The sequence below is a fragment of the Zeus faber genome, assembly GCF_960531495.2.
Source record: "Zeus faber genome assembly, chromosome: 6".
NCBI classification, from domain to species: domain Eukaryota; kingdom Metazoa; phylum Chordata; class Actinopteri; order Zeiformes; family Zeidae; genus Zeus; species Zeus faber.
In genome coordinates, this window is record NC_137201.1 from 15,492,059 (window position 1) to 15,552,058 (window position 60,000).

The 60,000-nt window shown below is 42.8% G+C and overlaps 1 protein-coding gene across 1 annotated transcript; it reads right to left on the minus strand.

Annotated features, from left to right (window-relative positions):
* Positions 1-10,537: 10,537 nt before the first annotated feature.
* Positions 10,538-55,046, minus strand: pdhx (pyruvate dehydrogenase complex component X). The gene is made up of 11 exons (XM_080002408.1): positions 54,899-55,046; positions 51,482-51,565; positions 47,499-47,599; positions 37,483-37,676; positions 36,148-36,246; positions 24,398-24,566; positions 22,581-22,728; positions 20,481-20,539; positions 19,230-19,388; positions 16,062-16,126; positions 10,538-11,460 (listed from the first exon to the last, which is right to left on the minus strand). Exons 1-11 carry the CDS (start codon positions 55,032-55,034, stop codon positions 11,199-11,201), a joined length of 1,476 nt encoding a protein of 491 aa, XP_079858534.1. The 5' UTR covers positions 55,035-55,046; the 3' UTR covers positions 10,538-11,198.
* Between the last annotated feature and the right edge of the window lie 4,954 nt (positions 55,047-60,000).

Consider the following 60,000-nt stretch of genomic DNA (forward strand, 5'->3'; position numbering starts at 1 on the left):
TCATTCTATTATATAATTATAGGACCCAGAATTGCGATTGTGGCGCTGCTCCTTGCGGCCGCCTGCGCGAGCACCTCGTGTCGATTACGTACATTTTAGTATTTTTAGAGCTCATATTGTGCGTAATCACCGGGTGTCATGACATTTCACTGCATATATATGTTGACCGTATGTATATGTATGTGACAAATAATCTCCTGAACTTGAACTTGAACTACAAATAACAGAAAAATGGTATGAGTTGAAGTAAAAATAATAAAACCCTGAAGCGGCTCAAAGAGTTAATAGTGTGTTATTACCTGCTTATTAATGAAGGCATTAAATACTGCGAGCGGCTCTTTGCAGAGGTTTGCAGGGTTTTGTTTTTTTAAGTGGCCATAATGACTCCGTACAAACACTCACCGCATGCAGATCAGCCACTTCCTGTTGTTTTTCTCCATTGTCGCCCGGCAACGTTTATTTGTTTATCAATCTTCCCTTGGTTACAAGAGCAGAACCGAAATGCAAATGGAGACTCACACGTTGTATACGACCGGAGAATGAGATTAAGTCAAACACTGGGCAACTGTAAAAGTAAAGACTGAGAGAGAGAGAGAGAGAGCGAGGGAGCGAGAGAGAGGGAGAGGGAGGCAGGGAGGGAGGAAGAGAGAAAGACAAGTCTCTTTAGAAAGACAAGTTGAGCTCACTTCAGGTTATCCAAGGGAACAAAGCGTGGCCTACTTTCTCCTTTCTCTCTTTCTGCCGCAACAATATCATCACAAACCACACGGGCCGTCCCTCCTCGATGCTATTCAACAGCCGGATCAGTGTCTGTAATATTTACCGTTATTGATTAATGAGATTTTAAAAGACTCAGACGCACCCGCACCGGTCACACCAGGGAGCAGAGCAAACCCAAACACTCACTTGGTCAACAGTGGCCGCACAATGCAACATCAATACAAGTCCACTCACTCTATGCAAATAAAGGTTAAACATTTTTCCCCTCAGTTGAACCTGAGTTTTTTCCTACTCAGTAGGAGTGGGTCGTACTCGGAGACACGGCAGCTTTTACTTAATTTGGACGTAAATATCCAAGGCCAGTAATAACGCGGTAATTATCATTTGATCCACTACAGTGTTTTTTTTTTTGCTTTAAACAGAACCCGTTTTCTATCAATGGTACTTGGGTTTTGAAGTAGCACTCGACCAAAAGTGCACTTTGCTATAGTTGACGAGTGCATGAGGTGTGATTTCCACTCTAAGGGACGGAAAATCGAAAGGCTCAACAGAGAGTGGAGTCCATAAGTCATAAAGGAGGTGAGATATTTGTGAGGCACGAGACTTGAATAATATTGAAATTTCAGGTCATAATCGCCATGTGAACGATACGAGCCCGAGGGAACAGCTGTACGGCAGTATAATGACGGACTAAATCCCTCTCCAAATTACACACTAGGACCGCTGAGTCAGCCGATAACGCATCCAGGAACAGTTTCCAGAAGCAGCCTCTCCGCAGAGGAGGGCTTACTCAGTATGGACGCACACATGTGCACTCTCATTCAGCGTCCTTGTGGTTTCGGGGGAACCTTGTGGTGTTGGTCTGGGCCCGGCCCGACTAATGGCCCTTTGTCAACATTCCAGTTAGGCAACGTGCCTTTTTCCCCGCCTGGAATGCGACGGGACGCAGACGCAACATGTCCTTATACGTCCAGAGCCGAGTGGTGCGCCGGTCAAAGTAAACCCAGAGATGTTTATCCAGGATATGTTGACTAAGGTGCGCTAATACAACAATAAGAACCTTGCTGGGCCGACACACTCAAGGCTTTTAGGGCGAAATAACGCAATAAATATTTGTCTTTACATTCATCCGGTTGTCAGGCAACGAGCATGATTTCTGCATGATTTCTTACTTTCGCTTCTTAGTTTCTAAGACGTTCATCTATCTGTCACAAACAAATTTCCTGTTACCCTGCGAGTGATCTTATCTAGATCCGCCTAGATGGTTGAGGGAGATAAAACCTTGTCATTGAATAAGTCGAGATATTTGTATAAAGCTATTTGCTTTGAAATGTAATGGAGTAAGAGTCAAAAGTCTTACTTAAAGAGGACCTATTATGCTCCTTTTTACACAAGTTAATATAGGTCCCTGAGATCCCCAAAACATGTCTCTTTCTTTGCTGAAAATACCACTCAGATTATACATTCAAGCCATTCTAACATGCCTCTATACTATAGTGTTCCAAAGTGGGCTGTTTTCTGTGTAGCTTTAATTGTTAATGAGCAGCCACGCCCCTACTTCTGTGAACCAACGGGGCTTGAGCTTTACTCCGGGATCCATTTGATTTACTCGGTAAACCAAAAGTAAAGAAAGGTAAAGATTCAGCAACTGGATTGCTAACTTCTCGCCACAGATTTGTTCAGTAACAGATTTTATTGTACTGATATTGTGAAATCAGTGAAAGTTTACGGAGTAAATAAAACGGAACCTGGAAGTAAAGCTCAAGCCCCATTGGCCAGCAGAACCCAAAACTTGTGCTCAAACCCCATTGTCTCGCAGAATGAGAGGCCTTGCAGCTCATTTACATTTAAAGTGACACACACTGGAACGGCCCGTCCAGAACAGGAGCGTTATGGAGGCCTGTTAGAATGGCTCTAATGCATAAGCTGAGTGGTATTTCAGCAAAAAACTTCAAAAACATGTTTTGGGGAGATCACCGACTGCGATGAGAAGGCCTACCGCCAGGAGGTGGCTGACCTGTCACTCTGGTGCCAGGACAACAGCCTCCACCTGAACGTCAGCACAACTAAGGAGCTGATTGTGGACTTTAGGCGAGGATTACAATCGAGGACGCACACGCCCTTGGTGATTAATGGGACTTCTGTCGACAGGGTGAGCAGCTTCAAGTACCTGGGAGTCCACATCACAGAGGACTTAACATGGACTGTACAAACAGACACTCTGGTGAGGAAGGCGAGGCAGCGTCTTTACCACCTCAGGCATCTGAGGAGATTCCGGGTCTCGGTGAGGATCCTCAAGTCCTTCTACTCTGGAGCAGTGGAGAGCATCCTGACAGGCAACATCACTGCCTGGTTTGGGAGCTGTACTGCTCAGGACAGGCGGGCCCTGCAGAAGGTGGTGCGTTCAGCTGAAAGTACCATTTTTTTCCCCGCAAGCCATAAAAACTATTAATGCTGACCTCACCAGGGGTCCTCACTGAACTACACACGGACACGCCACTACCTGTATGTAGCATACTGTACCGCATACTGTGTCACTGTTCAGGGTTGTTCGTGATGCCGTATTGCTGCGCCGTACTGTTGTATACTGTGCTGTATTATCCCACAAACACTACCTCACTCTATTCACATTCACATGCCACTTTAATTCACATATCTGTATATACATAATTGCCTATTCCATATACATAAGCATATTCCCTCTATCTATTCCATTTTATTTCATTGTATTTTATTGTATTTTATTAAATTCTATATATTTTTATTCTCTTCTATAAGCATTCGGCTTACTGTATTAGGTTTTAGGAGTCAGTTAGCTGGTCGAGTAGAAAGACATTTTTCCGAGGAGATATTGTGTGTTATCACCGGGGCGTTGCATTACATTTCACTGCATATATGTATGACAGTATGTATATGTATGTGATGAATAAACCTCTTGAATCTTGAATCTTGAGACTTGCACTTTCCCACTTGCACTGAAAGCCATAAATCAACTGTCAATGTTCCTTATTGGCGTCATGTGGGAAAGGTAGCTGGTGTTGATGTTCTGTAAAAGTTGTTCTGTAAATTTCCCCACTCTCCAAGTAATATGATTTCCCGAAAACTGCCGGTACGGCTGTGAATGGAAGTGTTTGGGAATGAAGGCAGTAACATTGCCCTGAAGTAGAGCTGGAGCCAAATCCAAATAAAGCACAAATATCGATTTTTTTTTTTTTTACGAATATTTATTTCGTACAAATATAAAAAAAAAAAAAAAGAAAAAAAAAAGATTTGTTTTTCGGGAAGGACAAATAAAACATTCGGAAAAATGTCAGAGTCAGATCTGAACCACGGCGCTCGACTGCAAAGACAAGAAACATCAAGTCTCTACAGAGACAGGTTTATTTTATTCCTTTTTCTTCTTAAAAATGACTTAGACCCTAGATGTGTCTTTTACAGCTAGGGGGGCGGTGTGACCGTGTGGTGGCATCAGGCACAAGCACTTCGCCCGAGACAGAGGGGGCAGCAGGGAGACAGGGAGCGGTGGAACGGGTGGAGAAGGTTCCTTCTCCGGAGGCAGAGAGCGTAGGCGGGCTGAAAATGATCCCACTGATTTAAAAACTTTGGGTTTCGGGTTATTTCATGGAGGGCTCTGTCCCGGCTCCATCGGCGGAGGGAAGGGTTCCGCGGGGCGGGGAGACGGGGAGCGAAGCGCCGGTCTGGAAACCAGTCCCGTTGCATAGTCTGGCATGACACGTGTGAGCATTGCGTAATGTATCCGTAACAGTCATCTATGTGGGAACGGACTCCATACGGAACCTCTCCGTAAAGGAGGCGGGATGCGGGAACGACTACCTGCTGCCGCCTTTTACTGGATATAGTTTTCATCCAGCAATGTGGGAAAGGGGCTTTATATCATCTTGTCGAAAAGGAGCATAATAGGTCCCCTTTAAGTTGGTACAGATACTAACCACTATCCTTCTGTAGCATCAGAGTTGTCGGTTTTACCCTTTTCTTCTCTGGCAGCAGGTGTTTCATCTGCAGACAAAACTCCTGAGAAACACATCCAGCATCAGAAGTCTTCCAGAGAGACGACCGGGGGCAACGCAAAAGTGAAAGCGCCACATCGACATTTCAATTAGAGTACAAAGGAGGGACACCACTGTTGGCTTCAGCCCCCATGTGACTGACGGGTTAATAGTTCAGACCATGACTCACCACAGACTCCGCCGCGGACGACGGCGGCGGCGGCGGCGGCGGCGGCGTCTGGATGAGGCAGTGATGCATCATGGGAGTGTGAGTGGGGAGCTGCTTCAAAAGGTTCCAGGCTTTGTGCAGCAACAACAACACTGCGAGGGCCGCGCTTTTGCGTTTTTGTTTTTTTTTCCGGGGGAGGTGCCGGGACGACGGGTGTGTTTGGACAAGCGAGCGTCACGGGCTACTGTATGGAGGGACGGAATGTCCCGTGTCATCACCCCATCGCACCCGAGGCCCACCCTAGAGCGGCGGTCCAAATCTCAAAGGGCTGAGGTGCAGCGTTCCTTTTTTTCGACGGTCTGCGATTGTGGAAGGGCAAACATTTTGAAGTAGGTTCATACAAACAAGCAAAACCAGTAAAACTGAAACAAGGAGACAAGGAAGAGGAATTCAGCACCGGCTTTGCATATTAAACTGACTTTTTTTTTTTTTTTTTTTTTTTTTTTTTTTAAGAGTGACAATTGAGAACGGGAAAAGTGCCGGTCGTAGGGAGGGGGGGGGGGGGGGAGAGACAGGCAGAATGGAGGAAATCCTGTCGACAATGGTTTGAACAAACTTGCGGCGTGAGACCGTGGGTGAGAGCGAGTCTCTGGGCGCGCCTGGCATGGCTCACAAAGCCTGTTCACACAGAGTGGGAATGTGCCAGATCAGGGAGAGAGAGAGAGAGAGAGAGAGAGAGAGAGAGAGAGAGAGAGACAGAGAAATCCCAGAGCGACGGACCACAAAGGGGCTTATTAGTGAACCATAAAAACGGCTAAACCGTCTGTGACGTCGATATTGTTGGAATGGTGAATCATCCATTCATCACTGATTCACGTTCAGGCCAAACGGTGGTAACGTGTCTTCAGTTTAGAACGTCTGTTTGAGCATGGGATCGTGTATGAATCCCCGGGGCGATGGCATGCTGCTCCAACGGAGCCCACCCGAAGCATGGGCGTGGCAGGGGTCCGCCGAAAATGTCAGGGTTGAGATTTGAGCAACGACACCCTCCCCCCAACCATCCTTCTGACTCATTCCGTGACTAACATCCTGTCCTTCTTGCAGCAGGTGTTTCCTCCGTCGACGAACCTGACGAGAAACACACATTTCAGCGTCAGCCCGCGCTTCCGCCGCAAAAACACTCGCGAGCGTCCAAAAAGCTCCCGCCGGAGGGAAATGGCCGCTAAGCCACGCCGGTCTCCATGGCAACTGCCTCCGCCAGAATGCGCCACGCTGCGCGTCGGCAAGGCCGAAGCGCCCCCCCCCCCCCGGCTCTATCTTCAAGACCCCGCGCTCACTTGATCAAAAGCTCAGCGGGGGCTAATCAGATCCCTTCTCCACGCCGGCCCCGCTGCTCCAGCTGTTCCGCATGACAAGATTGGCAGGCGGCCGTCGCAGGTGGAAATGTCAGCCGGTGACGGGGAAGGAGGACTAATGTCAAGATTTAGGATTTGCCGGGTTCGCAGCGCTGATATTTTCTGAGCGGGCAGCGTTCCGTGCCCGAGCACCGCCAGACGGAGGGGCTGCAATAGAAAACACACAAAATGAGCCTTGTGCTCGCCCGCTGCACCCCGACAAAGGGAACCTGCCACTCAGCTGCAGCTTCTCAAAGAGCCGAAACGCATCCACGTTGAAGCCTCAACGGAGGCGCACAATGACAACGGTTGATTGCTCAACCAAAAATGGTCACAAATCTTGAATTTTTGTTATCACTTCTGCAAATCATGCTCTTTTGGCTACGTCAATGGAAGAGACTAAAACAGGAAGTTGCTCTGCTTCCTACTGGAAACCTACCGTAGCCGACATTATACTCTGAATTTAAGATTTGTTCAAGGCTGTGCCCTGATTAAACACGGTGAGACGCTGCAGCAGAGTGGTCATTTTCTCGCCAGCAAAGCGTTCAACCAGATTGTTCTATGAAAAATAGCAGCGATACCTGCCCTTTACTTGTTGTAATGATACACATTCGCTCAGCGTCAGTGTTCTCCTCCTGCGTTTGCCCAAGTATTTCAGCCCAACAACCAAACTGTATTTAAAATGACCTCCACGTCGTTCCCACCGACCTTGAGTGCGATTGCCTGCGTCTCTTACCCGTTGCCATGGAGTCGGCGTGATCTGGCATCTCGCCGCGGTCGCTCGGAGGTCACCCCGCCTGACCACGCCGCCGCCGCCACCACCACCACCCGCATCCGCCTCTGAAGAAGAATAAAGCGCCGTATGCGCCGAGGAGCCCTTTGATGGAGCCTCCCACACCCGCTCGGCTCGCCGCTGCCGACTCGGGCGTTCGGCTTGATCCTAATCGACGGTTCCTCGTGAAACGCTCCTTGCACTGTATCTCCCCCCGACAGCTGCTTATACCACGCCAAGCCACGCAAGAGAAACGTTATTATTACATTTAGCAGACGCTTTTATTCCAAAGCGACTTACAATTATTCAAACGCCGACGGACGCAGCCATCAGGAGCAATTAGGGGTTAAGTGTCTTGCTCAAGGACACTACGGCATGCCGGCAGGGGGAGCCTGGGAGCGAACCAGCAACCTTTTAGATTACTAGACGACCAGCTCTACCGCCTGAGCTACCGCCCCGGAACAGCCATCCAGAAACAAACAAACAACAAAAAAAACTGCTGGAGACACGCAGCAATAACACAGCGGCAGAAGAACGCCGGATTGAGTTCCTAATAAAAAGGAGGTCAATCCAGATGAAGAGAGAATATTCTGGTTGGAGTTGATATTGGGTGGAGTATGGCCTCCCCTTACGAGACGAGACAGGCTTGTAAGGGTTTAAAAACCAGGGCCACAGGCTGCTACACTCTGCATTTCATGAACATAACCCGCTCAAATAAGGACAGGTTGAGCAGGAAGGGAACGCCAAGACGGACGCCAAACAGACATGACTTGCGGGGGGTGACATGGTTCCTCTCTCCCTCCTCTACGCGTTGTTCTAGTCATGACGACTCCATCCCAAATGTTGGGAGCCGCGGCGTCAGCCCTCCCTCCCTCCCTCCTCTCGCTTGTTATATTTTTATCACCTCCATCACCGTGGTAACAGGGAAAGCCTCGTGAGTTTAAAGGAGCAGCAGAGCAGCGGCCATACTGTGCATGTGCCAACTGCTGCCCCCCCACTCCAAATCTGCCTTTCAACACAGAACCAACACATCCTGTCGTGGGGAAACCAACACCGACCGCCACAGAAACAAAGTTATATAGGAACCAAGCCATTTTGCGGCTTTTGCGGCCGCGAAAGTGATGCAAATATTCACACAGCACCTGCCAACAGTGAAATGCAGCACTAACTGCGCTGCCACACAAACAGCCTTTTGGGTCACCAGTGCTTTTCGCGCGTATTTAAATGAGGTATTATTCAAACATTTCGTGCAAAATCGACCTCTTTCTATGCAAATGAGCCCGGGTTGCAAAGCCCCCGATCCACAAACACCGGCCTCAACGGCCACACACAGTGAGAGCGACGCTATCGCTGTCTGCAGAGACCTGGTGGTGACTGCACGATAAAAAAAAAAATAAGGCTGCGCTGCGTGATGGTCTCCAGAGAGCTGGTGGTGACTGAGGTGCATTTATAAGGGATGTCACGCCCAGACTTTCCAGCTATAAATTATATTTTGCCATTATTATTATAATTCTCATAACTGTCACGGCACCTGTAGGCAGCGGAATGGGTAGCGGTCCATGGTTTTAAAAATGTACTCCAAAAGCAACTTGTTGAGACTGTGAAGTTTATTGTACAAAAAGGGTTCTATACTTCAGATTAAACTCAAAAGATATCGGAAAAAAACAACTAAAAGTGAAAGGGAATGGTGATAAAGTGTTCAAAAATGGCATTGAAGCACTGATGGAATCGAACCGCATAGAACCATGGACAGCTCTTCAGGCCGCGGCCGCGGGTGCAGCGGCCCAGAACTTTGTGGAGTAAAACATATACAATTTTTATTAAATGTAACTGTTCATCATTTCTACATTGTAATATTAAGATTTAGTGAGAACCAGAATTTCTTGAGTAAAAACACAAATATAAAAACACAGATTTTATATATGCAATAAATTAACTGTGGGGGAAAAAGGAGTGCCTTAGCAGCGATTTTACTCACACTATTTAAATGTCTACAGTCACTTCACATGAACCTAAAAATACGAAGTAAAACCCGATCCCCTGCCGGTGCTGACGCAAGGATTATTTACTTCGCCACATGGATCGCTGCGCTCAGACGCAAAACAAGGGCAAATTACACTCAGCAAAACTATATGGGCGTGTTTGCACTGGCATAATCATTAACGCAGCATCTTTTGTGAATTGGACGTTAAGACAGTGCAGAGCGCGGGTGCAAATGATTCGCAATTCATGGCGCTATTAGCGGCCGCAATCCATTTCTTTGTGAATTTCGCCCCTGAGGGTATAGTGACATTTATTGTTCTTTTTGTTCAATCTTAGTCTTTTTGTTTATTGTATATTGTCAAATTGTTAGTTATTTTTTCTGGTTTATGGTCAATTTTTTCAATATTGTGTTTACTTTTTAGGGTTATTGTATTGCATTTGTTTCTGTTTATTTTCCTTGTTTCTTGTTAATTGTATTTTTTATTGTTAATTGTTAATTTTTATTGTTTTTGCATTGTTTATTTCCAAACATTGGTATCCCCAGGTGAATTATTCGAGCTATGCAAATTGCCATTATACATTTAAATTCTTATTAGTTTATAATTATTGCCTATTTTTTTTATGTGAGCTGTAACACCGCAATTTCCCTCAGGGATATTAATAAAGTCTCTAACTAGTGTATATCTACCCAAGTATAGTCCCAACCTATTTTGGTACACTGTGAAATTTCACAAGCTCTAAAATGCAGAAAAGGGTGCTAGTTAGTCAATTATGTAGTGATTACAACCGATTAAAACAACACACCCATGGAGACGGAACAGTGCTCAGTAAAAGGTTAGCGGCCTGTCAAATGAAATTAATTGTCATTGTAATTCTCCAGATGTTTTAAGAAGCAGGAATGCACATTTCTGAATTGGGAGAAATGCGTGAAGAGATGTCACGAGGGTTGGATGTTTAAGCGGTAAATCCCAAGCTCGAGTCTCTCAAAGACAACGGCTTATGTAGGACGCGCTCTGTGCAGAACGCAAACAGCTGTTCCCCCCCCCCCCCCCACACACACACACACACACACACACACGTCGGCAGGGGCATTCTGTGTTAAGCAAATTGTCCTAATTGGTTTAATTACATTCCTGATAATGTAATCCCTCGCTCTATTCCAATTTGATTCTTTCAGAAACCCGACATCTGTATTTGGTGTTGTGAGGGATGCAGCGAGGTAAAAGGAGAACACCAGAATTTCTTTTTTTTTACCTATTTTTTAGTCATTGGAAACGTTGGGTCAAGCCGAGGGATTGGCATCCTACTCGGTATTAAAAGAATAGCTTCAATATGTCGTACAACGGGGCAATCGCGGTTGCCGAATAACGTGGTCACCAAGGCTCTGATACTCCGTACCACCACTTGGGTTGGAACCAAGGACGGAAAACCAAGGGTTTGGTGAAAAAATACCGGAGTTTCCCTTTAAATAAGACACATAAACATTGAAAAGTTGTGTTTTATCGGCATCCAATGACACCGCAAGCTTCTTTATTTATTCTGTTTGGTTGTTCGTTTGCTGTACATATCGACTCGTCGAGGCCGGAACAACGTTTTCATTTCAAATAAGTTAGGACAGAACATCAACAACGACAAGTTCTTTAAGGTCAGCGGGGTTTTGGGTTCTGCATCCCGGCGGCTTCGCGACTCCGCAGTTTAGCTTTGTTACCCGTGAGGAATGAATCAAACCATTGACCTAAAACAAAGAATTTACAGAAGCATTTGCTGTCATTTCAAGTCAGAACATCCCTTATTTACACGGCGACGCGGGAGCGGGGGAACAGCCCGTATGCAGACCACACCTCGCTGTTACAACATGGTGATCCGTAAATCTTTGCGACCACGGCGAACCTGGGAGCGATCCGACTGAAACACCTCCATCTCAAAACAAACAAAAAAAAAAAACAAGGCGAGATGGAGGATCAGGAGTGAAATAAACTATGTACAAGAATCTAATCAGTGCGGGGCAGGATCCATTTTTTTTTTTTTAATCGTTTGAAGCAATTAAAGCAGCAGAATGGAATCGTATCGGGAGTAGCCATCAAGTTGAGTAAAGGGCGGGGGGGGGGGGGGGGGCGGTGATGGAGGTGCAGCCCTCCCTCCCTTCCTGCCTCTCAGACGAGGGCCATGCGCTGCGGAGTCTCCAGGTTGGCTCTGAACTTGCGGAGGAACTGGGATGCGAGCTGGTCGTCCACCAGCCGCCCGTCGCTGGAGAGCGTGACGGTCATCAGCTGCTGCGTCGCCAGTGTGGCGTCGCCGCCCTCGCCGCGGAGACGCAGCTCGGCCCGCGACGCCCCGACCGCCAGGATGCACGCCTGGGGCGGGTTGATGACGGCGCTGAAGCCGCTGATGCCGAACATCCCCAGATTGGAGATGCTGAGGCGGGAGGGAAGGCACATCGTTAGTTTCCGAGATCCAGCTCTAAAGATTCAGATCCTGTCGAGGCGTTTTCCACTTAAGCCTTTCAAGTTCATATATTTTTTTAATGCTTTTTATCATTTGTATACACACACACACACACACACACACACACACACACACACTCACACACACCAGTTTTTCGTGCCTTGGAGCGCTCCAGGCGTGCCGTGACAATATTTCAAATTCCAGCAGTTCCACATTTCAAAGGAGCTCTTAGATCAGAACTGCAATTCCTGCAGAAATTCCAGCGCCTGTGTTCATCAAAACAAGCTCAATACATTTCAAATTCCACTGCAAATGAGCTTGTGTTGCAAGGTCAAAATAGCAAGGCTGGTCTAATTCATCCATTCTAGGGCTGGAATCGACTCAGAATTTTTTCATATTTATAATATGAGACTAGGCGGAGGGGCGGGAGCAATCGCTCGTTCCTCGGGTTGGGTACCAACCGACCCGCTATTAAACGGGCCCTGGGGCTAAATGAAGGGTATTGGAGAAATTAAGAAAACTGATTTTCTATTCATTTAACCCCTTTCTTACTTGCAATAACATAAAGATATTCGTCTGAGAAGCATTTTCTCTATTATCAGAACGGACACCTCTCTCGCCCTCCATCACCGGAGATATGGAGATGTGCGCGACGGGGCGGGGCCGGCTCCCTCTGCCTGCCTCTCACACGCACGGGGAGGCCAGCGCCGCCTCTCCAGGAATAATGCACAGAAAATAAAGCGGTGTCAATTCTGCTCTGAATTTCTTTTCGTTTCTCCTCTCAATTTTTATTTTATTTTTTTTAAAAGAACCCATAAGGGCACCGTTCAAGTACCCCATCGATAAGCAGTATCGCTCAGAGTAGTAGTACCGTTAAAATCTTAAGGATAGCCATCCCTGCAGAGCCCGGCGATCGGGGAGACAGAGAGCTGTGTTCACATCCGTGTCCGGACACGGAAAAATATATTCATAATCCCCCATTGAAATGTTATCCCTGTGCATTTATAAGCTTCTATCTGTTTTATCCTGTTGTCGTAATACAAACTGACTGGTGGAAAAAAATAAAAACGACTCGCTCGAATTGAAGAATCTCAGCCGACTGACGAGCAGCCCGAACACATTACAGCTGCGCTGATCAGAACTAGCTCAGGACTCACTCTGGAAATGAAAGCTCTCAATAGACCACGACACTGAGCACAGCTCTACGTGTTTGTGAATTATTTCAGTGGTCGCTGGTGGATCGGTGCGCTGTGGGATTATATCATTGTGAAAAGTATAGCGTGGCATTTTCATTTTCTATTACGCGATTCATTTTACAAATTTTGTTTCATTTTCTGACAAGCGGACTAGATCTTTGAGACCTCAGCTCTGTCAAGACTGATGACACGACACTAGTTTAGTTTCCATTACGCTTGCTTGCTTTTTTTTTTTTTTTTTTTTTTTTTTTAAACCTGTGCTGTCAGCATGCTGGGCATACAACACAGAGTATTTGTACGCCGTTGCATCTACAACAGAGTTAGTCTGCAAGTTCTCAACCTGCAATGCAACTCTTATTAATTCTTGAACCATTTAGAACTGCTGCAATAACTCCTGTGGACGACCTGTAGGATGACAAGAGCACAGCTTTTGGGGATGGAGAACCACCTCCAACCCCCCTCTTTGGAGAACTATTTATCATGTTTGGGTCTATAACAACTGATCACTACTCCAAGAGGGGGAGAATCACCACGGTGAGACAAATAAACAGAAACAAACAACATTTACACAAACACATGAACACTGGACGACAACATGTATTGAAAAACAGTTCATTAGGTCCAGGAAAACTGGAACTACAACTGGTCACGTGGCCTCTTCCTGTCATAGTTATGGCAGCAAATGAGGGAGGAAAGGAGAGGAATGCAACCAGGAGGGTGCTGGGGTGCACTTGAAGCAGGTGTGGTGGTGTGTGTCTGTGTGTGTGTGTGTGTGTGTGTGTGTTTGTGATGTCCACCGGTGAGTGTACATGACTTATCACCATTGGTACTGGTGTAGAAGGTCGGTATTATGTCGCGGCGCCTCCAAGCAGCAGAAGGGGCCCCGAAGCCCCCCCGGACTCCGCAGCCCTGTAGTCACCCTACAGCTGCAGGAAAGCACCGAGTACCCTGCCCTGCGGCCACAGAAGACCCCCGGGCCCCAAGAGAAGCCAGAGGGCTGTGGAGCAACCCCCACGCCCAGCCCCGAGGAGCATGACCTGCAGCCCTGCCAGGTCGCAGCACATCCCAAGCCACCAGGTGCAAGCCGTCAGGACTCCAGCCAGGCCAAACCACGCCCCCACACCGACCCGCCAGCGACCGGCCACCCTGGAAAACCCCAGTGCTCAATGTGTGCTTTGGTAATTGCAGTTAAAATTGCGGGGTTGGGGGTGCGAGTCCTTCAGACAAGTCAAACGCGAATCACTCGCACCCCTCCTGCCCCGCAGACCCTGGTCCGATGGAGTGTTGTTCGGAGTAGGATTGGTGTGTCAGTGTATGTGTTCTAAGCAAATGTGACTGGGATTAAAATTTCGGGACGGACGAGAAGCACGCTTCGGCAGGAGCATGACAGGCAAGATGGCAGCTGCCCGCCGCATCCCCACCCACATAGCCCGCACCCCGCCCATCCCGCAAGCCCTCGGTCTATTGTGTGGTATATGTGCTGACCCTTCAGGGCGACACTAAACTACTCCAAGTTCCTCCGATAAGAGAACCAGGGTTTAATCAACGTATTGAAATATATGAACAAAGCAGGTGTGTGATACAAGAGAGGGAGGTCGAGAGCGAACAAAAAAACGAACCGTTCAGTGACTGAAGATCATTACTTTTAAAGGACCTCCTCCAAATCGCACAGCATTGTGAGTGATAATGACCTGGGGAAGATTTCCATTTCGCCTTAATGAGAACCTTAATGGATAAAGGGATGGAGGAATAAAGGGATAGAGGAAGGGGGGAGGGGTGGTGGGCAGAGGGAGGATGTGCTGGAGCAGGCTCCAGACAAAGAGAGGCGTGGATCACCACAGGAATTTATCGTCCCACACCCACTCGACGCAGAAGGCCCAATCATGGCCAAATTAAACAATTCATTCTAACGAGGCGTCCTGGCGCTGCGGTGGCGCAGGAGGGAAGCTCCGTAATTGATCGTCGGAGGAGGCATTGGGTTCCCGCCGGCGCGAAACGTAAATGCACAATACGTGGGACCGCCTCTCAAACCAAGATTTAGGACTAACACCGGAACCCAATGAGCGCCGTCTCACAACTCAGAGGGACACTCCAGGTCAATACCAATTCCATCCGTGTGGGTCCAGTGCAGAGGTAGTGACCGGCTGCATGCTAACTGTGTTGAGGCTCAGGGCGAGGCTCGGACGGGTGCCTGCAGGTCTCAACACGCTCAGTTGAAGACTTTTCAAAAGACCTTTTAAATACCACTTTGAGTGGCAGCGAAGACCACGATCGCATTGATAACATACATGAGAATAGTCAATACAGTGACGATTGATTGAGGCCGTCTGTAGTTGATGTGGGACACCTAACAGGGTTGATACCCGTGGTGCACAGCTTCAAAGAACACGCCGTGCTTCGCGGCCGCTTCCCAGGATGGGATGCGACCGGAATTCAAAGTCCTTCTCCTCAGGCCATTTATCAGAAAATGTACATTTTCCCATGTTTGAGTCTAATGTAGACTACATACATACGGGACTGAGTTCCGGTCCACTTCTCTTGTTTTTTTTTTTTGTTTTTCCCTTCTCAGTCAGCGTGCATCACGATAACAGGAAAAACAGGTGGAAGCTGATAACAATGCACAGGGATAACATTATGAATGAGGGGAATCATGAAAACATTTTTATGTGTGAACCGACGCGGACGCAGCTCTTCGTGCTCCCCGATCGTGGAGAGCCGTGACCTGTTCATATTCGCATTGAACAGTCGGATCAGATTTAACTTCTGAGTCGGGTACAGCCCTCGAAATAATTCATGACGATTGGAGACACACAAAATAAATCCCCCCAAAAGGTTTAATCGACTGTCCCTCCTCACGCACGGTGAAGCTTAAGTGAAGAGTGGGAGCGGACTCAGCAGAGCAACTGAAGAGTTTCTCCAGAAGTCCTTGAACATCGGATGGACGACAGTCAATGATAACTAAACAATGATTATTATGTTAATATGCATATCCTCCTGTAACTGTCCTCATTTGCGATAAATCGGTTTAATACCTTTCCAGACTTTTTAATGACCCGCGGATACACTGTGAAGGCACCTGGCCTAGCTCCTGGGAAATTAAGGGAAATACACCTTCCAACGTCTCATACTAACTATGTTAGCTCAATGTGAGGCTGCGGAGGGGATCACCTAGCGTAGCTCAGTATCAGAGCCTAGATCAGCTAGCCTAGGGATATTCTACACCATCCAAAACGTGTGAACAAAATGGTTTTAGTGCAGTTTCAGTGCAGGACAAGGGCAGGGAAGGTTGAGTTTCATAGTGGCCCACATCGCCCTACGCCCCGCCACCTGTGACCCCTCCCCCCTCAAATTATAGGAAGCGTCTGTTGAATTCACCTGAATGAACCTCCTTGGTATTCCTCCGGCAGGAGCTTCCCATCTCTAGCCTTCTGGGCCAGCGCCTGGGGGAGAAATTCAGCCAGACATTAGTTCATCGCCAAAACATGGATAAAATAAGCAAGATCACCATGCCTTCAATGATGATGCGCCTATACAGAGAAGACGAACCTTATAGAGCATTCTCCATATAAAAACAGGAGATGCATATCGTTTAGTCAAGCGCTGATAACTGGCAACCACAACCAGACCTGATATGGGCCGTGCAATATCAATCCCACAAATAACATTGTGACTTATTTTTCATTTAGAATCGTGAAAGTTTAATAAGCTAACCGATATGTAAGCACTGGAGGCTATCTGCTTTAATGGGAAAATCACTATGAGTTAGACTCTCCGCTGTGACCGCTGGGAAATACCACACTGTATCAATAAAAGCAATAAAACCTTGTCAAAAGCAAATTAGTATTTTTCCCCAAAGTGAAGGTACTGAATGATGTTCGATATTCATAGCTCCAGAACAGTGTTTTTGCGTCAAGCGCAGCATGTTGTGCAACTGAAAAAGACAGTGTTGTGGAATAGTCTACGGGTCTGAATTGAGAAACACCTTGTTTCTAAAAAGTGATTATATCTCTGGTAGAGAGAACTAACAGATTGGGGAAAACGATTTGACAGTAAAGTAAAGTAATAAGAATGAAGAAAGCGGAGTTGGAATGACTCAGAGAAGATGTACCAAAGACAGCACTTCTTCATTTCGTCAAGCTATACAAATTGTAATTCTGCTCGAGCAGAAATGGAGACATGGAGCGATGGAGCGATGGAAATGGAGCGATGTTGCGAACAAAGTTTTGATAATTCTGCTCAGTGAAGCTTCATCAAGAATGGCTGAAGTGTGTCAGGCTTGGCCTGATTAACCAAATATCACAAATAACAATTTATTTTGCCAAATACCTCATTGATAATTTGACAATATTTTGAGGATGACTATTGGTGTTTTCATAACATATTTACAAGAAATATTTGAGAAACAAATATTACTGCCTTCAGTAGAACAATTAACTTCTAAACACAAAATCCTGCACGGCATCTCATGTCATAATATTGATATCATAATGATATATCGTCCAGTTGTAACTGCATGATTTCAGTGATTTCATTAATGAAAAATCTGATAACAGTGAATCCAAAATATAAGACGACAGGACAGATGTGCAACAAAAAAAAAAAATTTTTTTTGCAGAAATACTTCCATTTGCTAACGTAAAAGAATGGTAAGAACACAAGCCCGGATTCGGATTCCGAGTCGATGTCCGAATAAAATAAGCTCAGTAACGTCTTCCGCATATTTGTTCATTTACAGACGCGTTAGGCGAGTGGCAACGAAAAGCAGATCAGTTTGGATGATCTGATGCTGACCTCTCGCTTCTAGCCAATTACATTTGTCGAAATAGAAAGAAGCCGCGCTCCCTGCCTCTTGGGTAGGTTGTACTTGTATACACACCAGCAGTGGAGACAGAGCAGCACTGTCTGAAATGAGCAACTTGGGGAAAAAGGGGAAAGATGATGTATCGTTGAAAAATGAAGGCCACATACCTCGACTGTTTGGCGTTTTTTTTTTTTTTTTTGGGATATTTAAGTTCCGACCTAAAGCAGATGGTAAATATCCATAATAAAATATCATCTTAAGGAGACGTGCAGACTTTGTTATATATTTCTATTTAAGAAGTTGTGATTTTTATATATCGTGATAAATATTGCTACCGAATAGTATGAAATATTTTATCGTGATAACATTTTTGGCCATATCGTACTAGTTGCTGGCAGCCTAATGCCATCACAGGAATAATTAGCAGCCACTCTTCTTGCACAGCACGTGCTGCTCTTTAAATTAAAGACCAATACAAGGACTTTCACATTTCTCTGGAACTCAAAGCCACGGCATAATTCTTTCGCCCTGGGTGGCAACCCGCACTTTGAGAGCTTAACGCGGTGCAAAGGTCTTCACAGCATTATAGATGTGGTTTAGTAGAGTTTGGATAGCGTGTGCGTGTGTGTGTGTGCGTGTGCGTGTGTGCGCGTGTGTATGTGTGTAGTGGGATTGTACTGGACTGCTGCAAGCGAGCCACACTAAGTGAATCAGCCTCCTCTTGAGACACACTCGACTCACACTTGATGAGTCTATTTGATGTTTAAGTGCGTCTGGCTATGAGTACATATAAAATTGATTTAAACCGACAATCCATACATCGTCTGCTTTGGCTGGATTAACTGAACAGGTCTCAGAATTCCATTCCAAACAGCAAGTTGGTTTTTTTTTTTCAACGTCCAGGGTTTACCCTCATCTTCTGTCACCTTCTTTCCTTTTTCTGATTGATTGATTTTGTCTCACTTACTTGAGGTGGTCGGGATATGTTTTCATCCAAGGGCAAAGTAATCTTTCCGTGAATATTTGTCCATATTGATAGTTTACTGACCAAAACTACTGTAACTACTCTGCTTTATCCAATTCACCATGGCACCTGCCTTTCACTTCTTGATGAGGGGCTAACATACAGAGGAACAGACACATGACGCAAATACATTTAATGGCTGTTTCTTACGAAGTTTCCATTCCACAAAAGGAATGGATTGCAATTATTTCCCTAATGTTAACGAGACACTGAGGTGATACCAGCAACAACATCCAGAAGACATCCATCCACAAGGAGCCTGTATGAGCTCCTACTAACTGGAAACGCTTAAGGATACGCCAAAATTCCAGTCTAATCTCAGACTTCCTCTCTAACCAAACATATGAATATGTGCAGAATATGTGCAGAATCAAAAGTACTTGTCCATTTGGCCAAGTACATTTTCAATGTAATATGAGGAGGTTGTCACAGTGAGGATTGGTATGTTGCTATACAGACAATTGGCATGAAAAAAAAAACCTATAGACAAGACCGCTTTTAGTCAAAAGTAAAGAACAGAAATAGCCAAATTCATAAATTATACAGAAAATACAAAGTGTGATTATATGCAGAGGATCAATTATAGCTATAGGAATATAAGGTATTAGTTATTACCATGCACTTAGTAATTACTAAATGATGACTCAATTGAGCCCACGCTAAGTGGTCACATACCTTTAAACGCAATGGAGGCAAAAGAGAAAAGCACAAATGCTACCTTGGCTGTGGCTGAGATCTCCGGGATCCCTTTGCTGGCGGCGTCCTTAATGATGGGCGTGATGAGGCCCTTCTCGGTCGCCACCGCGATGGAGATGTGGATGGAGTCGAGCGCTTGGGGGCCCTCGCCAGACCACGTTACGTTGACCTCCGGCATCTCCTGTGGTGTAAAACAAAGGTCAGAGGTCAGCCTGTGTTCGGGGTACAGTCTGTCTGATATAATAAATATGGAGAGGAAAGTAAATAAAGGGAATGAAGGTGAAATAAATAGAAAGCGCAGTTAGATAATAGTAGAGGACAGTTCACTAGGGGAGGGGACAGAACGGGAGTCTAACGCAAAGTGACGTGTTCTATAATATCACCTGCAGCATGAGCTCAGAAGCAGGGAAGCCATGACGTTATAAACCATGTTTCCTAGATTTGACCTAATTGAGGCACTGAGTCACAGTAATATTACTGTAGACACATGCAAGCCGTGTCTTGTAACCATGGTTGCAGGCGTATGCAAACCACGGGATGATTCCCTGACAAGTCAGGAGCAGAAGTTAGGGGCGTGCACTGCTAACCCTGAGGCTGAAGAGCTGAGCAATCAGTGAATGATTCGGATGTTTAAAAGGGTTTCAGCCTCCAACAGAATGAACAAGAATTATATTTTTTAATGTACCAACTTTTGGGGTAAATATTCCATTCTCTTACTTACTGTTTTAGTTAATCAATATAATACAAAAAGATTGTGTAGTTTATTTTTAGTCTCTCTAATCTTAAGCAGTTGGGCATTATTTCTACTACATGACATATTATATATACATACACACACTATATATATATATATATATATATATTCCTCTGTCCCCCTACATATGTGGCAGTTGTGGTCGGTAAACTGTGGATATAAATGAACCAAAAAAGTAACACAATCAAAAACAAATCAATTGATTGGAAAAAGGCCTATGTTTTTTGCTCTTTTACATTGTAACTAATTATTTGTAATTCCATTGCATTTAATTGCTGATTACCAATTGGCATTGCTAATCACATGGTAATGCATGGCTGGAACTTTTATTTATTTATTTCCTGCTATTGGGGAAAATACTGGATATATGAATTACAGAACAAGAACCTGACTCTCTGTAATGGAAATGTATCGGGAACCTTCCAAGTCTTAGTAAGGTCGTGCAGTTGAAAAACAGCACAGACCACTGCGGATAAACTGCTATTGAAGCCACAAATATTTAATGATTACAATACTTACTTTGAGTGTAACAGCAGCTGCCTTGATAATGAAATCGTTGACGGACACTTTGACCTGTTCTGAGAGCAGAAAAGGAAGGAAGTCAATGGAAAGGGTTATAAACGGGCTTCACTCCGTGTGAGGTATTAGGGTTTAACTTCTAATGTGCTTGCTTTGAGTCTTAACCGAATATTGGGTTTTACTCTCACTTGGAAAGTGAGATTTTTCTTTGCAAACTATCAAACCCTTAAATCAGGAAATATCAGCTTTCAACACATTTCTTGCCCTCCTTAAAACCGTTACAGCAATCACCCGGTTTCTCAAACAAGTTGGACGCATCATTCAAACCTGCTCTGTCAACATAACAACCACCAAAAACCACACGACTCCTGATTAAAGTGTTGTTTTTGAGTCACAATAGCTCCGCTGATGAGATCACCGTCCGCTCTCGATCTACTCTGGTCTTCATGTGGTAAGTCTGGCCCAGTCTGGTCTGGCAACGGTGCCGACCTTTCACCGGCGGCCAGCGTCGCCAGACACCCGTGAGCGCTGCGAGCAGGATGATTAATGAGCTAACCGTGAAATCGCTCTGCTTCCGAACAAAAGAGAGACAGTGAAAACAACCGGAGACACAATCCCTCTGCATGCGCACGCACGCACACACACACACACAAGGGTTAATCTAAAAAACGGAAGTTAAACACTGAGATTGAGCATTTGCCCATTTACTAGTCTGCAAACACATTTGACATTACCTTGGACCACTTTCCTGATGACAGCTCACATTTTTTGATTTTTTAGGTTTTGGAAAGTTTGAAAGTAAAATGTAAATTAAAATGGGCCCTCCTGATCCACTGACACTTGGCAAAAAATATTTCATGTCAAAGGTAGTTGTTTTTTACATATTTTGAATTTGTTAATTCCATGCTCAAGCAATGGTGGTTCCGCCTTTTCAAATAGAATTTACAAATATCAAATGGAAAAAAAATAAAAAATAAAAAATAAAGACAAAAATATGTGCTGCCGTAGTTGACTGCAGAAGCCAGAGCCACTATATCGTTCATATATATGCCAAAATCGGAAAAAAGAGACAATATTAAAATTCTAAGAAATGTGAGCTATCTTCAGGAAAATGGTCGTTATGTTAGCTAGTGAACGGATTAAAACTCCTTGAGAATGATAGAAATGACCGAAAGAGCAGGAAAGTACAGAGAAGACAGAAGACAATGAAGCCGAAACTCTGAGAATGTTATTTAAAAGTGTCCCTTTATTATATCTTACAATCCTACTCTTACATACTTATTCCTCAGTTTCATTCACACCATTCTGTAAGCATCCTGTATTTGAAACTCTCAGTCTCTCCACATGAACTTAAATATGACACAATCCATGTCGCTTTATACCCCAACGAGCAGATTTTAACCACCAATAACTCTGGTTAATGGTTCAAAAGAATCTCTCAATGAATCAACGACTTCCCCCAAACATTTTCCCACCAAATGATGTCCTCTGAGAATTGTGTTGTCGTCTGATACAACTTGGTTTCCTAAGGGATTACAATAGATGGGAGATAATTCCAAAGAGATTAATTGTTAGCTCTGCCCACTGGTAGCTTTGACCAGTAGCGTTCTGCTCTCGGAGGGCAAACTGTAACGATTCGACTCTTCGGAAAGGTTCCAAATGGGCTTCAGTCTGTGTGAGGTATTAGGGTTAAAAATAAAATGTGCTTGTTTTGACTCATAACCGTATATTAAGTTTTCCTCTAATCCTTGGAAAGCGAGCTTAATCTTGCCAAACTCTTAAATTAGGAAATATCAGCTAACACAATTCTTACTCCTTAAAAGCTTAACGGCATATCTTGTGGACGGACATTTTGATACACTTCCAAAGCGGGGAGAAGTGATTTTCCCTGACTGAACAGATATGTTCCGAAGTTTGATGAATAAAAATAGTTCCCGCTTTGTGTGAGGGAGCGGTCATGTGAAAAGCCTGACATGGATAACAGCCATGAAGATTCCTGCTCTGGTAATCGCAGTTAAGATGTTTTATACTGTCATATTATGAGTAATGTGTGTGTTTATGTCAACTAATCCACTCATGATATAACCGTCATAGCGCTACCTTTGGCCAGGTCCTTGCGGAGCTCCATCACTGCCCCCAGGTCGCAGTCCACAGTGGCGTAGGCGTGGGGGATGGTGGTCTTGGACTGGGTCAGTCTTTGGGCGATCACTCGGCGGGTGTTGGAGGCCGGGATCTCGGTGAAGGTGCCCTAATGTGGACAAGAGGAAGGTCAAAAAAAGTGAAAAAAATAAAGTAAAGGGGAGGAAAAGGACATGTGGTACGTTAAGGGACGACTGAAATCAATCCTGGACTACACCTTGAACCTCATTCATTCAACCTCAAATTATCAATAAAAACATTACCATTATTTCATTTATAAGACCAGCTAAGCATCATTAGAGAATGTATAATGACTGTTTGATCTTGGTTTCACTGTTATCGCAATAACTATAAAGTATAGACCGGAATGGAATGATGGCAAAAATCCTTATCCAAGAGAGATTGTTTGATTAGGGTCCCAGAGACAAAACCTTATAAAATGGGGTCCGTGGCCTGATGATGCATATCAAATTGAGGGTTCTTGGTACTGTATGCAAATTGTCAGACAGAATCACTTCTTTAGAATATCTTCTTTTAGCTAAACAGAACAAAAAAATAAATCTTGGAATTGGAATTGTTAAAACAAAACACTTGGCAATTGCAAAGTGTGCAATTACATTCATTTTTGAACCTTTGGAAATGGAAATGAAAAGGAAATAACCATTTGCAATTAGCAAAGTCATTCTACTAACAACAATGCCAATGTAGCTGAAATATGTATGCCGTAGACTAAAAGTTCAATAAAAAGACAGCAAAAGATTGAAATCATTCTCTTTTAAATGCAACAAAATCAACAGATGTGACTTCTACTGTGTATATATACGGATCCAGAAGCTGTAACAGAGAAGCAAGCTTCTTTCCATCTGGCAGGGTCTGAAAATGACTTTGTGAGGGAAAATGCAGGCTGTGGTGGAAACAAGCCTGTTGATGGCGGCCAAGCAGAATGAAGCAGAATGTGAAGTCTGTAATGCGCTGCAAATTGTTTTGCCAGCCTGCTTGATGTCAAAGAGTCTGAGAAGAGAGACGAGTGCCTTTTGTCATGTACACACGGCAGGAGTCAAACACTCCCAACGATACCGTCACAAAGGTAAGGAGGGAAAGTGAAAAGGAGTCGGCACCACACCGCAAGAAAAGATCACTTCAAGGAAAATCACAAAAGCTGCTGCCTAAATATTTTGATTTTGGATTAGATTGACTTGATTATCTGCCTGCAGTCCTCTAGTGCATGGCTAGTGTAAAATACCAACACTGAAGAACATAATGAGAACATTTCAACATGTATTTAAGGCCTACAATGTGTAGGCCAATGGTGGCAGTTATGCTATTCTAATACATAAAAATATGTCCAAGATAGAGAGACGGGATAGAGATAAATAAGAGATCAAGAGAAAGCCATATTAAGCTAAAAAGAAAGATATTGGGATAGCTATAGAGAGAACTACAGATAGAGAGGAATAGAGATAGGGATCATAGAGATGTAGAAATAGAGATCGAGTTAGAGAAATAGAGATGGGGAGAAATAGACAGAAAGACAGTTATAGAGAGATAGAGACTGATAGCATAGCATAAAGCAAGATAGAAAGAAAGATAGAAAGACAAAAGAAATATAGGAAGGGAGGGAGAAAGAAAGAAAGAAAGAAAGGAAGAAAGAAAGAAAAGCTCCAACAAATAAGTCCTGGTCACTCCACCCTAACCTAGCCCCCACATCATTCTTCCATTTTATTTTTGACTGATTTTGTCGATTATTTTAGGACGGTGAGAAGCTGTGGTGGGCGTACCGGGGCCCCTGGCTTCCCTGGTACTGAGAGCGGGGGGATGTTGGGTCTGCTGCCTGGTGGAGGTGGAGGTGGAAGTGGAGCTGATGGAGCCGTAGGCACAGGGACAGCGGTGGCCTCTCTAGGGACCGGTTTGGAGCCCGGGGACTTCTTGACAAGATTTAAGGCATCTCTGAAAAAAAAAAAAAAGCAGGGGAAAAAAAAACCACAAAGCATTTAATGACGCCAAAATATATGATATAGTATCAAAAGAAGATCGAAAATTAAGAATGTGGTTATTTGGCCAAGTGCATTTTCATATACAAGGAATTTGTCTTTAAGGATGGTTGCTAGTATTGGCTGTGGATATAAATATAACCACAAATACAGATGGAATATTTCAGTACAGGATGAATAAATAGGTATACAATAACACAGACATACACAAGTTATACAAATTATTACTAACTTATTACAATGTCCAAAGTCGAAGTCATTACTAGGGCCGTGTCCGTCATGAAACTTTTGCTGCCGAGTCAGTATAATATATAATATAATCTGTAATAATTTTATATAATAATACATATAATAATATCATATAATATCGTCACCCAATAATCAAATTGATTGGCATTATTGTCTGGTCTTGGGGGGGCTTTCGTTTACAAAAACGCAGCAAAAGGTTAGTTATTTCTTTAAACAGAACAACGATTTTACATTTCCAAACGTTTTGGGATAAATCAAATAAATGTTTATAGATATTAAATGTGAAACAATATAACATTTAAGTATATAAGTGTTAAATAAATAAACTATATCAAACATATCAGCATTGCCTGATGCGAGGCCAAAATGCCCTTTTCTGGGACAGCCCCCGTTTATTCTACTTGTCCCTGTTAAATCAACAAACAAGCAAACACACAAAAAACAAAATAAATGTCGGGCCTGTTTGATTTTCAGTTGACTCTGTGGAGTTTTTTGACGAGCATGTTCACCTTCTCCGGATGGAGGTAACTCGGAAAACTGTAATACGTACCTAACACGACTAAACTGGAAAAGTGTATTGCTGCCTGCAACTATATTTGGGGGTCCAGCCCGTAGGGAAGCTATGAACTCGGTTGATGTCTTGTTTGAACCAGTCTGAAACAAACATCACGCGGTTGAAGCTTCGTCCAAATCGATCCACATATGGAGCGGATATTGGTGAAAAACCGAACAACTTTGACCGCAAATATTCAGCTGGTCCAGCTTGACTGACACGTTGTTTACAGTTTGTCAACAACTTGAACGAGTTACAGGAAGATGCTTTAGGCCGTAACGATACAATTTTACTATAAATGTACATATTCCAATTAAGAATGTCCATTCGGACTGTGTCCAGCGTGCGGTGTAGAGTCCGTCGCTCTGTAGTGGTTCGACATTACAAATTATGGGTTTACGTGTATATTTATGTACCTTCTTACTGGTAGTTGTCAGCAGATCTATTTGTTTATTACTTTGCCGGATTAATGATAAATAAGCAAAAAAGTAATCCCGAAAACTCATGATCATGTCGAGTCGAATGCACTGGTTATGTGCGACCGACTGACCGCGTTCAAGATCCAGCGAGACATCAGAAAAATAGAAGCCGTGAAATGGGAATTACTGACAGAAATATCGCAACTTTTTTTCGTATTACATGGACATGTAACATATTGGAAATGTTATCCAAGGAAAAGAGTCACCTAGAAAATTATTACCTATACCTACCTATAATTACTCCCTTCCTGAACCTCCGTAAAGACGTCACTTCAAACATGTGACATGAGCAGCCTATCGTACAGAGATGAGAAACAACCATGTGACACAAACGGCCAATCAGACAGCAGGAGCGCCGCTGCTTCCTCCGCTTGGCAGCATGCAGAGGCCCCCCCCATAGCTAACACGGCGGGTCTTTCTAAAACTAATTTGAACTGGAACTCGCACTCCTCCCAACCCCAGCCTGATGTAGACTCCATCCCCGCAAATGAACGTCAATTAAAGATAGAATCTGCAGTAAGAGAGAGTCACTCAGTCCGCTCCAAACATCCCCACATATAATCACAGAAAGGAGATTCGGGAACCTCGGAACCTGTAATACGCACCTAACATGACTAAACCGGACCCCGTGTTGTTGCCTGCAGTTATATTTAGGGGTTCAGCCCGCAGGGCAAGGATCCCCTGGTTTAAATTTGATCCAAATCGATCCACAAACGGAGCATATATTTGTGAAAAGCCGAACAAATTTGACCCGAAATATTCAGTATTTCTGGCGAACACAAGTGTCGTTCGAAATTGAACAAGATGACATTTACGGTAAGACACTTTATGACGTTGTCATATTATTTTACTATAAATGTACAGATTCTGATTGAGAATGTGCAGTTGGACCGTGTCCATAGGGCAGCGTGGAATGGAAGAAATGGACAGAAAATAGAAGCCTTTCAATGGTAATTACCCACAGAGATATCAATGAAAATCTAAGCAACAAAGAAGCCATTGTCCAAAAATCCAGTCGTCAAGGTCAGTCACAATATAAACAAAAAAGTACTGAGGAAACGAGACGAGCAACCAGAAGACGACAGACCGGGTGGAGCCCATGCTGCGTTCAAGTAAACTTGGAAAATCGTGTTACGTTTGAGAGAACCCCGGGAAACTGTAAAATGCACCCAACACGACTAAACTGGACCCCGTGTTTTGCTGCCTGCAGCATTATCTAGTATTATTATTGCTAGTACATGCCCGTTTGAAATATAAGACTTTGAGACATTTGAATGGTGCCCGTTCAAAATATAACGCTTTCGAAGACATTTTAAGTTAGTCTTTAAGTCCTGTGACCTGCATGCCAGTTCAAAACAGCACAGTTTAACAAAAGATAAGAACAACTTTGCAATTGAAAATAAGCATCAAATGTGAAATTATAGGCATATTAGAACTTCAGGAGGATCAGTCGAGTCCAGGTTTCTTCAGTCAATGATTTAGTCGTGTTTATGTGGACTGCCAAGCGCTCCACCCGCCCTGCAGGGGTGTCCTCCCCTCGTGTGTGTGTGTCTGTGATGTTGACAGTCACGCGCCCGGGGCTCGGCTCGCATCTCCAGCGATTCCCCTCGTGCTTCACATGTGAATGAGTTGCTCCAGCCGATATTATTAGACGATGATGTCACAAATCCCCCCAATTAGGGGAATTAGATGATGTCATAAAGCGCCCCAGCGCCACAGAGCTGCTCGCTGTTCACTTGTTTATTCAAAGTTTATTAATATTACGTGTCAGGTTTCCAAATTGCACTCAATTCAATAGTGCACACCCATGGCTCTCCAGCAATACACCCGCCAAGTGCAAAGTAGATGGGATGAACGGTTGTCGAGATAATCAAAAAACATACATACAGAGATTATTTGAATTATATATAGATACTGTACATAGTCTACTGCAAAAAGTGAGATTAACAACAATGCTTGCTTTGGAATGTTGCTCAACCTCCTCCCAGATTAGTGGAGGAGCACTGTAAACTTCAGAGACAGCATGAGTGTTGCAGGGAGAAGTATTGTTGGCTTGGTTTTAAAAGGATAGTGTGGTGCTTAAGCATACATACATACATGCAATTATTTATGACATTATAAAACCATTAACAACTGCCGATTATGAAGGGTTTTTTCACAGTGCTATTACAGTGTTGTAATGAGCTGTGATGGAGGTTCTGAGGGATGTTAGTCCAAACACTCTGAAGCCAACATTCTAAAGCATTGATTTTCGCTACAAATTAGATAAATAAAATAAACGTCCTGTTTCTTGTATCACATCGTCATTAGAGACGAGAGGAAACACAGCAAACTCTGTATGAGTTGCTTGACTTTTAACCCGTGTTCTGCGCAAGTCCCCAAGGGAAAGCGATGCATAATGTACTTTCTATCCCCGAGTAAACAAGAGTGGATCTGGACTCCATCTTGTGACTGGCCCTATTGATACCAGCCCTGACTCCGGGGCGGGCATCTCTAAATGTAGCTGGACCCAGACGACGACAGTTTGGCACGCGGCAATCCGGTGTAATCTAGGGTAAATAAACAAAACCCCCGGAAAGGGCAAAAATAAACAACAACCTCCCCCTAACCGAGTAGAGATATACCGCCGTGAGGTCACTTAATTCCCAGTTCCTGAAGCTACAGAATCGTGGATGTAGAAGACGTTTGAATCGTCTTCGGGTCTTCTTTGGTTTTATGACTTTTTGGGACAGGTGTTTTGTGCATCCGAGATGGTTGCTCTTGGTAACAAGCCGCTAGTTATGGTCTATGAGTGTGCAACTAGGAGACCGGAGGTAACTCTCGGTCATACCTCTCCAGGCCAGTGGAGCCGCGTCATGAGAATTCCTTTTGCCAATCACATACAACACAACGCGTACCCCATAATAGAGGCTTGGGATCAGGTGTCGCGGGCATGTCATTCCCACATGAGAAATGGGGCATGCAAATGGGAAGAGGCATCGCCCGCCAGAAGGGAGAGGAATTTAAAAAATAAACATTGTGGAATATTATTTGTCCGGATCTGAATCGGAATGTATTGGCCACGTACCCCGGATTTGACTTTGGTTGCCAGTGAATCTCATTCATTCATACAGAACATGCAGTCAAAAAAGAAAAATAAGTAATAAAAACTAAGTCAACTATTCACATACACTAAGCAGGATTTAATAATGGTAATGCTGAATAAATAAATATTGACATTTTTACATCTACAGTGGGTGAATGGAGGATTTACGGGTATGTGGCAGGGACAGTTAACCGTTCATAAGAGAGATGCATGAGGGAACATCATAGAATATATGATTAAGCCAGCTTTAATTTCCCTTATTATCTTATTACTAGGTTATTACAGTGTCTACAGTCAAAGCTATTACAATATTATTACAATACTTTGGAAGTCGTTTGGGTTCACAACCCAGAGCTCTTTCAAAATGCATACGTCACAAACGCAGGAACAGCAGCAACCTACCGTATTTCTTAACAGCTTAATTGTTTATTCTCAATGTGTTGCGTCTTTTTAAGTGAATGCTATTTTGATACTTGAACACTGTCAGTAGAGATTTCATTCCATGGCCACATCTAGATCAATGTGAGATGTGGGGGGAAAAAAAGAAAAAGAAAACATCACGTGGACCAGGAAAATGAAACCCTCAAACCTCAAACCTCATGGTAATGTGATTCAGCCAGTGTCCCTGCAGCGTTACTAAAGTGGTTTGTCACCACCATCTGCTCTGGCACCGCCGCAGCCTCTCCGACATCTTTGACATGGGTACAAATTCTGCGCATACGAAACAGATTTACTCATAACACGCGTGAGGTATCTGCTCCGCCCTCCTCGCTTACAGGGAGAAATGGGGATCCAACAACACAGCTTTTCACAGTGTGTGATATATAAGTGTGATATAGTAGTGATACTGCAGACTACAAAGCAATGGTGGAGGAACCACTCACACCTTAGAGTTGGAAGTAAAAGTACAACTATGACACAAAATGACTCTATACATAGTGAAAGTACTTACATTGCATATAGGTACTTGCTATTAAATGTACTTAAAAGTATTTGTCAAATCCAGTGCCCTGATCTAAGAGCTTATAATACAGAAAAAAGTGCTACTATACCTTACAGTATTTTCTCATACAATTTACAATAAGATACTTCCATATACTTTTCTTCCATTTTTTAAAGTACATTTTAGGTTAATTGTATACTGCCAACTTGATCTGTTTTGTTCATTTTTATATTTATTGTACATTGACAATTTCTTATATATATTTTGTTATTCAATTAGGTTGATTGCATATTGCCAAATTGTTTAATTCATTTTTAAGTTTATTGTATACTGGCATTGTTTTCCAACTTTTATGACATTATTATTATTGCCTATTGTTTTGATGTGAACACTGCAATTTCTCTTCAGGCATGAATAGTATTAATAAATATCTATCTATAGTATCTACTTCAGTAATATATATATATAAAGGTGGTGGAAGGGGGGGTTTGAGGGCAGGTATCAGGTGCCGCTACTGCTCAGAGCTCTGGTTCTGGCTCAGCGCACAGCCCGCCCCCATGTGCACTCAGCGCTTTGTCTGGACCAGATACCCCCGACCTCGCCGTGGTGCAGCAGAGAGGAAGTCTGTGCCCGCAAGGCTTCTCTGCCTCTGTCTCTCTCCCGATGGGAGGTGCGTTTCCTCAGTCTTCCTATACCTCACACTCACTTCCTCCTATTCTCTCATTGTTGCGGGTGGAGGGGGGAATTCCCTGACCTAACTGGAGGTGCATGTGTATTCACCAGAGAGCATTCTAGGCAGGGGTGATACCGCAGGTTGTCCCAAAAGAGGCCTTGGCCACTTTGCACGGGTTGCCAAATAATACAGAGCAATATCAGGGAGTATCCCGTCCATCTTTATGCAACTATAGCGTTCTGCTCTTGACTGACGGATTAAATGTGAATTTTAATTTGTAAACCCGCTGCTGGGATTTCTTTTCTAACCCTATTAGACAAGAAGGGAATATACGGGCTTTAAAGCAGATTACAAGGCATTTACTGTATGTGGCTTAAAAGAAACAGAGTGGATGCAGCTTAGACCAGAAAGCTTATAACGTACAGGAAGAAAAAAGGGACTCTTTCTGAGGAGAATAAAAAGAGACTCAAAATACTTGCTCATCCTACGGAAGAAAGATCAAGTTCTTTATGAAAATGTGCGAGGAAGAACTAGGGCTGGATAGAATAAATTGATAATCCGATAAGATTTATCTCTCTGCTTCTATGTAATCTAGGTGACACCTAATTCACAAATATATTCATTTCAGCTATTTGTTTGTTCATATATATTTTTTTGAAACACTGGTCGAATAAAATAACACATTTTTAGTTGAAATAGACCAATTCAAAAAATATATATACATTTTTAGTTGAGAGAGACCATTACTATTTTAAACACAATCTGTTAAGTAAGAGTATTGTTTCATTTCAGTTATTCTTTTATTTGTATCAAAATCGAATCGAATCCTGCCCAATACCCAGCCTCCAGGAAGAGCACTAACAACCCCTGAAACTTAAATTCTTTACATGAAAATGTTTCTTTTAAAGGTGAAATGGGAGGAATGTCAGAGGGCTCTCTGACCGGTCCTAACAGCAGACATGTTTTTTCCACTAACAACATTTAGACACCATAACACAGCCTCTGAAAGCCTGAGAGGAGCTGACTGGAATGTTAAAGAGGGAAGGAGAGCGCGCGCATTACAAACTCCATGCAAGATACCGGTTTGACCACAGAACCGACACTGCCCTCTAGGAGGGGGGATGATCGCTGGTTATACTGGTCACTGGACTGGTCTCTCCTAGAACCTAGGTAAACTATATAAGTATGCATGAACTTCAAAAATGTAGATGCAGGTACTTCAGAAACTCTCTCTAAGGAATTCAGTATAAATACATTGAAACTGTATTTATAGTGTGTCAAGTTCACTTTAAGAGTGACATCAGCACAAACTGCCGCAAAACACAATAATGAAATTGATTTAAAAACAAAATGAATTTATTAAATAGATTATACATACATCATGGGGTCTTTAATGTAACTGCTCTGGTTCACTGAGTCCAGGAAAATAATCACCTTTGTGCTTAACCGGCAGGTTAATATCAAAATAGCATCTCTCTGAGGTAATGCATTAAAACGACCAATGACGTTAGCTGAACGCCATTCAAAAAGAATTTGGACTTGGCCTAAAATAAACACACACCGCGCTGCAATGAGGCCTTAATCTGGAGGTTTTCCGCTTCCTTCCATAAATGTTTGGCTTTACTGGACCATCCATTCTCAAATAAAACCAATACATGTCTGCTGTGCATGTTGTGGCCTGGACCAGCAGGGAAAGTGGCACCCAGAGCTACATCACAGCCACTCACTGAGGGCAAGACGTGCACGTAAAAGGCTCTCGAGGTTAAAGCACAGACACTGTACACTAAATAAACCAAACAGTAATGTTGAATTAACACACCAGCTAACTCTATACTCCAATAGTGTTCACTTTTTGTGATGTCAATTTTTTACTTTTCCATTTTTGGTGGGTTGTGGGGGTGGTACCACTCCTTATCTGCCGTGCCACAGGAAAACACGTTCTCACCTATTCTTGAGGGGAGTTAAGCATGTTTGCCTTTTCTGTCAAGGAAGCTCACCCAAGATATGCAGATCCTATATAACAAAAAACAGCAGAAATAGATCTGCTGTGCAGGTGTGGAAATATCTGAGAGCCAAATGGACACAACATCGAGACCGACATTATGGTCGACAGTGCAATATTTGTGTAGACTTGAGATATATAAAGCAAGAGGGATCTACTGCGTATATACAGTGGGGCAAAAAAGTATTTAGTCAGCCACCAATTGTGCAAGTTCTCCCACTTAAAAAGATGAGAGAGGCCTGTTATTTTCATCATAGGTTCACCTCAACTATGAGAGACAAAATGAGAAAAAAAAAATAAAAATAACATTGTCTGATTTTTAAAGAATTTATTTGCAAATTATGGTGGAAAATAAGTATTTGGTCAATAACAAAAGTTCATCTCAATACTTTGTTATATACCCTTTGTTTGCAATGACAGAGGTCAAACGTTTTCTGTAAGTCTTCACAAGGTTTTCACACACTGTTGCTGGTATTTTGGCCCATTCCTCCATGCAGATCTCCTCTAGAGCAGTGATGTTTTGGGGCTGTCGCTGGGCAACACGGACTTTCAACTCCCTCCAAAGATTTTCTATGGGGTTGAGATCTGGAGACTGGCTAGGCCACTCCAGGACCTTGAAATGCTTCTTACGAAGCCACTCCTTCATTGCCCGGGCGGTGTGTTTGGGATCATTGTCCTGCTGAAAGACCCAGCCACGTTTCATCTTCAATGCCCTTGCTGATGGAAGGAGGTTTTCACTCAAAATCTCACGATACATGGCCTCATTCATTCTTTTCTTTACACGGATCAGTCGTCCTGGTCCTTTTGCAGAAAAACAGCCCCAAAGCATGATGTTTCCACCCCCATGCTTCACAGTAGGTATGGTGTTCTTTGGATGCAACTCAGCTTTCTTTTTCCTCCAAACAGGACAAGTTGAGTTTTTACCAAAAAGTTATATTTTGGTTTCATCTGACCATATGACATTCTCCCAATCCTCTTCTGGATCATCCAAATGCTCTCTAGCAAACTTCAGACGGGCCTGGACATGTACTGGCTTAAGCAGGGGGACACGTCTGGCACTGCAGGATTGGAGTCCCTGGCGGCGTAGTGTGTTACTGATGGTAGCCTTTGTTACTTTGGTCCCAGCTCTATGCAGGTCATTCACTAGGTCCCCCCGTGTGGTTCTGGGATGTTTGCTCACCGTTCTTGTGATCATTTTGACCCCACGGGGTGAGATCTTGCGTGGAGCCCCAGATCGAGGGAGATTATCAGTGGTCTTGTATGTCTTCCATTTTCTAATAATTGCTCCCACAGTTGATTTCTTCACAACAAGCTGCTTACCTATTGCAGATTCAGTCTTCCCAGCCTGGTGCAGGTCTACAATTTTGTTTCTGGTGTCCTTTGACAGCTCTTTGGTCTTGGCCATAGTGGAGTTTGGAGTGTGACTGTTTGAGGTTGTGGACAGGTGTCTTTTATACTGATAACGATTTCAAACAGGTGCCATTAATACAGGTAAGGAGTGGAGGACAGAGGAGCCTCTAAAAGAAAAAGTTACAGGTCTGTGAAAGCCAGAAATCTTGCTTGTTTGTAGGTGACCAAATACTTATTTTACCGAGGAATTTACCAATTAATTCATTAAAAATCCTACAATGTGATTTCCTGGATTCTTTCCCCCCATTCTGTCTCTCATAGTCGAAGTGTACCTATGACGAAAATTACAGGCCTCTCTCATCTTTTTAAGTGGGAGAACTTGCACAATTGGTGGCTGACTAAATACTTGTTTGCCCCACTGTACAGGTATATATAGAGCAAGATGGAGGCATAGAGGTATAGATCTGGTGTTCCTTAATTGGAAGATGTTCACCGTGATGCGCTTTGGCCAAACAGATGTTTCATTTGTCAATGTCAATGAAGCATTTTGAAATGGAGAGAGGGGGGAGGGATAGAAACAGAGTCAGCTGAAGTAGAAACAGAGATAGATGCACAGATAAAGAAACAGGGGAGAGATCGATGAAAAGTAGAGATGGAAAGATCGAGATATGGATGGAAACACAGGGAGATAGATAATTCAGAGAGAGACAAACAGAAAGAGGGAGATAAACAGAGATAGACAGGTATGACCATAGATAGATAGATATAAACAGAGATGCACAGATACAGATGAAACCAGATGAAAGCCGGCCCCATTATCTGGGTGCGTAGTCACAAGCCACGCCGTATGAAAAAGAGGTTTTCATGGTGTCTCCTTCGAAACAATTCATTGTTCAACGATTCAGATTGTTAAGTCATTATATATGCACTTTCTCTTTCCACTCAGTTTCACACACATCTCTCGCAACATATGGCCCATGTTTCTATGGCCACCAGTGGGTCTGGGAGACTGGGTTGCCATGGCAACAGTGGTGGCTTAATGAGATTCCCCAGCAGGGTAACGAGAGTGTTCCATCAGGTCCCCGCTGACAGCAGGTAGCCATTAGAGCTGTTTAGGTGTGTTAAGGTGAGTGTGTGCGTGTGAGTGTGTGCGTGTGTGTGTTTGCTTCTATAGCCTTGCAGCTTGTTTTGTGGTTGGAACACGCCAATATAATCAGATTAAATTCCCCGAAATCCACCACTGCTCAGTCGCACTCGATTTGTGTTCCCATCTCTTCAGTCAAAAGCATTTTTTGTTCACGCTGCCTTGTCGTCTGCCTCTACTCTGGGAGACGGGTCGTCGTTTGGGAGATGGGTGGTCTCGAAACGACTCACGTCGTTTTGTATTCGCGGGTCGAATTACATTTTTTGTATCTCCTTCTACATTTTTGTGAGACGCCTATAATAACTCTCTGGATTTACAAATGTGAAGCTACTTGATTAGTGCGTTTTGTGGGCAGGGTACGAGGCAGAGAAATGGTGGATGATAAGTGTGGAAACTAAAGAGGCAATTTGCATAAACACAAGTCAAAAAAAGTGTTAATTTAGTCACTAAAATGGTGGAGAAATTGGGGTATGATTAAGAGCCTTCAGAGACGCAGAGAGGGGAAAAAAAACAACAACACACTTTTGCAGTCTGATGCTAAACTGCTGTTGAATAAAATGAAGGTGATATCAAGCCAGGGTGTCTGAAGGTAAGAGAGAGTTACAACTAATCATTTTTAAGACCTTTGAGACAAATTGGAACTAAATTCAAATTGATTTTATGACAAATCGTCTCTCACGTATTAAAGTTCTGGGTTTCATAACAGAAATGTTGACACTGATACAAAAACAAATATATGGATAATATCAGAAAAAAATGTATGTTGACATTTAGACCTCAAAAATCCATTCAGACTTCAAGACAAAAAAAAAAAAAAAAAAAAAAAAAAAAAAAAAAAAAGACTTTTAAGGCCTAATATTTATAAAACTGAACTTCTTTATAAGGAACAGCCGACACCCTGTAAGCGTGCAGAGACGGAATGGGAAAACCTGTGAAATCCAAAAATAATTTATCTAAAATATAACATGCTGACACTACAACATGTAGTCGCATTCAAATAAGTTTGTTACATTTACATACATACATTTTTTGGGGTCTCAGCCCACCAACCATACTCACTCCTTGGTGATGATTCCTCTGGGACCAGTGGCTGTGGCCAGGTGAGGGTCCAGACCGTGGGTCTCCAGGATGTTTCTCGCTGCTGGGCTCAAACGTAGACTGAATAGAATAGAAACATAATTTAGGAAGAACAAAATTTAAGATGCATCAATTAAATATACACATTTCCAATATCAATAAACCTCTTGTTGCACATCAGCACAAATTATTACAAGAGTCTTTTTGTAAGAAAGCAAGCAAATTGGAAAGCAATGAGCTTTCAAAAAACCACACAATATCAGGCTCCAGGCAGTCACAGGACAAACTAATTTGCTGCTCGTTCTTCTCCTGTGTGGACTGGAGATAATGGAATGCCTTGTTTACAGTCCAATCATATCTTAAATCAATAATAACCGGAATTCTTGTCATCTGTCTTTGTACGTCACGCATAACCGTTCTACCCTATTAATTAGGTTTAGCAATGGTTAAAACCAGAACTGACTCAGCACAAATTGTGTGTTTGCATATCAAATAGGCCCTGCTTTCTGCTTGTCGTGGCTGGTTCTCTGGTTCCCTCTTTACTCGGTATTTATTGTGTCAACAGGGCTTGACAGAAGCTTACACGCTGTGGAGAAACATTGGAAAAAGCATCTTGCACAGCATATAATGTGCGATGGTGGTGGCCGAGTCCCAACTGGACACATGGAAAACAAGTTAATTACATACAAAGTAGCCGTCTTTATTTTGTTTTGGGGTTTTTTGGGGTTTTTTCATTGGAAAATTCCGCTCTTGTTCTTTAGTCCAAAACACTGCTGCTAAACTCTTGACCAGGTCCTCCGAAAGGTCTCATGTGCTCTCATTGCTCTTCACTGAATCCCCATCAAATTCAGAATCCAGTTTAAAGTTCTCGTGGAACTCTCTCCCTTTGGAGTTAAGATCTGTGGACACTGTGAACACTTTTAAAAAGCAGCTCAAGACCCACTTGTTTAAACTTGCCTTTGTGTAATTGGTCTATTGCTGTTTGTATTGTGTTTTATGTGTGTATGTGTGTTTATGATTATCTACCTCTGTGGAGCACTTAATGACGTCCCTGCTCTTGTAAGGTGCTATACAAATAAAGTTAGTTACTAACTCTCTAGAAGTATCCTCGGTCCTTGCCTATTTAAACTGCTTACAAGTTAGCTAGCAAGCTCATTCAGTTGTGAAATCAGCAAGGGCAGAACTTCATATTATTTTGAGGTACAGTTCTAGCAAATTCCGCTGCCATCCTCTGTAAATGTTGAGGGCTCTGAATATCGGCCGAGCCCGATCAAGCGACAAATGTCAATACGCTGTTGGAAAGGAGGGCACACTCACATGGCTGAGGTGGCAGATTTTGGTGCAGGTGTTGAAGGAGGAGGAGGAGCAGATGTTGCAGGGGCAGAGGGCTGGGCACCAAGGGGTGCCGCTGCCTCTGGAGGGGGGATCTCCACCTGCTTCCAGTCCTGTCCTTCCTCCACCATGAGGGCGATGAGGGTGCCCAGTCTCACGCTGCGACTGCCCTCTTCCATCTGTAAGGAAAGCAAGAAACATAAGTGGTAGCACACGGCAGATGGTCTATCCACTATATTAAACGTGACAGTGTCAAATTCGATACCGTTGCGGTACTGACTAATGGTGAATTATCCTGTCTCATTCAATTCCAAATTGAAATACCCAAGTAGTTCATCTTTTGAGCATCTGTTGTAAAATGGTATGTGCAGTAAGAGTTAATGCATCATGTAGCTGTTGTGGAAGGGGCTGTTGAGTAACAGTTAATAACGTAAAAGTTTGGAACTATATCTAGAACGGCTGGGCAATACTGACAATCACATCCTCAAAATAGTCATCACGATATTTTGGGGATGACTATTGGTGCTTTCATAGAAAATCTACAGAACCCATTTTTATTTCTTTAAACCCTTAAAAACAACATTTAACTATATTGTGATATTCCCAATGTCCAGAATCCTAGACAACTTATACTCTCAAATCACAATACCGATGTTATATTGATATATTGCCAATTTTCACTAACAAATGAAAGGGGAAATAATCTATCCTTGTCACGTGCGGCACTCCAACAAAGGCCAGCACTACCTTTAGCACATGGCAGATAGACGGGAAGTGGGAAGAGTGGGGTTGGAGCAAATCAACAGTCACCACAGAAGTAATGGACACCTTTTGACAGCCAAGTGAGTAAGGCAGCGACCGCAGGGACCTCTTGAGCACTTGCTCTTTATCTGCCATTCACTTAATTCTTTCCATCCGCTGAGCTGTTCGACAAGCCCAAGCGTCCTTAATGAAGGAGGATGGTGTTCTGCCGCCCGTAGCTGTCGAGCGCTGATTCAAGCTCCTGTTATGTGGCAATACGCAGGACTAGCAAAACCCTTTCCCTAACCCTAGGCACTGAAAGCCAGGTCTGGATGGTGTCAATACTGATTAAAGCTGCAGATATTCCTCTATAATCCCATTCTAATTTGTATGCTTTATTCTTTTTAATATTAGGATATATATTCACATATTTAATGCTCAAATTTCGTACGGGGGGGTGCTTACACACGGTTCCGCAGCTCAAAATAATAGCTCTCACAGCTATTATTTTCTCAAAACTAAATAAAATCTCCAGATGTATTTAATTTCTTTTCTCTAACTTATATTGAACTATATTGCTCATCCCATGTGAATTGATTCGCTAGTGTTAGCCAAAACATTTATAAAAAATTATTTATTTATAAAACAAATACCCAATCAAATTTCATCATTTGAATAGTGTTTTGGTTTTTTTTATACTTAAATTCAAGTCAAATTTCGATTCTGCAGCCCTAATATTGATTATTGCTAAATGAAATGAAAGCTAAGGCACAACAGTCCAGACAGTAATTGGCTTTCTGCACATCTATTCGCAGAAGGTATCCAGTCCACTTAGTGAGCCGTCACTCCTGCCAATGGTAACGCTCCGTCCGGCTGGAAGCCGAAGAAAAGCAAGCAAACGTATAAAAAAAAGATCATTGCCGCCTTGGCTGGACTAAAACAGTACAACAACAAGATATATACTTGATTTAAATATTACTTAAATAGACTTAAATATATAGAATACTCAACCAACTTGAACATAACCCGCTTATTTAAAAATAAATAAGGGGGTTGAGTTGAGTATACTAATATCACATGGTCTAATATCATGTGCATGGTCTTCAGCAAGATCCCCCTCCAAATACCACACCAGAGGGCCATGCGCGCGCGTGCACACACACACACACACACACACACACACACACACACACACACACACACACACACACACACACACACACACACACACACACACACACACACACACACACACACACACACACACACACACACACTAAATAAATGCTCCAATAAACACATCATCTCCACATAACCAGAAACAGCAGGACGCAGGAGCACCTGCGCACGCCAGTAAAAAAGAGCAGCGATGCAGCCTACTCTGCTTTACATTGACCCAGTAACATGGCTACGCATCCACAAAAATACTGAAACAGAAAAATTGGGAGTACATTGAACAGCTTTGGTCTCTGTGCAAAGTGAAGGACACTGCTGAAGTGAAGGCCAGCTCGTCTCGGAGGGGACCGAGTGGTGAAATAAGGTAATAAACAGCGCATTGCTGAGTGATGGCCTGATTGTTTCTACAAAGGGTAAAGTCCAGAATACATTTGTGTGTGTGTTGTGTTGACTATACATCCGTTCTGGTTCTAGATGTCAGAGAGTCTCCAGGTGGAGGAAGGGATTGAGAACGAGAAAGGTCAAAAGCTATTCAAGGAAGTGAGGACCTGAGGAACTATCCATGTTGGGGGATTTTTCCACACTTAAGAGACCGAGCAGCAAAACTTTATTGGCTACTCAGCTCTACACACGATGAATATCTTAGGGAAGCAAGGTAGAGAACACGATGAGGACCAATTCAAAAGCTCTGTTACAAAGAACCCGAGAAAAGGTGGCCATGCTCCTTCGACTCCATGACTATCAAGAAACAACCGAGGAGAAATAATGAATCATGAGGAAAAGCAGAAACGCTCTAGTTGGGGAGTGATTTAGTGGATGGCGGTGAGCGGTGACATGACAGTGAACGCTGGTGGCCCTGACTAACTGACTCAGATCTGTGTTCCCAAGGACAGGGCAGATAAAAACCACACGCTTACACGTGATCTCTTGTATTTTTGTACTCTTGTATCACCGGGTAACAGCCCACCGTCAGCCACCGCGTCTCACCGGTCGTTGCTGTGTTTGGAAAACCAGATGTGATTTAAAGGTATAACAAAAAACAGACCGACCGGGAATTTAAAAGAACAGTTCAAACCTCGGAGGACAATACGACAAAACGCAACTTTGTAAAGTCACACTGCCTTACTCAACCATCAAAAGATTGGACATTTTAAGAGATAGGTTTCTAAATATTCCATTGTTATAATTTACTGTGCCGAGACATCTCTTTATGTCATCTTTTGCCTTAGAGGGAACAGAAAAAAAAAGCTGCACAGTATAATGATTTGTTTGGCATAATGATTTGTTTATCCTGCATAACAAGTAGCTCAACCTAAAGTTCATCATCCTCCCGAACAATCGCATTCCCATTTTCCTGTTGCAATTTGCCTCATACAAATCATGCAAAACGCTCGTAAAATGTCTTGGGCGGTTTGCTGCTCTGTCTCGCCGCCCGGCGCGGTCTGCCGTCAAGAGACAAAAAACAACTGGGTACAATTCCAAAACAGACTACTAGAAACTCCATAAACACCGGTTGGAGGCAGAGGTATTAAAATATGTTGAATAAAAGCTTCCGTTTCTTTGCTCTCCTTCTCTCATACTTCTGTGATTAACACTCGAGCTATTTTCTCCATACCAGGTTGGATCCACTTTACAGACGTGTGTGCCACTGCATTGACGGATGTCTCAATTAAAAATCGCTGCATTAATGTGTACATGCGGTTATAGGTAGACAGGCAGGATTTCATTTGGGTAGGTGGCTGGAGTAGCTGGATGGGGATAAATACTGCCATCACCTGGTGAGGAAGAAAAAAAAAAAACACTACCTGAAGTAAATAAAAATTAAAAAAAATGACAGAAGACTCTTCAGACAGCGGGTCAAATGATCCCTTGTTCTGGTTTCAAAGCAGGAGGTCACCTTCTAGGCGTCAAAAATTCAGCTCGCTGCTCTGACCACAAACGATTCCCACGTGGGACTTGAAGAAGCCTCCCAATTATTCCCCACGGATTGAACGGAACACGGGGTTGTTCTGCTGTATGGATATTCTAAAAATATACGGACAGGGACGTGCAGGGCAAGGTTGTATTTGGGGACAAGAGATTACTCTGGTCTCCAAACATAACCTTGCCCTGGTGTACACCAAAGGCCTGTAGTTGGGATCTTTCGACATATTTTCAAGATCTTAAATCTTGGTTTGATACCATCTTTAGAATTAAATCTCAAAAAAAAATGTGTTCAGTGTGTGATGCTGTCTTCTGGTCTATACCTACCAGTCACATTTTACTTTAGTTTCAAATATTTAAACTGCTTACAAGACTTTTCATTTATCGTCCGAGGCAGCTTATGAGTCCCTAAACAAAACAATAAGACTAGATTATTAACATGCATTTAAGTGATCTCTTTAGATTCCAGAACCCTAGCTGTTTTACCTGGACAGTAGAAAAACACTAATTTCCACCGTTCTCATTTTGGCAATTAAAGCCCAGGGAGATCAGTGGTTCCTTAGGGATTTATTCAGAATACACCAATTACGGCTAATGATATTACAGAGTCAGACTACAACCATTTAAGTCTTTAACCTACATATTTTCACACAACCCAAACTGCTTCAACATAGCAACACAAAGCTCCAAAATTGTGATACCCCTGCATATTTTAGGATCACATTTTGAAATTTGACATTGTTTTTTTTTTTCTCCACATAATATGAAAGAGAATCAGAGCTTCAATACAAGGTCACAATCACTTGTGGCAATCAAGCGATGTTTTGGAAGCTATGACTAGAATTTTTTTTTTATTTGCTATAAGAATTGGAATTAGCTTCACCATTAACATGACAGGTTAGAACCTCACAACATCCCAGTTATGAATCACAAAGTGATGAATAGTACACTGGTGGGAAATCACACCAGCACACGGGAAGTGATACTGTTTACTGATCATAATTATAAGGAGGGGAATAACCATGGCAACACTGTCATTGTCAATTCCACTGCTGCAGCTACTCCAAAAACACTCATCAAGAAGGTCTGATAAAATCCTGAAAGTCAAAGGGAAACATGTCGACCTATTGTGCTAAAATGGATCCATAGCAGGAGCTGTAAGACCATTAAATAATCAATCACGGGGCGTTTGGCTTCGAACATCTAACAACAAATAATACAAAACTGAATAAAGTTTTAGATGTTCCAGAAAAATCCTTGGGTAAAGGGGTGTGGACTGTTTGATGTGAGGAGCTAATGAAGTCAGCGATGCAACCTCCTTCTCTGGGACAAGTGAATGCGTCCAGCTGACACTGGGGGTAGGGGTGAGGGATAAACGACAGAAACATGGTGATGTCAAAGGAGTGAAGGGGTTACGGTGGGTCGGTGGGTGGTCGGACGAGAAAATGAAAACGAACAGCGAACGGGAAATGAGACAAGGCTCGTACCGCATCGTTGGAGCACGACCAATACAATGCTAGGAGGATTGTGGCCCGGCTGCTTCTACTCTACTGTGTTAAGCAAATGTGTGCGCACACACACACACACACACACACACACACACACACACACACACACACACACACACACACACACACACACACACACACACACACACACACACACACACACACACACACACCACACACACACACACACACACACACACACGACAAAAAAAAAGACACTTACAAGGTAATCATCATTTAAAGACTTGTGTCAATGCACCACACAAAATTGAATCCACTTGGCAAGAGATTCCATAACTCTCTAAACCCACGACCTTTGGTCTAGATGGGGATAGAAAGTGATTTTTTTTCCTCCAATGATTGAGTTGAGAGGATGTGCCCTGCCTGGCGGGTGTTGGAATTGATCACCGCGATGACAGCGCTCGGAAGATAAAATGTGTGAAGATGAAGACAGGCGTGGATTGATACATGGAGACACTGTCAGCTTGGCGTTGTGCAGCGTGTTTGATGTGTTAATGCTTCCATTAATCCATCCATCTATTCTTTCCCATCCCTAAAACCATCTCCACCATTATAGCACAACAGCGCATAACATCAATACCTCTCCATGCCATCCTTTAACCCACAGCAGACATAGAAACCCATTTATCTCACAACAGCCTCCCCATTTCTGGTCAGACCCATTCATCCATCTATCATTATACCAGAATGTGAGCATTAACGTTTGTGTGGGGTTGTCCAAAGGACTGTGATTGATTGATTGCACCCGGTGCAGATTTTCAGATTGGAGCCTCCGAGGGTCACGGCAGGGGAGAGCGGCGCGGGAAGGGTGTGATATAAGGTGAGGTGATCTGGGAGTTGATGGTGCTGGTAAACATCACCTCCACCCCCACCCACACCCCGCCATCACCACACTCTGAGTAGAACCAAGCGGCTGCAACCATTCCCGCTCCCCCCGGAACCATGGCTGGCTGTTAAAGAGCCGTTGCGGGAGATGACCCCCATAAATAATGCCTATGGAGCGCTGGGAGTCTGCCGTCTGCTGCTGTTTGGCCAGGGGCAGGTAATTATAACGGCTTCCAAATTAAAAAGATACTGGGTGTTGTGCTGTGACCTGAAGAGGAAACGCTACACTGCACACGCTCAAAATATTCCTGGTAGCTGTTTGATTTTAGTTATTTCCTCTCTTCTTCCAACCACATGCACAAAACACAGTTTATAGCACTCCATTCCTCAATGCCTTATTCCTCACACACACACACACACACACACACACACACACACACACACACACACACACACACACACACACACACACACACACACACACACACACACACACACACACACACACACACACACACACACACACACACTCTTGTGCTTTTGGGTCTGGGGGCTGTGGAGGGGAAGTGGTAGATGAGCCCATCTTTCTTTGCTTGCTCCCGCTTCAAAGCCCCCACCCCCAACTCCTGGGCAGTTGCCATGGAAACAGCCTCATCCCCATGGCAGCAAAGACAAGGATTGAGTAAAGGAATGAGGCGGGGAGGAGGAAAGTAAAGAAAGGGGAGCAAGGGAGAGAAAGAAAGATAATGTGCGAGGCGTACATTCGATCACAATTCCTTCTATTAGATCTGAGATGACGTTCTCACTTCGCCTGTAGCATGCGTGTGTGTGTGTGTGTGCGTGTGTGTGCGTGCGTTCATGCATTTCTTTGTTTGGCATGATATAAATGGACGGATTTGCATGGCCGTGTAAGTGTCATTTTAGTGACACATACAAAGGTGTGCATGTGTCACAGGTTAAGGTGGAAGTTCAAGTCAATATCTGTGTATTTGGATAGACTCTCTAATTCGGCAAGAGCGCAAAATATATCAGCTTGACAAATACAATTATGGCCATAGAGTTTGCATACGTGGAATTAAGACTTTGTTTAAAGTGCAATGACATTAAACTACAAAAGCGACGTTAAGATTCAGAGCTCGGAGCCATGATCCTTGACAGCTCAAAGTCTGTCAGATTGATAGTGGAGTGCTGGAGATGCCATTCCCCCAAGGCTCCTTAAGGAGCTCGTACCTGGGCAACCGTCCGGCTGTTTAATGGGGGACCGGGTGTCGAGACCAACAGCCCAAAGACATGGAGCACAGGCCAAACACTTAGTCCATAGCTCACTTAGCGCATCAAGTTAATCTTCATTTCAGACAAAAAGCACTGAGAGACCAGGGATGTTAGAACAGGAAATCCAAGAACAAATTCTGGTTGAAATTGACATGAATGTCCACACACATTTCGATATTGCAAAAACGGATCTAGTCGTAATCTGATAGACATGAATATTCTTTTTGGGGGGGGGGATTAATTAATTTAATAGTAAAGATCAACAGACCGAAGGAAACGTCGACAACAACATTGTATGCAGACCATTTTGTTATTAATATATTTATCATATACTGTTTCATATGTCTGGAACCATAACATAGCGTTAAAGAGTACACGTGCTGGACGCACAGGCAGATCAATCTGACGGTAAAGAGGCATAAAAACATTTCCCCCCGTTTGTTGCGGAGGACAAACATGTGGTGGAACACTGATGAAAGACAACTGATCGGCCCATCTTTGGGAGCCCATTAAATATTCTGACATCAAACGGCACAATCGGGAAACACCAGGGAGAGAAAGAGTTGAAACTGATGAAAACGCCTCATTACCGTTTTCCTGTCACCGTATAGGGAAGACGGGTTTAACAACTCGGTTTAATTAGCATAGGCAGAGAGGATGTGGAAACCTAGCGGTACTATTATTAGGTACACACCACACACCACACACACACACACACACACACACACACACACACACACACACACACACAATCTCAAACTTGTATTAAACCAACTGGCAAGGTTTTTAGCTTACATTAGCAAACACTGCAGTGTAAAGTCTGCAGAGTGGAGAGACACATCTACAAACACATTTAACAACGGAGCCAGAAGACACTTTTCAGCTTTCTCAGTCTACAATTTCCAATCTCTGTGCTTGGCGTCAAACCAAAATGTAAATTATGTTTGTTTGATATAAAGAATAATAATATTGGCGACTTAGCTTCAGCTCAACATTATGTGCATTGTTATGACCAAAAAACCTGATTTTGAAGCAACTTTTCTAAAAACCTTGCATGCAATTTGCGGCAAAAAAAAAAGTGTTTTTTAAACAACAAATAATGAATAAAAAGTATTTTCGCTTCCTATGATAATATGCATTGCATTTGGCATATCACAGAAACTGGAAATATATTTTTTTTAATATAAATTAGAAATATATAAATATTATAACTATAAACCTAAATATTAACTACAATTTTGAATCATCATACAAAATAAAATAAACTTTATTATTATCATAAACACAGGTACTCCTCACTTAAGTACCTCACTGAACGACCGTTCAGACTTACGACCAGCTCTCTGGCCAGTAGGTGCTTGCACGGCGTCTCAGCGTCAAGCATCTCATCGCGCGTCACCTTTTCTCAGTCTCGTTCCCGCAGTCTGTCAGTATTCACTACACTAGCGTTCGCAGTCGCCACGCCCCTTTACTGTGAAATAACACAGGTCCTCACTTATCGACCAATTCGCTTTTAACCACCTGGTTGTAGGAACGGAACTCGGCCCTGAAGTGAGGAGTACCTGTATACACGCTATTGTCATCGTTGTTGACCTGGGGGGGGGGTGTGAAAGTGTTACCGTTACACACCGTTGCGCACGTTCAATTACAATAATTACATCTAAAATAAAAACATTCCATATTTGCTTTCTTTCGAGAAATGGTGAACCTTCATGCCGGAGAACGGATCGCTTTATGTCACTCCAACTAAGAAGTTGCGGGTGGGCGTTCACGTGCGTGCGGAAAGGATCTGCCAATCACCAGTGAACAGTGACGGGCACCAAGCAAGCGCGAGTGAGGGCAGATATACGTAGAATAAAAGACTTAAAAAAATGAATTTTTCTTATTTTGGGATTCTCAGTGGGAGAAATGCGAGGTGTGGCATGGGAGCGTGTGAACTGGCTGATATCTATGATTGTCACGGTCGAAGCTAGAGACCTTGGCTCTGCATAACAGTTGTTAAAACAATTTTTTTATAATACCTAATAACCAAAAAAAATTATAATTTTAGCAATGCAAGTGAGCAGAACCTGGAGCTGCAACTCAATCACCAGACCATCCACGCCACGCACGCTACCACGTCCTCCATCTGCTTCCTCACTACAAGCACCAAACAGCCTCCATTTAATTTATAAACAGAAAAGACAACTTTTATATCAATCAAAATTTTTTAGTTCAGCCATCTAAGTGGGATATTCCAGAGAAAAAGGCAACTACCAGCTCGGCAAACCTCCACAGCCGCCCGCAGCAGACACGCGCAGTAGAGCAAAAAACTCCCTCTGTGCCGATCCTTCATTTCCCCCGGGAGATCGTTCCCATATTTTAGTTTTTCCACCATCCTACCATGAGTAGCTTATAAATTTGGACACACAGTGAAGGAGATCTCAACAACACGTGGTCCCGCAGGTGGAAGCTCTCGTAAATATTGCATTGTTCAATGGAATTTGCAATTATCGTAAAATCGCGATCTTCCAAACGGACTGACTGCATACTTACCAGGATCTTTGCCATGATGCCGTCGTCGTTGGACTCCATGGTCACTACGGCCTTGTCCGTCTCAATCTCACAGAGAGCGTCGCCCACTGTCACTGGCTCACCTGGAAATGACAAATACAGTGAAGTTATAAAATGTTGAGAATGAGAATGGTTTCCTCCTCTATATATTCCTCAACCAATAAGAAATGTTGTTGTTTAATGGAATCGATTCGGGGGGTTGGTGCAACAGTTTGCTGCCAATTGCGATGGTCCGTGGACTGGGATGGTCAGCAAAACAGACGTCGTCTTAATGATCAGATCGTTTGCTCTTCAACAGGGGCCTGATCGCAGACCAACGTGGAGTGAACAAATCGGCCGCAAATCAAAGAATTCCAAGAAACAGAAAGGCTGTGGGAATGGAAAGAGAAAGGGGCGTGGTGGATATCAAAGGAGTGACCTAATCAATCTTTCATGGGAAGGAATGGGGAAAGCAAGGAACCTGGTGCGTCAGATCTTCCCCCGTCCCGGGAGCCTCGCTGGAATCCCACTGTTCCACCGCACCGAATACATTAGCATCTGCTTAGCATTGGGAAAGGATTGTAGCACTCATCGGCATTCCTCATACCGGGGATTATATATCGGTATAATATCGATATTGTGATAAAGGACCAGATATTGTCTGGTATTTTGGTTATAATATCCACATTACTAATGACTGTTCCTCCAATATTTCCTCTACGGCAAGGGTGATGTTGACCGGTTCACATTAGCACCTTTGGCAAAGGGGACTGGAGGGGGGGGCATCATTGGGGGTTGTCTCAGAAGGTAGTATTTCCAAGGACAAGACTGTGTCACACAGGTGAAAGCAACCACCATAAAGCATAGCCTCTTCTCCGGCTTAAATGACAACGAGTGAAAGGGCTGGAACAAGTAAAAATAAATAAATAAATAGATAGATAAATAAATAAATAGATAGATAAATAAATAAATAGATAATGCATTTAAATAAAAAAAGGGGGGAGAGGAACCGTGAGGAATGGGAGTGTGGTTTGGCAATGGGTGGGTGGGTGGGTGGGTGAGGGGGAAGGTGGTGGCTGGAACAGGAGGAATATTGACATGGAGAGCCTCCCCAGAGCCCGCTGCAGCCGAGGCGAGATTGGAATTGTGTACGAGGTTGTGACCTCGGGGGTGAGGTTTGATGTGCGATATTAAAGTTTAAACAGGCACCGCCCCCCGCGCCCCGCCCCACACCCTTCGCCCTACCAGAATGGCCAATGAGGTGATAGATTAACAAAAAGTCAAGAGACCACACGGGCCTGGCTGGTCAGGAAGCCCTTTTTATCTGCACGGAAAGGGGGATTCCTGATGCATGTATGGAGGGTTAAAAACAAAACAGAGACTGAATGAATATTTTCTTTGGCACGGCTGACAGATGGCCTCGGATATGGATTGGATCATAACTAAATGTACAGGAAAAACCGATGAGAAACAAGATCTTCTTGTACATAATCGATGCAAAAGCCAAAACCCAAGGAGGTGTGAACGAGACCATTGCGATGGGTTCTTGGCCAGATTTTATTTTAAAGCCACTCTGACAAAAATGGATGATGATGTTTGTTATCACCATTCGCAAAGCGCATGACGAATTTACTTATAAAATTTGTTTTTACACATAAAAACACTTTTTTTTTTTCCCCAATCAGTCTGTCTGAGTAAATATTTGGTTGCTCAACTCACACTCGGACACACCCACACCAGTGGAGGCACACAAACGCAATCTGCAGCCTTTGACTGAAGAATTCGAATGAATCTCTCTCTCTCTCTCTCTCTCTCTCATGGGAAGCATACGCGGCCTCAAACACGGCGTGGTACTGATAAATGGTAGTTTTGGCGGAGCTGACTGACTCGGCACCGTTGCTAACCAGTGATCCTGGGCCAATTAGCGTCCGGCAGCCGTCAGCCGCTCCCCTGGACCCACGCTACAGTGCTCTCGTCATGGCAGGACAACGTGATGTCACCAAGGCAGTAATTAGTAGAGGTGTGCAGAGACGTCATTATCTGTATCTGTTCAACAACATTATCAGTCTCTGTATCTGTATTTGTATAGAAGAATGGAAATGGGCACGGTTTATACCAGAAGCCAAATTAAATCTGGCAAATGTCGTATTTACTAACCTTCTATTCCCTGGCAATGACATTTGTGTCCCACCACAGCAAAACTCGCCATCTCGCGCATTTCTAAAATCACCAGGAGCAGCCAAATAAGTTGAAAAAACCTTTCTTGAAGGAAAATTAGATTTTTCCAGATTTGTGTTCCTTTGTGTGATTTTTTTTTATCTCTCGACGTATTTTCAAAACAGAGTTTGATTTATAAATAGTAGAAAAATGTTAAACCGTAGAGTTAAATATTCCCGTATATATTTATAATATTTCCCCAGATTACATGGGGAAACGCAATTCACTTATTCACAGCGGGACACCGCTGAATAACGTTGATTGATTGTTCCCTTTCAAACGACCGTTTGGAATTCAGCCTTTAAATGATACTACTCTTACACACAGAGCCACTGTTGTGAAACGGCGAAGAAGAAGAACCCTTCGCGTCACGCACCTACGTCACTTCAGTAAACAGACGGTTAAAGCGCAGCACGCGGGTGTTTCGGTCTCACTTGTCTGTGAAAACTTTCTTCTCCGTATCGTTATGGATTATGCGAAGCGGGTGGCGGAAGCTCTGAATCATATTTCGGACCTTAATCTGACCAGTGCGATAGATCCAAGTCAGTGTTAGTACTGCGTACTGGACTTCATTTTCCACGATGATAGTCAGTTCTCCAACAGCGACGCGGAGAACGACAGCGATGGTGAATCTGATATTACTCCAGACTTGGAGAACATTTCAAACAGCAGATTTCAAACTTAATTTGACGATGAAACTGAATATTTTCAAGAACCACCAGAGGAGACCAACAATAAATCCGTTGTTGTTACAACGGAAGAAGTTGATGACGTGATGAAGTCTGTTGAGGTTGGTGACAGATTTTCAGATTTTCTGAGACTCATTATATTGATAGACTCTACATTTTGTTGTTTTGTCTGTACTTTTAAACTCCAAAATAATTCCAATTTTATAAACATGTATATTCTTACTGTTAAATAAAAGCTATTTTAAAAACCAAATTAGTTGTGTTGGTGAGCTGGTTGTGATTGGCCCATTCAGCAGTATGTTAAGTAGCCATGAGGCTTGGTTTGTCCGTCAACCCCATTTGCATTCTGGGAGCTAGCTGAATGAACCTGGTGTGGGTAAAACTTTGAAGGTGATTATCTCAGAAACACAGTTTGCCACACCCTTGTCTTTAACAAGTCATAGCTTTAAAAATATTTGCTTGATTTGCACAAGTGACACCTTGTTTGGAAGCTCTGATTCTCCACTTTCAAAAATCTTGAAAGCCACCAAATGAACCTAAAGTACGCGGTGTGTCACATTTCTTTTTCAAATTGATTTTATATTGGCACTTTACTATACTGTACTTTTAATCTCTCTCTTTTTTTAATTTTTAATTACCCCTTCGCCACTTAGCGCAGATATTGCACACAGCCGCACAAAATACGCAGTGGAGTCATATCTGCCAGCGGAGTGATTTTTTTGATCCATTTGAACAGACATGTTCGATTCAGCCATGTGCTATCACCGGCAGAAGTGACAGCTCGCGATCTCACTCTCCCTCTCTCTACCACTCTGAATTTTTTTACCTTTACATCCCTAGTAATTAGTGCTCCTGACCAGATGAAGAAGGGCCATCTTCTTTTTGGTAATGTGCAGGGTCAGGGTGTCCAACACAAGAGAACGCAATTGTAGTGTAATAAGTGAGTTATAGCACTAAAGTAATGGAATGAGTCACTTTCATGGAAGACGTTTCGTAAGAAAAAGCCAGTGAGCAGAGCATTTTGTGAGTTTTAGAAAATGGTGTCTTGCTTCCTTGTTTTGTTTTTGTCAATAAACTCACCTTCCTTCTTCAGCCATTTGACTATATTTCCCTCCTCCATGGTGGGGGAGAGCGCTGGCATCTCCACTTTGAGAGGGGCGGCACCTATTGGACAGAAACGAGAATGACAAATAATTTACCTGGAGGAGATACCAATGTAATCTTATTTAGGGGAGCCAGGGTTGCACATGTACAGAATATATCAACATAGGGACTATAGGCACAATGGCATATTCACCATAAACAAATCAATTTGGTTAAGTGTGCACTTGTGACACTTTATATTGTTTTATATACTTGTTATTTATTAATACCACTGGAGAAATCAGTTCTCTCCACTTATCCATCCTAGTATCTAACATATCTAGTGAGCTGCCATGTAGCGGTGCTCGGGAACCAACTCCAACTTTTCACCGATGCCTTGCTCAGGGGCATCGGCAAGATATTAACCAGTAATTTAACAGAGCACTCGGGGGGAACCCATGTGAGAATTGGGAGAATTTGCAGACTCCACACAAGGCCCAATTGTTGTGACCCTTATAGCCTTAGACAGTAGGGCACAGGGATGGACAGAACCACTGTGGAAGACGAGCGGAGGAGCGGCAGATGAGCATAATCTTTAGATCGTGGCAGAGCAGTGTAATAACTCCAAGAGACACCCTTAGCCGTTCCGCGCCATGAGCTATGGACTCGACCTCCTCCTATCAGTGGCTGTGGTCTCTCCCGAGGGTTTGAATGCATCACATCAGACATAGAACTGTGGGCGGTGTAAGGGAAGCATGACCAAAACATGCGGAGGCATTTCTGGTTCACCATGACGAACGCCCTGCTCTGTAGAAGAACAAAAGTAAAACAAAAACAAAATCTGGGTCTGTCCCATCTCTGAGACGCGGCACAATTCCAGTGGGGGAAACCTTATGCTGTACGCTCCATCAATCTGATGTTGAGGCCAACCAGATGAGGGTGTCATGGCGTGCCCTTGAAAAAAATGCCTTGTGAATTCTCCATTCATGAACCTGGTTTGCTTAATTTGACCGAGCAGACAAGCCAACCGTGCAATTGAGCTTGTGTTCATAATGAAGCCAATGTGGGGGAAATGCCTATTTTTAAACGACATGTAGAGCATGTGAAAGTTAATGAGTGATCTTAATATAGCACATGGATGAACAGTAATCTGATTAATTAAAAGTGTGGAAAGGTGCACAGAAAAAAATCCACACTGTGGATGGATGATGTTACTGAAATTATGATGTATTTTCTTTCAGGTTCTCACCTGAAATTAATCTAAAGCTGCTTTCACACATGCACTAAGCTGCAACCCTGAAATTGTCCAGACATTTCCCGGAGAAACTGTATGTGTAAACGCAAATGATAGAATCAGTTGGACCCAACATTAACCGGACTACCCAACCAGCACCCTAGTACAAAGTCTGCGTAAGGTCCGATTGAGCAGTATGTGTGAACAGGGCAGGCGTCTAACTCATTTAAGTATCTGTGAATCATAAGCATCAATTAATTCATTTGCAGCATTATCGTTTGAATTACTTTTGGCAAAATAAAATTAAGTCTGTCTAACACAACTTGGCTGTCTCTACAGAAATAAGTCCAGTTTTCTTTTGTTCACCAGGAAAATAATAGTTAAGTCTGTGTTTCCTTCCATACGGGATTAAGGTGATTTAATCTCTGGACGACCATCTCCCATCGCCCTTAAAACTGAAACTAGTCTACCATTCAGCACTGGGGTTTTTCACTGGTGATCGCTGTGGAACACATTACTGTCTATTTTATGGAAAGGTCGGCTGGTATTTATTAATTCAGAAAGTCCTTTTAACAGTGACCACATTGCTGTCCTGGAATGTCAACACTCAACGCCCCGCTCACAGGAACCACTCACACTTCATTTTCCAAATATTAATCCCAAACTGAAAAAGTCTGTCAATTGAAAAGCCTATAATTCATTTAAAATGTATTGGAAAATGTATGTGTCTAACTTTGTTGCACTATTATATGGAGAAGTATGTTGTCCATATTATATATATTTGAGCTTTTTTCCGGCTTTGAGCTTTTAAAAAAAGGATTGATAAAATGCACAATAATATTGAATAAAGAATTCATATCCATTTTCCCTGAAAGGTTTAACCCACTCAAATGTGAAGGACTGATTTGTTTCTTCTCTGTGGAATCATCTATAAATCACCGCTCTTAAACAGGCGTGGCATAACTGGGCTGTAGACTTGCAGCATGTTGCTGCCACCTGCTGGATACCTGAGCATGGTACAGCCCTCAAAGAAAGGAAAATCGTGAAAAATTTGTCATGATATTGAAATATAATCATTTCATTTCAGAATCTTCTTCAAATCTCCATATAAGCTATTTAAATTAACCCTGTGTTGAATGGTTTACGGTGTTATTTTGAAATCATTAGCAGATTATTATTAGAAATGACTATGATGTGAATTGATTATGGGGTAAAATTCTGTATGACCGTCGTGATAATATGAAATTCCTCCATACTGTCTGGCTCGAGAGATAACTTACTAATTTATTATTTGACACAAACTGCTACTACAATAGCTTGGTATAATGTACACTTGGGTCCAAATTCTAAAAGTCAAAAAGTCACTTTTACATTTTCTATTAAGGTTTGTTTCGGACAGTTTCTTGAACGTACATCTATCTTTCCTTTATAGCGTATTTGTTTTTTTTAGTCGTCTCGAGTTAGATCCTTAATGTACACGGTTATATAAATGACTACGGGAGCCAGAATTGATTTTGGCAGAGGAAGAATTTCCAAGACCACACTTTTGAGGGTGGTGATAATGGTAGCTGTTGTGTTGTTTGGTCTTTGAGGTATGCAGATCTTTCATCCTATCGTTCGTTTTTGTTTTAAGATTAATTATCATTCTCCATGACAACTGAGAGAGAGAGAGGCCATCTTCAACATTGACCTCAACACAATGGCACCACGTCACACCTGAGAAAAGTACTGTTGGGGAGTTTTACTAGGGAGCAGGATTAGCAGAAAGGTCCCCAAAAGACATGGATCCTCCAAGTGATGTTTGCAATGGAGAGATCTGACATGAAGTACACCTGGCTTTATGCAAGACAAGTCCGATTTGACTTGAATTCCGAGGCAGTTTGGACGTCGGGACACACGACTGTTAGATTCGGTGCGGACACAGACACACTGAGCGCCAAACACATCACTAGATGCGTAACACATTGGGAGATATGTGGCAACAGTTCATGCGTACAATACCCAACAGTTAGATGCGTGTATGATATCCACATTCGCTTCCGCTCGTTAAATACACCCCAAGGTTGTTGTCGGCGCAGGGGGCGAGCTTAGCCGACCGCTAGCCGAGCCGTCCCGTCGGAGCCGCTCCCCGCCCACGGGCAGCCCCCCTCTCTCGGCTCGTACAGAGGGCTCACACTCACCGAACCGAGGCGGAGACTGGAAGAGGTGTCTGGTGTGCCCCTGCCAGGGAGCTCTCGTCCGGGGACACGTCTTGAAAGCGGATAATCTCAAACCCAACACAATCCCCCGACGTCCCAGGCGCAGGGAGGCCGCCATGTTTCCCGTCCTCCGTCGGTGAAACGTGCCCACGCCGATGCTTGAGCGCAAACCAAACGAATCATTTCAGTGGCGGGGGGGGACAAGGAATGTTTGTTTGGTAAAAACGTAGGAACACAGTCAATTCACAATTAATCGCAGCCCCTTGAAGGTCTTTGAATATCTTGTAAATCACGCATGGCGTTGCTGTGTTTAAAGTCAGGCACACATCAAAACCGCTTGGGTCCTTGGGGTCTTTGAACTGTGTTGTTTTTTTGTTTTTTTTTCTTTCATTTTGCTTCCCCGCTCGTGTTCAACACCGCCCCCTGTCGACGCTGATCCCCAAGTGCATGTAGGAAGAGTTACTATAGACTGTAGATGACTGAATATTATAACCACTGAATCAGGAATATAAACCAGGGAACATTATGTAAATAATGCACTATTAAAATGATATTAATGATAATTATCTGACGAGACAATTCCAAGATTCAAGATTTGTATTCGTCACATACATATACATACTTTCATACATATACGCAGTGAAATGTAATGCAACGCACCCGGTGATAGCACACAATATGTCCTAGGAAAAAATTAAAATGAAAAACATTTCTTTCCATCGGCCGACTAACTGACTCCTAAAACGTGATACGGTAAGTTGAATACTTATAGAATAAGATAAAAATATATAGAATAAAATACAATAAAAATAAAAAGAAATAAAATATCCTGGAGATATTGTAAAATTGCAGGGGCCCTGTGTGGCCGTTTGTGTGTGCGAGTGTGTTCGAGGAGGCTATGATCACAAATAGCATACCGTCGAGATTGAGTTGAGTTGTTTTAATGAGGTGCTAATAATAATAATAATAATAATAATAATAATAATAATAATAATAAGGAATAAGAAAAAATGCAACATTGCAATTCTTTCCTAACCCATTGTTCAGAGAATACAGATATTTTCACTTATGTTGACCCTTGCTTCTCTTGAGTTTTCTTCAGTTACCGTATTGATTTGTTAAAATATTTGACAAGGGTCAGTCCCCCATAGAATTAAAAAGGCCTCTAGAAAAGGTCATCGGTGGCTTAAAATTGCTTTTGGTACAGTGTTATTGATTTTATTTTTTTTCGGCCCGTCATCGAAATTATGAAAAAATATGGACCTACACTGGGACACTGTGTATGTTACCACTTTATCTTTCTTTTTCTTTCTTTACCATTTTATGAAATATTAAAGATGAAAAAAAAAAAAGCCAAAGTGGTAATATACACAGTTGAAAACAAAAATGAACAGACTTTTTCCCTGGGAGTAAAAAGTAAAAATGACACACTTGATAGCACCTTAGCAGTATTATGGAGTAAGTGAGAAAATGAACAACAAGCAAAAAATCCAGTGAACAAAGAAAACAGGTAATGCATCGCTTCGGTTATTTTCTCACCGGAGTGATGCACTATGACTCATAGTTTAAATTTCATAACTCGGGGAAACAAAAGTTACCCGGCATCAGCATCAGACAACACTGAAAATCAGTTTGGCTCCCTGATGACCATTAGAGTGTGAAGAGGATTTTTGTATTTTTTTGTATTTCCTGATCATCTCAGTGAACATCTGCAGTGAGAACAGACACACACACACACACACACGCACACACACACACACACACACACACACACACACACACACACACACACACACACACACACACACACACACACAGACACAAGGGCAGAACGGGGACGTGGATCCAAAAAACGCCAGCTGCTCGCCCTATCTCGGCACATCATCCTCCTCTCGCTTCCTTGTTCTGTTCCCACCGTGCTCTCTATCTGATCGCATTAATGGAAGCTCATCTTCAAAACAATACACATTTGAATTTGGAAGTTGTTTCAGGGCCGCGTGACGCGCAGATGGCCACGGGCAGATATCGACATATTGTTCGATCGAAACAAAGAGACACATTGTTTTGCTCTGGTCTCAGTCAATAATACTCTGTTTTATTTTCCATTTATAAAGGCAAGATTCTCTTCTGAAGCCAGACAGATTAAATATCACCGCGCAGACGCCTGTGCCTATGTCTGTGTGTGTGTGTGTGTCTGTGTGCGTGTTTGCGTGTGTTTTACACTGCAAGATCCATAACAACTGGTTGGAGCACATGTTTGCTTATAAGCCATGATACCACAGTACCAAAAGTATTTGTTCTGCTGGTTTGTTTTTGGCCGGGGCTGGTTGATAAGTACTTGAAATATTTGCCTTGAAACGTAGTGGGGTAAAAGTCTCTGAAATTGAAAGCACTCAAGTATGTACAGATCCTTGCACAATGTACATAAGAATGTGAACAAAGTACTTTTACCTTATTACTTCCCAGTTCCCACCACCAATCAGTGCCGGGACGAGAGCCTCCTCCTGAACGTCAGCAAAACTAAGGAGCTGATTGTGGACTTTAGGACGGGATCACAACCGAGGACGCACGCGCCGTTGGTGATGAATGGGACTTCTGTCCTCTGTCTGCTGTGTTGCTGTTCTGTTCGGTATTACTGTATTGCTGTGTCGTACTGTTATATACTGTACTGTATACCTCCACACGCACCACCTCACTTCATTCACATGCCACTTAACTGCACATGTCTGTATATACATAATAGTCTATTCCTTGTATTTCTATTTTGTATTCCTACTCAGTATATGACCTTTTTACTCTTATTTTATTCTATTTACTAACTGCATTATGTTCTAAGAATCAGTTAGTTTTGTTAGTTTAGTTGGTTTAGTTAGTTAGTTGATTACTAAGCTATTGTGTCTTGGTACTTATTGCGTGTAATCTCCGCATGAGATGACGCACTGCAATGTAATTTCACGACATATAATATATACATGTATGATCGTATGTCCAACAACACACACAGATTAGGAACTCACTTTAGATTTACACGCAGCTTATAAACATTATGTTACAGTATTAAGGTGTGTGGTATAGTAAAATATATTATAATATAAATATTTAGGGGCAGATACACAAGCATAGGCAAATAAAACCCATATTATCTCATACTATTTCAATGCGGATGTGTTTTTCAAGAATACGTTTTTTGGCCAAGTGTGTGTTCTGGAGTCTGCGCTTCTGGAGCTTACCGTAAGGAGCAGATCTACTGGTCCTGCTGGTTTGATTAGGTATTATTACTGTAAACCAAAATGACTGTTGGTTGAAACCACACGCACACACGCACGCGCGAACGCATGAACGTAAGACACAAAACCAGTTTGAAGCCATTTCAACACCGAAGCAGATGTGAGTCTTTCACTGCGGCTTACGACGTTATCAAGCAACACGCTGACCACTGTCACCTTATTAGGGAAATCACTTGCTTTGCACATTATGACAGGATCATTTGTTTAACTCCCGTATTGATCTATCAGCGCGTCATATCTGGGTACATTTCCCTATATATCAGATCTCAAATAAAGCAGGAATCGACCAGATCTCGTATAAGTTCTGCAGCTTTAGAAGTCTCGTCTCGTCTCTCTGCGGATTTACATGCAGTGAGTTGTGGCAACCGGGCAATTATCAGGGGTCCAGCCCCGAAGGCAATTGAAGTTAAACCACTTAACTGAGTTTATTTATTTATAGCTTTATAAGATACTTTATTATTGTGAAGGCAATTTTCCAATGATCCACAAAGTGCCATAAAATAATTATGTTCCCCAAAATGGAATAATAATTGTGATAAATAATTGCGATCACAACATAAAATACAGTAATCGTGATTGTTATTTTAGCCATAACCATGCCGCCCTACTTCAGAATGATAACCACCGTCTGTTGCTGCGGAGGAAACCCATCCACAGCCGCAAACACCGCCCGACCATAGAATTACATTGTAACCAGGCCTGAACAAATGAACTTTTGCGGTCACAAAACACACCAGAACAGAGAGACAAAGCACACTTGTTCATTGAACTTTAACGAAGGGCAGACTACCCTGAACCCGGAGACCCCAACTACCCTGGACCCTGCGTATTGGTGCCTGCAGCTATATTTATAATAATAATAATAATAATAATAATAATATTAATTATTATTATTATTATTATTATTATTATTATTATTATTATTATAATAATATTATTCTGTACTAGTTTGGAAATTGAATTACAAAGCAAACAGTATGCTTGACAATAAAAATAATCAGCACTTTAACCTGTTGATTTTAACTCTGGGATTTCTCTACATCCTTTTATCTGTTTTATTTCCATGCTTTTATTCTCCTTCGATTTGATCTATTTGATCCATGTCTTTGATGTAAAGCGTTTTGAGTTGCCATTGTGTGGAAAAATAAACTTATGTGAAAATGATGATCATATCAATAAAATAGAGCATCAGCATACATCAAGTGATATTTAATAGAAACTACAATTGGACTGTTTTTTGAACATAATCAATATATTTTAGTATAACATAACGTGGTGATAATTTATAAAATAACATGGGAAATGTAATAAAACAACTTGGTGCTGACTTTCCATCACTGATGAACTTGGATGTTTTCTGTATATTTCGTTTACATACATACTGTATATACAGGTATATTGGACTTTACATTATTAAGCTCTTTTTATATGACTAGTCTGTCCGATCGTGTAAAATCACAGGAAATTCTCTTATTGCTGACAAAATAAATATTATATTCACTGTCCTATACCAACATTTTTTTCCCTGAAATTTGTCAAGTTTCTGGTGTTTATTTATTTTATTATTTATTTGACATAGCACAGAAGCAAAACACTTTCGAAACAAGTTTTAAAACACATTTTAATACATTTTGTGTCATGCATATCACACACAAACACATGATAAAATCTCCAAAATAAAGGTACGGAAGGCATGAAATTGAGATGATTTTTATACCAGAAAAGAGTTTGTGTTGTAGGAATTTGACATAATTCAAATGGAAACATTTATTATTACATTTATCATTTTTATTTTTT

What these genes read in the sequence shown, in the direction of transcription:
- pdhx (XM_080002408.1), bottom strand. Translation starts at nt 55,034, where the DNA reads ATGGCGGCCTCCCTGCGCCTGGGACGTCGGGGGATTGTGTTGGGTTTG. An exon ending in CCGCAAGGACCTGGCCAAAG is followed by an intron (nt 20,540 to 22,580) that starts GTAGCGCTATGA and finishes TTCTGCTCTCAG; the next exon opens with AACAGGTCAAAGTGTCCGTC. An exon ending in TACCAAGGAGGTTCATTCAG is followed by an intron (nt 11,461 to 16,061) that starts GTGAATTCAACA and finishes CTCCCGCCTCAG; the next exon opens with CATCTCCAATCTGGGGATGT.